This window comes from Vigna unguiculata, chromosome 4, assembly GCF_004118075.2.
Source record: "Vigna unguiculata cultivar IT97K-499-35 chromosome 4, ASM411807v1, whole genome shotgun sequence".
Lineage (NCBI taxonomy): Eukaryota > Viridiplantae > Streptophyta > Magnoliopsida > Fabales > Fabaceae > Vigna > Vigna unguiculata.
Genome location: NC_040282.1, coordinates 14,508,734 through 14,569,681, shown reverse-complemented (window position 1 = coordinate 14,569,681; position 60,948 = coordinate 14,508,734). Strand labels below are relative to the sequence as shown.

At 33.3% G+C, this 60,948-nt stretch overlaps 5 protein-coding genes across 5 annotated transcripts; 1 reads left to right on the top strand and 4 right to left on the bottom strand.

Moving 5' to 3' along the window:
- Positions 1-1,891: 1,891 nt before the first annotated feature.
- LOC114181932 (glyceraldehyde-3-phosphate dehydrogenase, cytosolic-like) lies at positions 1,892-5,242 on the bottom strand. The gene is made up of 11 exons (XM_028068611.1): positions 5,149-5,242; positions 4,837-4,937; positions 4,320-4,435; positions 4,113-4,212; positions 3,822-3,968; positions 3,666-3,726; positions 3,489-3,586; positions 2,975-3,117; positions 2,781-2,864; positions 2,548-2,637; positions 1,892-2,115 (listed from the first exon to the last, which is right to left on the bottom strand). Exons 1-11 carry the CDS (start codon positions 5,177-5,179, stop codon positions 2,073-2,075), a joined length of 1,014 nt encoding a protein of 337 aa, XP_027924412.1. The 5' UTR covers positions 5,180-5,242; the 3' UTR covers positions 1,892-2,072.
- A 2,212-nt stretch (positions 5,243-7,454) lies between these two features.
- Positions 7,455-7,838, top strand: LOC114180533 (probable H/ACA ribonucleoprotein complex subunit 1-like protein). The gene has a single exon (XM_028066845.1). It carries the CDS (start codon positions 7,455-7,457, stop codon positions 7,836-7,838), a length of 384 nt encoding a protein of 127 aa, XP_027922646.1.
- Positions 7,839-24,397: 16,559 nt separating this feature from the next.
- LOC114180531 lies at positions 24,398-25,056 on the bottom strand. Its single transcript, XM_028066844.1, has 2 exons — positions 24,816-25,056; positions 24,398-24,756 (listed from the first exon to the last, which is right to left on the bottom strand). The coding sequence occupies exons 1-2, from the start codon at positions 25,054-25,056 to the stop codon at positions 24,398-24,400; spliced, it is 600 nt and encodes a 199-aa protein (XP_027922645.1).
- A 1,160-nt stretch (positions 25,057-26,216) lies between these two features.
- Positions 26,217-28,582, bottom strand: LOC114180530. The gene is made up of 5 exons (XM_028066843.1): positions 28,162-28,582; positions 27,433-27,925; positions 26,854-27,318; positions 26,652-26,769; positions 26,217-26,486 (listed from the first exon to the last, which is right to left on the bottom strand). The coding sequence occupies exons 1-5, from the start codon at positions 28,580-28,582 to the stop codon at positions 26,217-26,219; spliced, it is 1,767 nt and encodes a 588-aa protein (XP_027922644.1).
- Positions 28,583-38,570: 9,988 nt separating this feature from the next.
- On the bottom strand, positions 38,571-43,914 carry LOC114181954 (probable carboxylesterase 11). Its single transcript, XM_028068648.1, is given in 3 exon segments — positions 38,571-39,610; positions 42,870-43,170; positions 43,173-43,914. Coding segments are annotated over 3 exon segments (1,299 nt in total). The 5' UTR covers positions 43,633-43,914; the 3' UTR covers positions 38,571-39,072.
- Between the last annotated feature and the right edge of the window lie 17,034 nt (positions 43,915-60,948).

The window sequence follows — 60,948 nt, the reverse complement described above, 5'->3', positions numbered from 1 at the left end:
GTGCTACACCATCGTGATGTGATGAATGCCAACAAGGTGGTTGCGCGATCTTGGTCAAAAAGAGACGCTAAACTCGTAGATGGTTGTGGTGATGAACGAACCTGAGTGGCTCATGATCTGTTATGAAGGGCAGGGAGGAACGAGATGTGGACGGTGCATCGTCGGCGTTGTTCTGGCTTTTGTAGTAAACGCAGGTGAGAAGTTTCATGGTGGCTGCCTAGGGTTTCTGTTTGTGTGGAAGAGGATAGGAGGCTGAAGATGATGAGGTGGCAGCATGTGATTGGTCTGATTTTATGAGTGGTATTAGGGGTGAAGATAGAAATATTAAGGGGTGTAGAATAGGGTTTTCAGTTGTTCATATGAGAAAGGTGGTGTATAATTAATATAAGAGGTGCAAAAGTGATTTTCCCGAAACTTGATGATTTTAGCTGAAGATATTTTGTAACTTCAATTAATTTATATTCACACTTTAAATAAGTTTAATCTTAACTTTAGTTGTATCAACAAACGTTAGAATATCCAAGCATAATTTATGCAACTAAAGAACTCTTTTTAAGTCATTTTTATGTCACAAATTCAATAAGTCTAACTATCACAAATCCTAATTAAGCCAATCTTTTAAGCACTAAAATTAATTAAAATTCCTATATTAAAGACCAAATGAGAGCATAAATATGCACTCATAAGTGAATCTAATAAATTTGATGGTTTGCATGTTGATGATTTATTTTATTTTGAGAATGGATTTGGGTTATTATGATGAATTTGTTTGGTGTATATGTTTGATTTAAGTTGAAAGATTGATTTCATGCTTGTGTGATTTTGTGTTGGTTTTTGTGATTGATCGAGAAGAATTTAGAATCTGAGCAATTTAGCAAATTAGCACAAGCTCAAATGTTTTAAAATTGTTTTAAACAAATGTACTACGGGAAGAATACTAATTTAACACTACTAGAAATTCTCACATTACATGGAATTTTTCTTGCAAATTTATTAAACAAAATTTGCAAGAAAAGGTTTTTTCTGCCATTTTTTCTAAGATTTTTAATTGGCAGGTAATTCCTTTGTGGGTAACTATTTCCTACAAAATTATAAAATTTGCAAGTATTTCCTAAAAAATTTGTTGCGAAAAGTATTTTATACGAAATATTTTACAAGAAAATTGGTAGCAATTAATTTCTTGCAATTTTTTTTTCATAACAAAATTTGTAAGTATTTCCTACAAAAAAAATTTCAAAACAAAATTGGTAGAAAATATGAGTTTTTTTAGTAGTGTAATCAATTGAATAGGTCTAAGTTCCATTAGAATCAGAAAGTACCTCTGTTGTAATCGGATACAACGTTAACCGATGGCAAACTAGCACTGAGCGCCAACTTTGTTGTACAAGTCTAAGAGCATTTTAGCTCCAAGCCATTGAGCACCAGTTTGTACTGTTGAGCGCCAGTTTGTACCGTTGAGTGCAAGTTTCTACCGATGAGCGCTAGTTTATTCCATTGAGCGCCATAGTTTGTGAATGGTTTGCCGTTGAGCATTGGCCAGGTGGTGTTGAGCGTTGGTGGCCACAGTAGGAATGGGAGCATTTTAGCTCCAAGGCATTGTGTGGTGCCATGCTTTGGAGAAGTTATAGGTTTAGAGGCACATCTGGAGGATGAGGATCCATCCATTACTTAGGTTAGTGGAAAGTCTCGTGGTGTTGTATAAAGGAGTTAGTCTTGGTTTAAGCCTTCTTGGTTTTAGTTGTTTTATATAAACGTTATAATTTTATAGGTCATCTTTTGTAGGACTATATTAATATATTTTATTCATTATTTGTTTTAAACATTAAAATGAAAAATTCTATTTTATTATATTTAACTTGCTAAAATTGGGATATTAGAAATTACAACTATTATTGGAAACAATATAGACAACAATCACTTGAACTTTTGTTACATTAATATTCCAAACACTACTACATATGATAGAAAAATCATTCGAATGATAAACCAAACTCCTCGTAGCTCGTTGATATCATCAAGCATTTTATTTAATGCTGCAAAAGGTTGAGGTTTGAACTAAGTTCCTTGTATCATTACACTGAGGCCATGTGTCGAATCAAGTCAACCACACGTGTGCTAAAAAAAATAAAAAAAAACAAAAAATTTAGATGGAAATTATGACATAATAAAAATATTATCCTTATGAATTGTATTAAATAATGCAGACTTGACTAGATCATTGCAAAGATATGATTATTGAAGCTACAATAGCAGGAAAAAAAAATGAACCAACTTTACAGTAGTTCTTATTTAAACAACAGTAAGATTGGTTAAGAAGTAGATTTCAAGACTAATATAACACCACAAAACAGGTTTGTAAGATGAGGTTTGTACCCAAATATATATTATAAATTCACCATATCTTTAGTAAATGTGAGACTTTCGGTAAGGTTATTCCATCAAAAGGCTAAATTGTTTTATATATTTTAGTGTGGTTTGAACCATGCAACCTATAAATTTTGAAAGAAAAAAAAATTAACAGTTTCAAGGCATAAAATTGTGTTTTACCTGTAGCCCCATTCATTATCATACCAAGAGACAAGTTTCACAAAGTTGTTGTTCAATGAAATTCCAGCCTTTGCATCAAAAATGCTTGACCTGCCACCATAAAGATCACAACATGGTAAGATTCATTACACAAAACCTTAAACATAAGTCACAAACAGTCAGTTGTCAATCCTTGATCCTCAATTCTTCTTACTAAGCTAAAACCCAACACTTGACCATGTTAGATGCATCACCTGCTATCACCAATGAAATCAGTAGACACAACATCATCCTCTGTGTAACCAAGGATTCCCTTCATACTTCCTTCAGATGCTTCCCTATGAAGAAAAATGCATACATGCGATGAGGACTTATTGAATGTGTTGCATTTGAAAATATAAACAAAAACACAATTCTTTCAAAGCTAGAAAATTTGGTTTATTCTCACTTCACAGCAGCTTTAATCTCATCATAACTAGCCCCTTTCTCAAGCCTAACAGTGAGGTCAACCACTGAAACATCTACAGTTGGAACTCTGAAAGCCATTCCTGTCAACTTGTTGTTAAGGGCTGGTAGCACCTTCGCAACAGCCTGAAAAATTCCAAAAGGGACATTGTTATTTCCAAGAATAATTGTTTCGAACACAAAAAGTAATATACATATATAGGTTAAGAAACTAAGAGGAATATATTTTATAGTAGAAATAATTCTTAGGAATTCAAGGTGAATTTGAAAGTTTTACATTGGATAAAAATGAGTAATATAAGCAATATATAAGTGGAAGGACTCATAAACCTATTCTCTAAAGATTTTAGTTCAAATGTAGTATCTCAATCTTTTGTATGAGTTCGTTCACGACTTATTAGTCTCAAATCTCCATGTGTCTTTCCTTGCAAGAGAAAACTAAGAATAGCATATAAAAATATAATAAGATAATATTTCTTGCATTGTATGTTAGATACCTTAGCAGCTCCAGTACTGCTAGGAATAATGTTGCAGGAAGCAGCTCTACCACCTCTCCAATCCTTCATTGATGGTCCATCAACAGTCTTTTGAGTTGCTATGTAATGCAGAAAGACAAGTTGGTTGAATAATGAATCATATGAAACCCAAAACAATGCAAAATAATATACACTTACCAGTAATGGAATGAACAGTGCTCATGAGACCCTCAACAATTCCAAATTTTTCATTAATAACCTGGATATATTTGGACATTGTCACTTAATTTGGATTTTGTTTGTGTGTATAATGAGAATCTTTGTTTGCATCTTCAAATGATTACAATGAGTTACCTTTGCAAGTGGAGCAAGACAGTTGGTGGTACAACTAGCATTAGAAACAACAGTAATATCAGACTTGTATTCTTTTTCATTGACTCCAACAACAAACATTGGAGCATCCTTGCTTGGTGCAGAAATAATAACCTTCTTTGCACCTCCCTAATATCAAAGCAAATGATCAAACAATTAGTCAAACAAGAATTAAAATGTAACTTAGTCTTATAAAATTAGCTTGTAATTATATACTATAAATATGTTTTATTTTTAAGATATTTATTTTTACTAGACAAAATGTTTGCTAACCTTCAAGTGGGCAGATGCCTTATCTTTATCAGTAAAAACTCCAGTGGATTCAACAACATAATCAGCTCCAGCCTGACCCCATGGAATTTCCTCTGGATTCCTAATTAATGAAATAAAAAAAAATCAAATTGGTTCATTGTGTAATATATTAGTGAAATTGAATCCACATTTTATCTAATATACTTAATTAAAAAAATTAACCTATACCTAAAACCATACACAGAAACCGCACTACTACCAAAGAGAAGAGTTTTATCATCCTTGCTCTTAACGTCACAGTTCTTGAATTGTCCATGAACAGTATCATATTTGAACATGTAAGTCTGCAAGAAAGAACTTCAAATTACTAATGGAGCCCATTAATGTTTTATCACTAGAAAAAAAAGGCCATTAGTACAAAAATCAAATTTGAAATAAGACAAACTTTCTTCATTAAAATTATCAAACCAAACAAATTAGTAATTATTAATTGAATGTGTTTTATGTTTTCTTTACATACATTGATTTAATGCATTTCTCGTGATTTTGTATTTTTATTTTGGATATTTTTATATATGATAATAGAAAATTGATAAATTCTAAAATGTTAGTCTAGCTAAGATGAGAAAAATCATAATAATATTTAAATATAATTTTTATTAAAAGAAATGTACAAATAATTAGAGTATGAAAAATTAAACATTAATAGACAAACAAATTTAGAAGTAATAAGAAGTCCATTCACCATATAATCAATTGAGATGAAAGGATCATTAACGGCAACAAGCTCAACATCGTCTCTTTGCATTGCCACCCTAGCAACCAAACGACCAATTCTTCCAAATCCTTCATCATCAAAGCCAAGTGAACAACATTAATTACATATAATTAACTATTACCAAGGTAAAAAAAAAAAATCAATAGAATTTTCTTTGCTTTTAATGTTGTCAAAAGATGAAGTGCACATCCTTTATTAATGATTAAAAAATTCCTATATTGAGATTTGACATAAAATTTCAAAAAAGTTGTAAAATGAAAAGTAGTGTTATTGGAGTACCATTGATGCCAATCTTGACCTTTTGAGCCATGATCTCTCTTCTAGTTTAGCTAACACAAAAAGTTGAAAAGAGTGTAATAGAACACAATGAATGTGTATTGAGAATAAACTGACAATGCAAAATCATGTTCATAGCTCTCTATATATACACATAATCTAATGGTCATTATTATGTGTAGCGAAATAGGTGTAAGTTGTGTGTGTGATGCACCACAAAAATCCGTTTCTTTCGAAAGAAAGTTTCAAGAACTTACATAGTTAATCATAAAATCCATAGGATAACAAAAACTTTCATTTGGAATCGGTAAAGGTTAACTTTTCTATAAAAATTAAAGACTAAAAATAAAAAAGGTTAAAAAGATAAATTTAACATTAAATTTATAGTGTATACTATTTTCAATTTAAATATACAATAATTCTTGAATAAAAGTATTAATTCAAGAAAAAACATAATGTATTTGAAACCATGTGATAAAAATATTTTATTTATTTTAATTTTGTTATCAAAATTTCTGATCTCTATGTAATTTATCACGTGTTTACTCTTTCACTCTCCCTTGTAGTGTATTAGAGAAAAATAATTTGTAAAATATTAAATAGTTAAAATTAATATTATTTATATAATTTTAATAAATGATAAAATAGTTAAAATTCATAATATATATATATATATATATATATATATATATCTAATATCTTAATTACAATTAGTTTTTATAAATTAACTAATAATTTTTATTTTACTTTGTAATTTTATTTTAAAAACGAAGACTTAAATTATAAATTAGAATACTTAAAATATAAATTAAATGTCTCTTTTTGACACATATACAATAATATTTGCTCGTTCTTATTTTTCTAACCTTGCCTATTTTCTCACTGATCCATTTGTTTCTTCAATATTATAAAATAGGATAGTGTTATTCACCTTTTTCCGTTCCTATAGGTTAATTTCTTTAGAAAATTTGAAAATATTTTCTATTTTGACTTTTAAAAAATTTTGTGCACTTAAGTTCCTTCTATTATTTGTTCAAATATTATATATATATATATATATATATATATAATTAAATGAAATTATTACAGGTAATAATATGTCACAACTATTTCAGATCTATTAGGTTATTTGACATCATCGTTGATTGTTGACCGTTGTAACCAGAAATTAGTTTCAGGCTTTGTTTATGTTAGAAACAAAGCAAGCTAACAGCATATAAATACTTGATTTAGTTTCATGTATTTTTTCAGATACACACATGAATATTCAATAAAAAAAGATTACCTTCTCTCTACAAATTCACATCTTTCCCGTGCTATTTTCTTTCTTCCTTCATTATTCCAGTTTGTATGAAAGTTGATGCGTGTCCTACAAATAAAAAAGAATTTAGTAAGTGAGTGAGAAATGGAGGAACGTGGCTATCAAAGGGAGACGAAGAGAAGCCAAGTCATTAGCTTTACGATGGTGGAGCAGAGAAGAAGCGGAGAAAGGAGAAAGAAGAAGAACGTTGAGTTAGGTGGAGTGGCGTGCACGTGTGTGGTCCAGAGTGAGGGAAAAAGCTTTTCCCAATAGTAGGCATTTAAGTCTAGGCTTTTTTTAAGGCCCAACAGACTAGTATCAAGAGCAAGGTTCAAGAAGTGGAATCTTGGAGTATTGTTGCGTGTTCTACTCATGGCTGGTGGAGGTTTGATACCGGAAGCTTACCCATATTTGATGGAAAGGGTTATGATGATTGGTGTGTGAAGATGGAGGCATTCTTGGCTTTCAAGAAATAGATGAGATCGTGAAGGTGGGTTTCAAAGAACTACCCAAGAATGCTGATGAAACGGCCAAGAAAACATACAAGGAGATGAAGAAGTTGGACTACAAGGCTCGTGTATTGCTGCATCAATGTGTTGCTGCCCTATCTTTCAGAAAATCTCAAAAGTTGTTACAGCAAAAGAGGTTTGGGAGATCTTCAAAATGGGTATGGAAATTCTGGGAAAACACAAGAAGGTGAAACTGCAATCTTTAAGGAGGCAGTATGAACTCCTCTCTATGACAAAAAAGGAGATAGTGGCAGAATATTTTGGCAGATTGCAAGTGATCACCAATGCCATGAGAGCGTGTGATGAGAACATAGAAGACAACAATTGTAGAGAAGGTTTTGAGGACTCTAACCCCACGGTTTGACCACATTGTGGTTGCCATAGAAGGAATCAAAGGATCTTGATGTTATGAAATAGCAAAACTCCCTTGAAGCACATGAACAAAGTGAATGAAAGGAAGAATGGTGAGAAGGTGACTGAACAGGCTCTTGCAAGCCAAGATGGGTGACAGAGGAAGAGGTCGAAGTGGCTGGAGAGGCAGAGGTAGAGGAAGGTTCAGAGGAAGATCTGGAAACAGAAATGGTGGCAGAAATAGTGAATCAGTGGCCCAAGAAAATTCTAGAAATAATGGGTCTGAAGGCAGAGGAGGAAATCAGAACAGAGGTAGAGGAAGAAGTGATAGGAGGCCATATGATAAAAGAAAATATAATGTTATAACTATAACAAATATGGGCATTATTCTTATGAAATGTTGGCATGAGGATACATCAAAGAATGGGCAGAAAGGAGAGGAAGCAAATCTAGTGCCAAAGGAAGAAGATGGGTCTGATTCAACCAAGTTTTGCTTATGGCAACAACAACCAGTAAAGAAGAGGAAAACATGACTTGGTACTTGGATACAGGGTGCTCTAATCACATGACTGGGAACAAAGATTGGCTGATTGATCTTAACCCGTGTGTGAAAAACAATGTGAAGTTTACAGATAACAACTTTATTGTGGCAGAAGGAATTGGGAAGGTGATGATTACACAAAAGGATGGCAAGGTGGCCTATATGAGTGATGTTTTGTACGTCCTAAGCATGAAAAATAATTTACTCAGCCTAGGACAACTACTGGAGAAAGGATTTACTATGAATATGCAGCAGAAAGTCATTGAGATATTTGACTCTCAACATAGACTTGTGATCAAGGCACCTTTGTCTAAAAATAGGACCTTTAAAGTGAACCTGGACACCATTAAAATTCAGTGCCTATCAGCTACTAGTGTGGAGGAAGAGAGTTGGCTATGGCACAATACATACGACCACTTGAATTTCAAGAGCTTGAATCAACTCAGCAGTAAGCATATGGTGAGTGGACTACCACAAATTCAACAACCAACCAAAATCTGTGAAGGTTGTGTGATTGGGAAACAACCTAGAAAGGTTTTTAAAACCTCTGCACCAAAACGAGTTAAGAAGGTATTGAAGGTTGTGCACTCATATGTGTGTGGTCCCCTGGACACACCATCACTTGGAGGAGATAGATATTTCCTCGCCTTTGTAGATGAGTTCTCAAGGAAGATATGGGTGTATTTGCTAAAAGAGAAAGGAGATGTATTTTCTGTGTTTGAAAAATTATGTGCACGAGTGGAGAGACAAGCTGAGAAGAGTTTAAAAATCCTTAGGATAGATGGTGGAGGAGAATACAAGTCCAAGGATTTTCGCAAGTTTTGTGAAGGGAAAGGGATAGTGCATGAGGTGACTGCACCTTACACACCACAACATAATGGGTTGGCCGAAAAGAGAAATAGGATGTTGGTGGACATGACAAGATGCATGCTGAAAGGGAAAAATTTTGCCACATAGTTATTGGGGAGAGGCAATAACCATTGTTGCCTATATCCTCAATAGGTGCCCTACAAAAGGTTGAAAACAATGACACCAGAGGAAGCTTGGTCGGGTGCCAAACCACACGTGCAACACTTGAAGATTTTTGGCTCAATATGTCACAAACATACTCCAAATGAAAGGAGGAAGAAGCCAGATGATAAAAGTGAGCCTTTGATTTTGATTGGATACCATCCAATAGTTGCATACAAGTTGTATGATCCAAAAAAGAATTTGGTGGTGATTAGCAGAGATGTGGTGGTAAATGAGGAAGCCAATTGGGATTGGAAGAATAAGGATGATGTGGTAACACATGTTCCATGTGTCTTGGAAGATAAAACTGAAATTACTTATGTTGTTCCAGACAATAGAAGAACCTAAAGAACAAGGTTCCCCTATACTAGACTTGCTGGCCATGAAGTTTATGGTGATGGTGTAATTATAGGTGGTGGTGATTTGGTTCATTAAGCATTAATGGCTGACACATAACCTATCACATGGAGAGAAGCTTTCAAAATAAGGGAATGGAAGAATGCTATGAAAGAAGAGCTAGAAGCAATTAAGAAGAACTGGACATGGGAGCTGGTTGATCTGCCACATGATAAAATGCCCATTGATGTGAAGTGGGTTTTCAAGCTGAAATTGAAGCTAGACGGGTCTGTGGCTAAACATAAGGCCAGGCTGGTTGCAAAAGGTTTTTTGCAGCAATAAGGAATTGATTATACATAGGTGTTTTCCCCTATAGTGAGGATGGAAACTATGAGGTTGGTCATAGCAGTTGCTAGTTCAAAAGGCTGGAAAATGAGTCAAATGGATGTGAAGTCAGCCTTTCTCAATGGCCCATTGGAAGAGGAGGTGTACATTATACAGCCACCCGGATTTGAGAAGGAGGGGAGAAAACACCTCGTATATAGACTGAGAAAGGCTTTGTATGGGCTTAAATGAGCTCCTAGAGCTTAGAACAAATTAATTGATGTAGTGTTGGCCAAGTTAGGATTTGTGAAATGCATAGTTGAGTTTGGAGTGTATGTGAAGAGGACAAGTCATTCAAACACACTCATTGTATGCTTGTATGTTGATGACCTGATCATTACAAGGAGTGTGGAAGAATAAATTGAAGAGTTTAAAGGGAGAATGGAGATAGAGTTTAAAATGAAAAACCTAGGAACACTAACCTACTTTCTCGGGCTAGAGTTTGTCCACACACATAAGGGAGTGTTCCTACATCAGAAGAAATATGCGCAAGAGATTTTAAAGATTTAAGATGGAAGGATGCAATGAGATTGCAGTTCCAATGCTGCCTGGACTAAAGCTAACAGAAGAAAAGGAAGCTGAAGTTGTGGATGGGACTTTGTACAAGTAGATTGTTGGCTCACTAAGATTTCTTTGTAATAGTAGGCCAAATGTAAGCTTTGGAGTGGGCTTGATAAGCAGGTTCATGCATTACCCAAGAACACCCCATATGGCTGCTACTAAGCATATATTGAGGTACTTAAAAGGTAATACAGATTGGGGAATGTTCTTCCTAAAGGCAGATGAGCAAAATGAAGTTGTGTTAGAAGCATTTTTTGACTCAGACTGGTGTGGAGACAAAGTGGAGAGAATGAGTACCTATGGGTACCTATTCAGATACTTAGATGCACCAATTTCTTGGTGCTCTAAGAAACAAAAGGCCGTGGCTCTATCATCGTGTGAAGCAGAATACGTAGTTGCTTCAAAAGCAGCTTGTCAGAGTTTGTGGCTCGAGGTAGTTTTGGAGGAGCTAAAATTGGACTACAGGACACCAGTTCAGCTCAACATTGATAACAATTCAGCAATCAACCTGTCAAAAAATCCTACTCTACATGAGAGAAGTAAACATATTGACATGAAGCTCCATTTCCTTCGTGATCAAGTGAGCAGCGGAAAGCTAACCCTACTTTACTGTCATACAGAAGAGCAAACAACTGATGTCTTCACCAAGCCACTGAAGCAAGCTACGTTCGACAAGCTCAGAAAACAAATTGGGATGTCAAGCCTAGAATTTTTGGATAGAAGGGGGGATGTTGACAGTTGTAACTAAAAATTAGTTTCAGGCTTTGTTTCTGTTAGAAACAAAGCAAGCTAACAGCATATAAATACTTGCTTCAGTTTCATGTATTTTTTCAGATACACGCATGCATATTCAATAAAAAAAGATTAACTTCTCTCTGCATGTTCACATCTTTCCCTTGATATTTTCTTTTTTCCTTCATTATTCCAGTTTGTATGAAAGCTAATGTGTGTCCTGCAAATAAAAAAAGAATTTAGTGAGTGAGTGAGAAACGGGGGAACGTGGCTATCAAAGGAAGACGAAGAGAAGCCAAGTCATTAGCTTGACGGTGGTGGAGTAGAAAAGAAGCGGAGAAAGGAGAAAGAAGAAGAACGTTGAGTTAGGTGGAGTGGCGTGCAAGTGTGTGGTACAGAGTGAGGGAAAAAGCTTTTCCCAATAGTGGGCATTTGAGTCTAGGTTTTTTTAAGGCCCAACACTGATAATCCGAAAAATCAAATATTTCTAGCTTTTTTAACATCTTGGCAATTTTAAATCTTTATTACTTTCTACGTAGAGAACATAATTCTTGTTCATCATATCTAAGATTGAGATGTTATTCTTGTTGAATTAAATAATAATAATAATAATTTAAATAATTTAAAAAAAGTAAAATAAATATTTAAATTATATTAATTTTTCATGTTTGAATCATTTTTTCACTGCTAAGAAATCGTATTTTTCAAAAAATATTAATGGTGACTCCTTTACGTTTAAATATTCTTTAAATATTCTTTGAGTAAGCTCTCCTTTTTTCCTCTTCATTAAACGCTTCTTTGTGTAAGTTAGACTCCATTCTTCTCTTCTTTTCCATTCCTGTTGTTCGGTTTTAGTTTTGGGCCATCTTATAGGCTCATTTTTACTCCTATGTTCGTGCTCTGTAGCTGAGTTCGTTCGTGGAGCTGAGGTGTCTCTACTATCGTGTCTAAAAACCCCCTCAAGTTTAGCTGGACAAAAAGGTAAGGGAAGCTAGGTTTTCTGTTTTTTTGAAGTATGTTGCTTGTTTTCACTTCTGTTTATGCATAAAATGATTGGAAAATGCTTGTGCTCATGTGAGACTAAACTATGATGTTTTATGGGACTGTTTCTGGCTTTGCATGCGTGGAATAGTAGCGAGAACTGATATCCCCATCCAAGCGAGCTCGTCTCGCCTAGGCGAGGCGAGGGTAGTAGAAGCTCACCCTGGTGTTCTACTTGAGCTCTCGATTTGAGCGATGAACCATCTCGTTCAGGTGAGAGGGTCTCGCCTAAGTGAGAAATCGTGGAAAAACATGTGTATTTCTGTTGGACCGTAGCTTAGGCGAGAATTCGCAGAGTGCTCATTTTGCCACTGTTGCAGGTCTTACTTAGGCGAGAACGCCTAGCTTAAGCGAGACAATCGTTATCGCTTGGGCGAAGGCTCCTAGTCTAAGAGAGAATGGAGCATGTTTGGTTTTTATTTCTTTGATTTGTCTATGATTGGTTGTATATCTTGAAAATGCATGAAGTATGAGGCTATGTCTGGCGTATGAGCTTGTGTGAACTGGAATTGATGAACTAGGTATGAATTAAATCATGAATCTTGAGTGATTGGTTGTATATTGGCATGAGATTGGTATACATAATAGTTCTATGATGGGTTGGTGAGACATGATTGTGGTATGGTTTAGGACGTAATTCCATGAATCTCTCGACGAGATCTCATGGTGGTGCGTCATGGTCAGGACGTAATTCCATGACCTTTTTTAGTGGGAGCTCATGGTGGTGCCTCATGGTTAGGACGTAATTCCACGAAGATTTCGTGGTGGTGCCTCATTATATAATTTAGTAAGGATTCAAGTAAGGATTGCATCCTAAAACTTTATAGAGTCAATGAGTCTCACGTAGAGCGTACTGACTCAAGTGGTGAGAGTAGCAGGAGGTCCTAGTCTTTGGCAGGATAATGGCCTTAGATGTTTGAAGGCTAACCTTGTGAGTGGTAGGGTGAAACTCATTGGCAATTGCTCTACAGAGCAGTAGAGGCCACCACAAGTGTAAGCATCCAATGAATCTGATTGATTATATGTATCCGGATAATCAAGTCTTAGAGTCTTAAATTGTCTGTTATCACATGTTTGGTTGATTTATGTATTTTTGACTTTTAAATTGTATGCAATTGTATGATAAAACCTTTTTCACTCTAACTTACCCTTTCTGTTTTGTTGTGTGTATTTTTTGTGGTTTTCTCATTTTGCGATGATCATCAATTTATTGATGTGAGCAAATGTGAGAACTCCTCGTGGTCATCAGGGTGATGGAAACTCCGTTGCATAACTTATCTTGGGTTGGATTCCCTTGCTCCAAGTTTTCTTTTAAGCCATTGTGGCCTATGTATTATCTTGCTCCTTGAGCATGTATTTTGGATACCGTTGAACTTTTATCTCGTTTTGTTAATGGCATCGTGGTGTGCCTTATTTTCTTTCCTAGTAACCTTTGGATAATTGTAAGGAGTGACACCTATACTCCATTGACTTGCTTTCTATATTATTCTTCATGATGTTTCTTTTAATTAAGTTTATTTATTAAATAGAACGTTACAAAAATCAGTTTTCATAATATTAAATAGAAATCAATATCACATTCATACTAATTCTATAAATTAGTATTTAAATGAGCACTACAATCATAATATTTACTCCATGTTGATCTTCTCTAGCTACAATAAAAAATTAAATTGTAGTATGTTTTAATAATGGTATTTTCAATAAAAAATTTCATCCTTTAGACATACACATAAGATCACCTAATTCAAAATTTAAGGGTTTTTGGTGTTGTTCTTTTGTTATTATTTGTTCAAAATATACTAATTTTGACGTATATATTAAAATATTTTAAAAGAATTTGAATATATCAAACGAATATATTTAAAAGAACATATCTATTACATCTATTACATATTAAGAAAAGAAGATACCACCAAAATTACTACATTATCCATCTTCTTTTATTGACACGTGTCATAAAAAATAGTTTTTTTTTGTCATTTTAAAACTCTGATACAAAAGGACCTGGGTTCAAATCCTACAAAAGTCGTTTTATTTTTACTTTTTCATTTATTTATGATTTTAACTATAATATTAATTCTAAGTAATATTATTATTTGTAATACTTTTATAAATATTAATATTAGAATTTTTATAAATCTTATTTATAGTGACAATAGTAAAATTATAACCACTATTATATATTATTAATATTAGTATTATTAATATTATTAGTAGTAAAGTTATTATTGTTATTACTAATATTAATATGTAATATATTAATTTTCTTATTATATATTATTGATATGAGAAAAAAGGTATTAGAAATATTATTATTATTATTATCATTATTATTATTATCATTAATAAGAATTATAATTATTATATTATTATTAAAATTACTATCATATCTAATTTAAAAAATTGACATTTCAAAAATATTATATTATTAACCCCATAATTATTATTATTAATATTATTTTTATTATCCATAATATTTATTATTATTATTATTATTATAAATATAATTATTTTTGTTATTATTATTATCATTATTATTATATATTATAACTATTTTATTTTAATATTATTATTATTATTATTAATTATCACTATTATTAATAATAATAGTTATTATTATTATCGTTAATAAGTATTATAACTAATAACTATAATTATTATATTATTATTATTATAATTATTATCATATTTCAAAAATATTATATTATTAATCACTATAACAATAATTATAATTATTATTATTATTATTAATATTACTTTTATAGTTTAAAAAAAATATAAAAGAAAACAAGTATTCAGATTAAAATATTTGTTAAATGTATTTTTACTTCAATTTTATTTTTTAAATTATAATGAATCTCTTTTTTATATACTAATAAAAGTTATAATAAAGTACTTGATCCAAATAATGTAAAGAAAAAATATTAACTAATAATAATAAAGTTTTAAAATTTATTTATATAATTATAGTGACAAAACCAAAGTATGATAATGAGTTAAAAAATAAAAGATAATTATATAAAATATATCAAAATAGTATTTTACATTACGAAAATAAAAATATTAAAAAATTATCAAATGTGTGTCTTAGAAACAATTTGAGAGACCGAAGGAAAACAACTATATAATCAAGGGTATGTTAAAATGAAAAATACTTTAGAGATCTAAGAATACTTTTTAAATATCACCATAACTAATGGTTTAGAAATAACGAAAATTATTTTAGCGAAACAAAATATTTCTTCAAATGAAATAATAATAGAGTAAAAATGATAATTTTTTTTATATTACGTAGTATTTTGACGGGTATGAGGACGAGGACGGGACAACTATATAATCAAGGGTATGTTAAAATGAAAAATATTTTAGAGATCTAAGAAAACTTTTTAAATATTAACATAACTAATGGTTTAGAAATAACGAAAATTATTTTAGGGAAACAAAATATTTCTTCAAATGAAATAGGTAAAAATGACATTTTTTTTATATTACGTAGTATTTTGAGGGTATGAGGACGGGGACGAGACAAATATGTACATCCCCATATCCGTACCATACCTAGTCAATGTCAGGATTCCCCGTCAAAACGGGTACGGGTTCAGGCAATATCCACGAGCGCGAGTTTATTTATCATCCCTACTTTGGTCACAAGCTATTATAATAATTATTTCGTAAAATCAATTAACTGCACTATATTTGATATCAATTTTATTTATTATACACCAATGTAGTAAAGGCTTTTTGCCCCAGTTATTTTCCTCAGGTCTGGAACCGAGGCATATTGGGATGAGGCCAAAAGGTACCCCTTTTGGCCTCGGTTGTTACTCGAAGCCATAGAGTCCCTTTTATGCCTCGGTTCTAAATGAACCGGAGCCATATGATTCCTTTTCTGCCTTGGGTCCACGAGAACCGAAGCCATATGGTAAAAATATTTTTTTTAATTAAATTTTTTGCGGTACAGCACATTCCTCTGTTCATCATCATAAATCGTTTTCTTGTTGTCCTCAGGATGATTACCATTGACAGAACCATTTAATTAACAAACAGAAATCAAACACACAAAACCATCACAACATCACTCCTACATTTCGAATCACCAACCACCTAAAACACATACTCAGTTCTATTCTGGCACGGTGTTTGATTAGGAACACACAACACATTTGTCCCTGTTGGGCAGCAAGAAGCATTCGTAACAGTGAAACCTGAAACAGTGCAAGGAGTGTTCATTTAGATTGTTTCAATATAAAGACGAAGCGTAAAGTTTAAGAAAATAGAAATGCACCACTAGCAATGACTCCAAGGTTTCTGGCTGTGTTGTTTACAAAGATGAATCTAGAACCATCATCACCAAAGGTCTTGTTGTTTAATTGGTCCACTAGAGATCTAAGCTTGGCATTGTATATCGATGCTGCAGCATTCATCTCTTCAACACAAGATCCATTTGTCCAATTATTCATAGCCAAGGGATACAGAGTGCAACCAATACGACCCACCTCGACATTCACGAATTTTCTTGCCCCAAGAGAACGCAGTTTCTGTCGCTGCCGTCATTTCCCAAGTTCCTCTCTCAGCCGCTTGTGCAGCCGTCGCAGCCCCCTCTCAGAACCCTTGGCTCCGAACCTAGGGGTTCCAAGTTAGCATCCGAAACGACGGTCTCTCCCACCTCCGTGATCGCATTCGAGCATCGAGCTTCGTAGAGCAACGTCGGGGAGCTTTCCGGCGAGTTGAGCAGCTCTGGCGCGTTTGAGTTCTCCACCGGGAATGACGGCTCTGGTGACTTGTCGGATTTGGGCGAAACTTCGAGAGTGCTAGAAGAAACTAGAAGCTCTAGTACCGCTGGCGCTGCGATCAACGAATCACTATCGCAGCGATGAATGCGAGACGCAGAGAGACTAGCGAGACGCAAAGAGAGATGAATAAGAGATGAAGAAGATGCAGCGGCGCGCGAGGAAGAAGTAGAAGGGTTCGCGTTTTTGTGCCCTAATTAAACTATATGGCCTCGGTTCAATTAATAACCGAGGCATATAGTCCTATTTGGCCCCGGTTCAGTGCCACTCGAGGCCAAAGACGTAATGGTTAGTGGCATTTTTGAAATTTCTAGCCACGTTTTTGGCTTCGGGTTTGTTCAACCGAAGCATTTAAGCACCTTTTGGCACCGGGTTTTTTTGAACCGAAGCCTATAACCCCTTTTGGCTTCGGGTTTTTCTTGAACCGGGGCATAAAAGTTGCTTGGAATTGCAAAAATGCCACCGCGCCGTTATATGCTTCAGTTCCTTGCCAACCGAGACCTATAAGGCGAGCTAAAAATGCAATTTTGCACTAGTGATACTTAAAACTGAAATTATTATTACATCATTTAGATTTAGTATTTACTACTTCGTTATTTTAATAACAACATTTACAAGAATATAACATAATTTTCATGATATTTCATTACATAATATTTTACTACTTAATGTACAAAATAAAAAAAAAATACAACTCGTGCGTACGCACGGGTCAGTCTCCTAGTTAGAGGAATATAAAAACAAACCCAACAGATAATAGAATAAATTTATTGAAAAAATTTAGGTATACTCTCAATGCTAGATGCCAAAGTAGTTTACACACATTCAAGAAAGTAACAATAGTGAAGATGTGAAATAGCTATAAGTTATTGTGATGCATTCAATTAATGCAAATCCTAAAGCTCAATAAATAACTAGTTATATTGCAATCCCATTGATAAAGATTAATTTACTCATTCAAAATCAACATCCTATTTTTTCTTGGTGCCTTCTTGGATAATACTTTGTATTGTGAAATTATTCTGAGGGGATATTTATTATTATTGAATCTAAATTAGTATTTAATTTGAAAACAAAGACAAATCTAGAATTAATAATAGTAAGTACTTAAAAACTTAATACGTAACATCCTGTTTTAATAGTTTTTATGCTATCAAACAAAACATTAAATTATGATAATTCAAAAACAGTTGATAGGAATAGGCCGGTATAAGGTATCAATACAGTCATCCTCAAAATAATTATACATGTACTGCCTATACATACGGCCTACACTTAGAAAAGGGTTACAAAACGCCCAAAACATCTAAGCAAAACTAAAGGTGAAAGCTACTGCTGAAAGCATCCAAACACCACTCAACTCCTGTCCAGGAGGGGTGTATCCTCACCTGCACTTTTAGCTGCTCACGCCAATCATTAAGGGCGATCATTGCAAAATAGAAAGACACAGAACATGTTGACAAAAAGAAGAAGATGAACATCTTCCTCCAATAAGGAGTTTTGATGATGATGATGACTTATGAAGAAGTATGGAAGACTTGATGATGATGCATGGAAAAATGTTGAAGACTTAAAAGAATGCTTCGATTCAAGAGATACATTGAAGACTTATGGGTTTAGTTATTTAGGTTTTGTAATATGTGTATGTTATTTGAAATAGTTAAATTAGTATGTCAAGAGTCAAAAGGAAAAACCCATGTAGTAGAGCACTAAGAGAATTTTATTTATTTGCAAAACTCACTAGAATAATCGATTATTCTTAGTGATAATCGATTATCTCAATTAAAACTGATTTTGAGAAAAGCCTTGGAATAATCGATTATACTGCTGATAATCGACTATCACCTGCTGATAATAGATTATCCTGACTGATAATAGATTATCACAGCAAGAAAAATATTTTCATAAAGTTTTGTGATAATCGATTATCACTTATGATAATCGATTATCTATGGCAGATGCGACTTAACTTTTCATATTCTTAACCTAATTTCTAAATAGGCTTCTATAAATAGAGTGGTAGGCTTTCATTATCAAAATACAGAAGTTAGAGAAGTCTGAGTACTTGAGAACTCTCTGTGGGAAGGCTTTGAAAAACCTAGTGTGGGTAGAGCGATAACTTTCATCAAGTGGGATCTTGAGTGATTGAGTGCTGCTGCTGTTGCTAGGAGAAGCCGTCATCCTTTGTGGGATTCAAAGGAGGTGTTCATTCCTTGTGTGATTCAAGGAAGGTGTTTTCATCCCTTGTGGATTTCAAGGGAGGTGTCTTCATCTCTTGTGTGATTCAAGAGAGGTGTTTTCTAAACCCTAATCTTTCTTATCATTGATTGTAAGTTTGGTTTATTTTAGTGATTTAGTTAATCTCGTTTTTGAAAGATTAACAACTGGACGTAGGGTCTTTTGATCTGAACCAGTATAAATACTTTGTGCAATTTTCTCTTCTCTACTCTCTTTATTTTATTGTGTTTATTAGAAAATAAAGGAAAGAATTTTAATTGATCTTTGATATTAAAAGGGAAAATATTAAAAGCACAATTTTTATTAAGAACCCAATTCACCCTCCTCTTGGTTTTTGTCCACGCTAAACATTCCGCTGCGCGATACCAACAATTGGTATCAGAGCTTGCTTTGATAGTTATTCAAATTTTTCGAAAATGGTTGGACAAAATCAAACTTTTGCTGAGGGTGCGTCTATTGACAGACCTCCACTTTTTACTGGTGAAAATTATCCTTTCTGGAAAGTCAGATGCAAATCTTTTTGGAGTCTATTGATAGAGGTATTTGGGATGCTATTTTAAATGGTCCTTTTGTTCCTACTATTACTGTTAATAATTTGCAGGAACCTAAGCCCTTTTCCCAATGGACTGCAGAAGAAAATAGAAGGGCTCAATATGATGTTAGGGCCAGAAATATAATATCATCTGCACTAACTCTTGATGATTTTATAGAATTTCAGTTTGTACAAGTGCCCAAGGAAATGTGGGAGATTTTACGAGTAACCCATGAAGGAACAGATGATGTTAAGCGTGCAAGGAAGAACTCATTAATCCAAGAATATGAGATGTTCGAATGCAACAAGGCGAAACCATTTACGATGTGCAGAAGAGATTCACCCACATCGTTAATCATCTCTCTGGGTTAGGTAAAAATTTTGATATTGATGAATTAAATATTAAAATTTTGAAATCTTTGAACAGGACATGGCAGCCAAAGGTTACGGCGATCACTGAATCTCAAAATCTTGCAACAATGTCCATGGCGGCTCTTTTTGGTAAATTGAGAGAGCATGAACTTGAACTTGGGCGTTTAAATGAAGAAGAGGACCAAGGAAGGAAAAGAAACATAGCTTTCAAATCTCAGATCATCAAAAGCAAAAGCCCCAAAGAAGATGATGACTCTGATGATAAGAATATGAGTCTAATGATAAAGAAGTTCACAAAGTTTATGAAGAGCAATGGCAAAGGTCATCACAAAAGGTATAAAAACGAAAACCAAAACTTTGTTTCAAATTTCAATTGCTATGGATGTGGTGAAACAGGTCACGTAAAAACGGATTGCTCAAATGCTAAAAAGGGTAAAGAGAAAACGGCAAAAAGGTTTTCAAGAAAAAGAAATGGAGGATAACGATTCAAGTTCTTCTTCAAGTTCTTCTTCAAGCTCATCCAGCTCTAGTGAATCTGATGAGGAAGCAAATCTATGTTTGATTGCTGACATGACTCTTCTGACAGTGAGGTAAGCTCTTGTAGTAATGACAATGATTATGATTCTTTGTATGATGCATTTCAACAACTACTTCATAAATCTAGTAAGTTAGATGCTGCTCACAAGAAATTAAAATATGATTTTAAGGAGTTACAAAGTAAGTTTGAAAAATCTCTTGAAGAAGAAGAAATTTTGAAAAATAAAATTTCAATTTTAGAAAATAAAAGACTGAAAAAGTTATATGTTTGATATTAACATTCTTGAAAAACAACTTGAAGATGCATTAGAAAATAAAAGTGTTAAAAAGCCTAATTTTAAGAAAAATGATTTAAGTAACAACAAGCAAGCTCCTAAGAATAAGAATAAAAGAACCATAGGGTATGGGTAGAAAAAGGTAAGCCTTATTCTAGGAATATAAATTGTGTAACATGTTTTTATTGTATGCAAAAGGGGCACACTTCAAATAAATGTAGAATCAAACATTTTGATGTCCTAATGGAAGATGTGCTTGGATTCCTATTATAAAGTAACATGTCTCTAACCTCAAAGGACCCAAATAAGTTTATTGGGGACCAAAATGTTATTGTTCTCTGTCTCACAGGTTATTTAAAATCAAGAAAGTCTCTTTGGATGTTTAAGAACTAGTATATTCATCAAACTTTTGGTATCCTGGTAAGTTCTATGATTTTTAAGGGGTTTGAGAATATTATATATGGTAAAAGTGATAAAAATCTTTAATTTCAGTGTTTTCCGAATAACTCCGCTGGGATAATCGATTATCTCAGGTGATAATCGATTATCAGCAAATCTGGAAATTCTTGTTCGTGGATATGAACCAATAATCGATTATCTTAAGCTGATAATCAATTATCTTGCATAGTAGGACGCATATTTTCAATTTTTTTACCGTTTGAATGAGCTTTTCAAAAATTTAGACCATGAGCAACAACTAGGTACTTCATAAATGCAAATTAAATGTTGGAGTTCATTTTGTTAATATAACATTTCCTTCTTTAAACCCATATTTTTTAATCTTTAGAGTCTCTCTTTCATTTAGGGGGAGTCTTTGATTAAGGGGGAGTATTTGTTCTTGAAATGTTTGTATCAAAAAGGAGAAATATTACATGTAGGAGGAGTTTTATATCTTAAACAATATTTTTAAGGGGAACTTAAGTTATCTGATTTAGGGGGAGTTGTCTAAAGAATTCATTTTTGATTATGATCAAAAAGGGGGAGATATATTTGTGTTATTATCTTGTGATAAGTTGTACCTATTTAAAGGGAAGATATGTGTTTATTGATATCTTGTAATACCTTATGTTTTAAAAAGGAGAGAAAAATTAATTATCTTTTATTTGGATTAACTACTCTTTTCTCTTAAGTTATTTATTAAGAACAGGACATATCACAAGTCTTCATCAATTTTTGATCATCATCAAAAAGGGGGAGATTGTTGACAAAAAGAAGAAGATGAACATCTTCTCCAATAAGGAGTTTTGATGATGATGATGACTTATGAAGAAGTATGGAAGACTTGATGATGATGCATGGAAAAATGTTGAAGACTTAAAAGAATGCTTCGATTCAAGAGATACATTGAAGACTTATGGGTTTAGTTATTTAGGTTTTGTAATATGTGTATGTTATTTGAAAATAGTTAAATTAGTATGTCAAGAGTCAAAAGGCAAAACCCATGTAGTAGAGCACTAAGAGAATTTTATTTATTTGCAAAACTCACTGGAATAATCGATTATTCTTAGTGATAATCGATTATCTCAATTAAAACTGATTTTTGAGAAAAGCCTCTAGAATAATCGATTATCACTGCTGATAATCGATTATCACCTGCTGATAATAGATTATCCTGACTGATAATAGATTATCACAGCAAGAAAAATATTTTCATAAACGTTTATGTGATAATCGATTATCACTTATGATAATCGATTACTATGGCAGATGCGACTTAACTTTTCATATTCTTAACCTAATTTCTAAATAGGCTTCTATAAATAGAGTGGTAGGCTTTCATTATCAAAATACAGAAGTTAGAGAAGTCTGAGTACTTGAGAACTCTCTGTGGGAAGGCTTTGAAAAACCTAGTGTGGGTAGAGCGATAACTTTCATCAAGTGGGATCTTGAGTGATTGAGTGCTGCTGCTTTGCTAGGAGAAGTCGATCATCCTTTGTGGATTCAAAGGAGGTGTTCATTCCTTATGTGATTCAAGAAGGTGTTTTCATCCCTTGTGGATTTCAAGGGAGGTGTCTTCATCTCTTGTGTGATTCAAGAGAGGTGTTTTCTAAACCCTAATCTTTCTTATCATTGATTGTAAGTTTGGTTTATTTTAGTGATTTAGTTAATCTCGTTTTTGAAAGATTAACAACTGGACGTAGGGTCTTTTGATCTGAACCAGTATAAATACTTTGTGCAATTTTCTCTTCTCTACTCTCTTTATTTTATTGTGTTTATTAGAAAATAAAGGAAAGAATTTTAATTGATCTTTGATATTAAAAGGGAAAATATTAAAAGCACAATTTTTATTAAGAACCCAATTCACCCTCCTCTTGGTTTTTGTCCAAATGCTTAAACATTTCGTTGCGCGATACCAACAGAACAGACATATGCAAGAAGGGTAAGCTAACTTAAATAAGAAGGAATCGTACAATTTAATAGTTAAGCATCAATCAAGGTCTATCACATAATTATCAGAATTGTTCAAATCACCACAATCATAACACACCATCACCATTCTAGACTCGATATCCGAATTTTGTAAGTGACATTGGAGCTCTTGGTGGCTTGCACCTTTGACGGTTCCCAAACTATGCAGAGTTGTAGGCACAAGGGGTATTCACCCAACCACTCCCAGGATAAGCCCCCTTCTCGTCTATGAGGGATTGGGTCCATAGACTAGGACCTCCTGCTACTCCTCCCGACATAATCCATTATACTCTATATGAGTCTTAAAGGTTATAGGAGCGTCAGGATACCACCAATTTGAGTCCTCATGTCCTTACATTCACTAAAACCATCATCTTTAGAATTTCCCTTGAAATCCTAATTCCACCACATTCTCATACAGACCAATTTCACACAATTCCATCACACTGACTATCATGCATAAAACTCACATACAAGATAGGCCATTATCACATCAATCCAATTAGCACAGCTTCATTTAATCAAAAACAGGAAGGAACTCAAATTCTGCAGGGAATCTCGCTAGGCTAGAGAATCTCGCCTAAGCTAGAGAGTTGTCTCGCTTAGGCGAGTCACTTTTTCCTGGGCGAGACTCCAAATAGAAGTAAAAATCTAGCGAATTCTCGCTCAGGCTAAGCTGGCTCGCCTAGACGAGATTGACTATCGCTCAGGCGACCAGCTCGCCTAGGCGAGATTTCGCGCAGACAGAGGTGAGTCTTCTGGTATTTTCGCTCAGGCGAGAGCTGCTCGCCTAGGCGAAACCATCAAAATCCTCTGTTTTCACATGCAAACCAAAGTTCATCCACACTCGAAATTCATCACACACAATTCAACATCAATTCAACACACAATCATGCAATTCTAACCCTAACAACAATTCCATGCGAAATTAGAGTGAGAGTTAGCTTCCCTTACCTTTTTGCCAAGAATTTACTTGTGGAGTCAAGAAATTGCAACAGAGAGAAATTTCAGTTTAACCTAGAGGAATCCATCACCAAGACATGGAGAATGAAGAATTACACAATCAGACCCAAATTCAGAGGTTAACTAGTGAATTCTAGTTGGAATTGAACCCAAATAAAGATGAAACCTACCTAGGAGAAGGAAGCGAGGGAGGAAGCTGCTGAGGGTCCTGTTGGTTGGTCTTCCAGAATCTGAGCATGAAACGGGTGGACAGTGAGATGGCAGAATTTACAGAAAAGAGATTGGGAGAGAATTGGGGAGCAGAGAAGATGAGAAAGATGAGGAATGGTGGTTTGTTTTTTGAGAGAGGGAAAAGTTAAAAGGGGTATCACATTCTCCCCAACAACAAAAATTTTCGACCCGAAAATTGAGACTTACCAGAGAACAAGTGTGGATATGACTTTCTCACGTCTTCTTCTAATTCCCAAGTGGAATCACCTGTCCTCTTGTCCCAAATGACCTGGACTAGTCTGATGGATTTCCCTCTGAGCTGCCTCATCTGAACATCTCCTAAACCAACGGGCTGAACCTCCACTGTAAGACCTCTAATCTGCAGATCTTCCATCTCAAGTACATGGGAAGGGTCAGGCATATACTTCTGAGCTTGAGACATGAAACACTGAGTGGAGGTTGGCCAAGGAGGAGGTAGGGCAATCTCATATGCCACTGGTCCAATCTTCTCAGAATCTGGTATGGACCAATGAACCTAGGAGACAACTTCTTCTGAGCGGATGCCCTTCCCACACCAGTAGTCGGGGTAATTCTCAAGAAAACATGGTCCCCTGGTTCAAACTCTAAAGGTCTTCTCCTCTGATCAGCATATGATTTCTGTCTGCTCTGAGATGCTTTCATTCTTTCTTGTATGAGCTTGACCTTCTCAGTAGTCTGCCTCAGAAGCTCTGGTCCCACCACCACTGATTCCCCATCCTGATACCAGCACAAAGGCGTCCTACATCTCCTGCCATAGAGGGCCTCATAAGGTGCCATGCCATACTGGTGTGAAAGCTGTTATTATATGTAAACTCCACCAAAGGCAGGACCTCATCCCACGCACCCAGATGGTCAGCACGCACGTCCGCAAGAGATCCTCAAGAGACTGGATGGTTCTCTCGGACTGCCCATAGTCTGAGGGTGATAAGCGGAGCTCATAGCCAACCTGCTACCCATAGCATCCTGCAAGCGTCTGCCAGAAGCGGGAGGTGAATCGTGGGTCTCTATCAGAGACTATACTCGATGGCACACCATGCAACCTCACGATCTCACTGATATACAACTGTGCTAGCTTCGCCATGGACATCCTCAAGTTTACTGCTAGGAAGTGGCACTCTTGGTGAGACGGTCTACTATCACCCATATAGCATCGTGGTTCCTCACGGTCCGAGGTAAATGGGTGACAAAGTCCATAGCAATGCTATCCCATTTCCACTCGGGTATCTCAAGCTGCTGAAGCATCCCCCCGGTCTCTGGTGCTCTCTTAGCCTTCTGACAGGTTAAACATGACGATACATATCGAGCGACATCTTGCTTCATGCCCGACCACCAGAACGATTCTTTCAGATCATGATACATTTTAGTCATGCCTGGGTGCATGCTAAAACGGCTCTTGTGCCCTTCCTCAAGAATCATACCTTTCACTCTAAATCTTCAGGTATGCAAACCCTGCCTCTGAATCTCAGTACCCCATCACCTCCCATCAGAAATCCTTGGCCTTCTCAGTGCCAAGTAACTCTACTGTCCTCTGTAGCTTGGGGTCCGATGTTGCTTCTCCTTTATCAGTAAGGAAATCATTAGACACGTGAGATGGTTACATCTAATGACTCCCTCATCCTAAAACCACCTGCAACTGCATATCTCTAAACTGTTCCACCAATCTAACTCCCTGACCATCATATGAGATGCGTGAACTTTTCTGCTTAAGGCGTCAGCCACCACATTCGCCTTCCCGGGTGGTACAACAACTCGAAATCAAAGTCTTTAGAACTCCATCCACCGTCTCTGCCTCATGTTTAACTCTTTCTGGTCAAACAGATACTTCAAACTCTTATGGTCACTGAAAACCTGAAATTGTGCACCATATAGATAGTGTCTCCAGATCTTTAGTGCAAACACCACTTGCTAACTCCAAGTCATGTGTGGGGTAGTTCTTCTCATGATTCTTCAACTGCCGTGAGGCGTATGCCACCACTCTCCGTTCTTGCATCAGAACACATCCCAATCCCTGATGAGGCATCACAGTAAACCTCAAAGGGTTTACCGGTATCAGGAATCACCAACACTGGAGCGCTAGTCAACTTTTGCTTTAGCTTTAGGAAGCTCTCTTCACACCGGTCGGTCCAAGCAAAAGGTTGATCCTTGCGGGTTACTGGGTCAAGGGTGCTGCTATCTGGAGAATCCTTCAATGAATCTCCTATAGTAACCTGCCAGCCCCACAAAGCTCCTTATCTCAGTCACTGACTTAGGGCGTTCCCATTTAGCACAGCTTCTACTTAGACGGATCCACTGATATGCCCTGAGCCGAGATCATGTGCCCCAAGAACTGAACTGAAGTCATCCAGAACTCACATTTTGACCGCTTTGCATACAACTGCTTCTCTCTCAGTATGCTCAGAACTATCTTCAGATGCTCCGCATGTTCTTCTGGAGTCCGGAGTAATCAAGATGTCATCTATGAAAACCACCACAAACTTGTCTAGGAATGGCCTGAAGATTCGGTTCATGTAGTCCATGAACAAGGGGGGCGTTAGTCACACCAAACGGCATCACACATACTCGTAGTGTCCGTACCTGGACCTGAAAGCGGTCTTCTGCACATCATCAGACTTGACTCGAATCTGATGGTATCCTGATCTCAGATCAATCTTGGAGAACACTGCAGCACCGTGCAACTGATCCATCAAGTCGTCAATTCTTGGCAGAGGGTACTTGTTCTTGATGGTTAACTTATTCAGTTGCCTGTAATCCACACAGAGTCTGGAACTACCATCCTTCTTTTTAACCAGTAACACCGGCGCTCCCCAAGGTGATACACTCGGCCTGATAAACTGTTTTTCTAGCAGCTCTTCAATCTGTTTCTTCAACTCCACTAGCTCAGCAGGAGCCATTCTGTAGGGTGCTATAGACACTGGTCCTGCTCCTGGCACCAGGTCAATGGAGAACTCTATCTCCCTAGTAGGGGGTAGGCCAGGCACATCCTCAGGAAACACATCTGAGAAATCCCCCACTACAGGCGTCTCCAAGGGTCCCCTCAGTCTCAATAGACAGTTGAGTCAGAATCAAGAAGCATTGAGATCCTTCCTTCATTGCCTTGTCCACCTGCTGTGAGGACACCAACAGGTCTTCATCTTCTAAGCTAGGAAACAACACTTTCCTTTCGTTGCAGTCAATGAGAATGTGATTGGCAGATAGCCAATCCATCCCAAGATGACATCTAGCCCCACCAAGGGTAAACAGATGAGGTTTACCCTGTACTTGCGCCCCTCAACCTCGATCTTGCACCTAGCACACACGGTCGAGGTTCTGACCAACCCAGAAGCAGGTGTGGACACCACCAGGTCATACTGGAGCTCCTTCACCGGAAGACCCAACTCCACCACTCTAGATTCCGACACAAAAGAATGTGTCGCCGAATCAAACAGAACATGCAAGCTCCTACCAGCTATCACACAAGACCCGATGATGAGGTTACCTGATCCAGCTGCCTCTGCACCCGTCACAGCATACACTCGACCAGCTGCCTGTGGTCTCGCACCTCCCCTCGTGATGTGGTGATGCTGTGATGAAGGCCTCGACACTGTGCTCCTATACTGGGCAATCCTTGATGAAGTGGCCCACCTGGCCGCATCTATGGCATGTCCTCCTGCCAGAAGCTGGGGGCAGGCATCCTCAGATGGGGCCCCCTAAGTGGAAGCACTGTGGCCTGAAGGCTGGACTGCTGGGGCTGATGTGAGAACCTCCTGGGCCCCTGAGGCTGAGGCCTAGAGTATGGCTTCCTCCTGTCGTCGTGTCTGCTCGTGGACCCAGATGGTCCTCCCACCTTCTGTTAGACCTCTGCTGAGCTTCAACTTCAGCCTTAAGCTTCTCCATCACTCTTGCCTTCTCTACCAAGGCAGGGAATTCCTTGATAGAGAGGGAGCCACCATGAGCTTGAGGTCACCCTCAACCCATTCTCAAACTTTCTACACTGCCAGTCTTCTGCCATCTTCAGGGTGTGAAATCTGCCCAAGTGTTTGAACTTTTCAGCGTACTCCGACACTGACATGTCTCCTTGCATCAGCTGCAAGAACTCAACCTCCTTCGCATACCTCACACTATCTGGGAAGAACTCAGCATAGAACTTCTTCTTAAACAGTTCCCAGTGATGGTCTCTGCTGTCTTCCAACATCATCTTCATGCTGGACCACCAATGCACGCCTCTCCAGCAAGAAGTACTCAGTGTATGCAAGCCTGTTCTCTGCAGGACATCTCTTAGCATCATAGATTCGTTCCATGTCCCGCATCCACTGATCAGCTCCATCCGGGCTAACTTGCCATCAAAGCGGGATGGATGGTGTTGTAGGAAATCCTCCAAACTCCACTCTTGCACTCGTGGTAGTGAAGCTTGGGAAGAACCAGCGGCTGAACGGTTTTCTCCTATCTGATGCAGGGCTTCCAAGTGCCTCTGCTGAGTCGCTCTGCTGCTAGTCTTGCAGACTCCATCTGTTGCAAGGCTAGATTTGCTGATTCACCATGTTAGCATTCTGCTGCTGCATGGCTGCTATCATCGCCTCAATTGCTCCCACCAAATGAGGATTATCTGGGTTTGGATAGGAGGAGGAGGAGGCTCTAAGGAACCATCAGATTAGTCAACAGGTACACAACCATGCCAAACACGTTACAAGGAACACACAACAGAAACTAAGCAAGCTCACACCTACAGATCCTAAAGGAATCACTGCTCTGATACCAAAAATGTAACATCCCGTTTTAATAGTTTTTAAACTATAAACAAAACATTAAATTAATAATTCAGAAGCAGATGATGAATAGGCCAGTATAATATCAATACAGTCATCCTCAAAATAACATACATACTGCTATACATATAGCCTACACTAGAAAAGGGTTACAAAACCCCAAAACATCTAAGCAAAACTAAAGGTGAAAGCTACTGCTGAAACGTCCAAACACCACTCAACTCCTGTCCAGGAGGGGTGTATCCTTCACCTGCATTTTTATCTGCTCACGCCATTCATAAGGACGATCATTGCAAAATAGAAGACACACAGAACACAACATAGCAAGAAGGGTAAGCTAACTTAAATAAGAAGAATCATACAATTTATAGTTAAGCAAACAAGATCTATCACATAATTATTAAATTCAAAATCACCACAATCATAACACACCACACCATTCTAGACTCGATATCCGGATTATGTAAGTGGCATTGGAGCTCTTGGTGACTTGCACTTGACGGTTCCTAAACTCTGCAGAGTTTTAGGCACAAGGGGTATTCACCCAACCACTCCAAGGTAAATCCCATCACCTCTATGACGGATCGGTCATAGACCAGGACCTCCTGCTACTCCTCCCGACGTAATCCATATGCTCTATTGAGTCTTAATGGTTACTAGGAGCGTCAGGATACCACCAATTGAGTCCTCATGCCCTTACATTCACTAAAACCATCATCCTTAGAATTTCCCTTGAAATCCTAATTCCACACATTCTCATACAGACCAATTTCACACAATTCCATCACACTGACTATCATGCATAAAATCACATACAAGATAGGCCATTATCACATCAATCCAATTAGCACAACTTCATTTAATCAAAAACAGGGAAGGAACTCAAATTCTGCAGGAATCTCGCTTAGGCTAGAGAATCTCGCCTAAGCTAGAGAGTTGTCTCGCTTAGGCAAGTCACTTCTCGCCTGGGCGAGACTCCAAACAGAGAGTAAAAAATCTGAGTGAATTCTCGCTCAGGCTAAGCTGCTCGCCTAGACGAGATTGACTCTCGCTCAGGCAAAACCAGCTCTTCTAGGCGAGACCTCGCGCAGCATCAGGGGTGAGTTTCTGGTATTTTCGCTCAGGTGAGAGTTGCTCGCCTAGGCGAAACCATCACCAAGACATGGAGAATGAAGAATTACACAATCAGACCCATAATTTAGAGGTTAACTAGTGAATTCTAGTTGGAATTGAACCCAAATAAAGATGAAACCTACCTAGGAGAAAGGAAGCCGAGGGAGGAAGCTGTTGAGGGTCCTATTGGGTTGGTCCTTCCAGAATTTGAACATGAAACGGACAGACAGTGAGATGGCAGAATTTGAGGAGAGATTGGGAGAAAATTGGGGAGCAGGAAAGATGAGAAAGATGAGGTATGGTGGTTTGTTTCTAACTGAGAGAGGGAAAAGTTAAAAGGAATATCACATAATAGCTAAAATTAGAGGTTGATGTAAACTTTAATTCATAAATTAATTATAATTTTTTATTTATAATAAAAATTATCCCAAAACACTACTAACTTTTTAATTTATAAAATTATCGTTTAACTTTGTCATTATAATGATTAATTGTTTTGATCTTTAAATTTGATTGCTATCTAATGATTTGTTTGTAGTGTACGTAAATATGTTTTTATAATAATTGCAAATAGTAAAAGTATAATTAAAAATATTTAATATAATTATTATTATAATGAAAACTAATAACTAAACATAAAATAAACAAAGTTTTTATAAAATATTTTAAAAAAATTGCAACACTAATAATATACTTTTTTTTATTACTTGTTATAATTATGCAATAAAAATATTTCATTGAAAGCGAAAAAGTTGGTTAACAAATCTTAGAATGAAAAATAAAAAACGATTGAAATCGTGTACCCCATAAAAATTGTAAAAAGAAATTCTCATTATACTAGAATAATATGTATTTAAAAAAATATTATTACTATACTTATTTTGATAAAAATATTATTAAGTCTATATTAAAATTATAAAAGAGCATATACATAAAATAGTTATATTTTATTAATTTTTAATATTTTATAATCTTTTGCTATATAAGTAAAGAAGATACTAAAAAGTTTATTTTATTATCTATTTTATTTCGTTGACTGATGTTCTAGAAATTAGTATTTTAATTATTTGATATTTCAATTTCTTTTTTATTTATATTTATTTTGTTGTCACATGTGAATGCAAATTATTTTACTTTTTATTCATTTATTTCTATTATATATTACAATATATAAGAACAAAAGATATTAAGAAATTTATTTCTTATTCATTTTATTTTGTTGACAAATATCTAAAAGTTAGTTTTTTAATTATTTCACATTTTTAATTTTTTTATTTATATTTATATTTATTTTATTTTCACACGTGTGTAGAAGTTATTTTATATTTTATCCATTTATTTATATTATAATATAAAGATATACTAGAAAATTTGCTTTACTACACATCGTATTTAGTTGATAAGTGTTTTAAAAATTAGTATCTTAATCGTTTTACATTTTTAATGTATTATTTATTTATATTGATTTTGATGTCACATATGCATGAAGTTATTTTACCTGTTTTATTTATTTGTTTTATTTATATTTATTTTGTTGTCACGTATTTATAAAATTTATTATACTCTTTTATCCATTTAATTTATTTTTAAACTAATTTGCCTATACTACTTTTTTATTCTTAATTTTATTCTTTTATAACTTCTAATTAATTGGTTATTTAATAAATTATTCAAGAATAGCTTAGATTTAAATTATAACTTTTCACTACTATTTTTTTCAACTTCAATTTTATCTTTTTATGATTTACACTACCATATAAAAAATTGTCTCTCTAAAAATTATTTTATTATTTTATCCAATAAATTTGTTTTTAATCTGATTTACGGTAAATATAGCAATATATCTCCACTCTAACTTTCAATATATAGTAAATTATGACTTTAGTTCTTAAATAGAATTATTATTTTCACAAATTTAAAATCTTTATATCAATTTCTAAAATGTCAATTTTGAAATTATTTTTTTAATCAATTTAATTCATGATATGTATTTCTAAAACTTCTATTATTATAATATAAGAAAAGAAGATATTAAGAAATGTATTTTAATACCCATTTTATTTTATTGTAAGGTGTTCTAAAATTTAATCTTTTAATTATTTGACATTTTTTATTTTTTTATTTGTATTTATTTTATTGTCACGTGTGTATTGAGGTTATTTTACTTTTTTATAATTTTATTTTATTTTTTTATTTATATTTATTTTATTGTCACATGTTCATAAGATTTATTTTATTTTATTATCTATTATAATATAAGAAAAGAAGATACTAAAAATTTATTTTATTACTTATTTTATTTTCTTAGCAAGTGTCCAAAAAATTACTCTTTTAGTCATTTGACATTTTTTATTTTTTTTTTATTTATATTTATTTTGTTGTCCATGTGCATGAAAGTTATTTTACTTTTTATCCATTTATTTCTATTAAAATATAAAAAAAAAATACTAGAAAATTTGCTTTATTGGCCGTTTTATTTTGTTGACAATATTTTTAAAAATTAGTTTCTTAGTCATTTGATCTTTTAATTTCTTTTTTATTTATATTTATTCTGTTGTCACACCTTACATGAAAGTTATCTTACTTTTCTTATTAATTTATTTTATCTTTTTAATTTTTTAATTTATGTTTATTTTGGTGTCACATGTGCATAGAATTAATTTTATTTTTAAAACTAATTTGCTTATAATATTATTTTTATTCTTAATTTTATTCTTGTATAACCTCTAATGAATTTGTCATTTGATAAATTATTAAAGAATAGCTTTTATTTAAATAAAATTCTTATACCATCTTTTTCATTTTTTTATTTTATCTTTTTATTATAATATAAGAAAAGAAAGATATTGAGAAATCTACTTTATTATTATTCTTTTGTTGTCAGGTGTCCTAAAACACTACTAGAAATTCTCATATTACATGAGATTTTTCTTTCAAATTTATTAAAAAAGTTTGCAAGAAAATAGTGCTTTTTGCTATTCTTTCTAAGAAACTTAATTGGTAGGTAATTCCTTGTAAATAATTATTTCCTACAAAATTATAAAATTCGTAAATATTTCCTACAAAATATTTTAAAAAAATTGGTAGTAATTTCTTGCAAATTTATTTTCATAACAAAATTTACAAGTATTTCCTACAAAATAAAATTGGCAGAAAATATTAAATTTTTTTAGCAGTAAAAGTTAGTCTTTTTATCATTGAAAATTTTTAATTTGTTTTTTATTTATATTTATTTTGTTGCCACATGTGGATAGAAATTATTTTACTTTTTTACCATTTATTTCTATTATAATATAAAAAAAAGATATTAGGAAATTTTCTTTATTATCATTTTTATTTCGTTGACAAGTGTTCTAAAAGTTTGTTTTTTAGTCATTTAATATTTTTAATTTCCTTTTTATTTATATTTATTTTGTTGTCACATGTGCATAGAAGTTATTTTATTTTTTTGTGAATTTATTTTATTTTTCAATTTTTTATTTATATTTATTATGCCGCTACATGTGCACAAGATTTATTATGTATTACAATATAAGAAAAGAAGCGACTAAGAATTTTTGTTTTATTATCCACTTTATTTTGTTGATGTAATAGTGAGTTACTTTAATTTCTTTTGTATTTATATTTATTTTACTGGCACAATTTACATGAAAGTTATTTTGCTTTTCTTATCATTTATTTTATTTTTTATTTTTTTTTATTTATGTTTATTTTGCTGCCACAAATAGGTGCATTAAATTTATTTTATTTTAAAACTAATTATCCTATACTATTTTTTTATTTTTTATTTTATCTTTTATAACTTCTAATTAATTGGTCTTATAATAAACTAGCGTATACACAGGCGTTGTGTGTATGTATTTTTTAAATATTCATGATTTTATATTAATATAATGTTTTTAAGTTAATATATAAAATAAAATTATATTTATTAGAAATAAAGTGAAATATATAAGAAAAGATGAGAGAATAATTGTTGATACAGATAGGCACTGTCGCGCCTTTGTGTACGCATTTTTTAAATATACGTGATATTATATTAGTAGGTGATGATAATGTAATTTTATGAAGTTAATATATAAAATAAAATTATATTTATTAAAAATAAAGTGAAATATATTATAAAAGATGAGAGAATAACCGTTGATAAATAGAGAAAAAGAGAATAGCATAGATATGTGATTTTATAAACATATTTGTAGAAGTAACGGTCAATTTTTAAAAATTTAATAAATAATTATATTTTAAAGGGTAAAATTTATATTTTAAAATGTAGACACAAAAGAGAGAAACTTCTTTATATATTGTTATAGATTATTAAAGAATAGCTTATATTCACATTATAAATTTTATATTATTTTTTTCATTTTTTCATTTTATGTTTTTATGATTTACACTGCTTTATAAAAATTGTCTCTCTAAAACAAGTCATTACATGCATTAATTAGAAAAGTTTAAAAATACGCATTAGGTGAGTCTATTCATACACTAATTAAATGAGTCTTGCAACACATTAGATGAATTTTTTCATACTTTGATTAAATGAGTCTAACAATATACATTAGAATAGTTTGTTTACAGACATATTATATGAATCTATTAATATACATGAGATATTCTATATGTAAGACCCCCTTTTTTATTTAAAAAGGCTTTGGGTCTAGCCTTAATAGAGGGCCCAAGGTCAACCCACTAGGGACCTCTAGAACCCCCATTTCCAGCCACTAACTCTCATTTTTGTCTCCTTTCCAAAAATAGTCCACCTCTTTTCTCCCTTGTCTGAAACAGAAGCTTTGCTAGGGTACAACAAGATCCTCCCTTGAGCTTACTGAATGTTATCCTCCGTGTAAGTAGAATTCTAAACTCATGCTCCCTTTCGTTTCTTTTCTTTTGGGGCTTGTTCTTGGGTTAGCATCTGTCAAGGTAAGGGAAGCTAAAACTCCTTCTTTTTCTTTGAAATGGATTTTACTTATTTTCGTTCTGGAATGTGCTGAGTATGTTTGATTGATGATTGCATTGAATGGGGATGAATTTCATGTTTGGGTATCTATGGGTTAGAGAATTTTAGGTAGTTTAGAATGCAATTGGAATAAGAGATATTGATTGTTGCATTTGTTCAGTTTGGTATCATCTATAAACCACTTTGAAATGAGTTTGAGAAGATAAAAGTGCAAGATACCAAATTGTGCAGTGGGACAAGTCAAAATCTCACAACCAAGAAGCATATGGTGTGGTGCTACTCATTTTCCTACACTGCACACTTTTCGTAAAATGAAGGTTCCTACTTTTTTACCGTTGGATCGAGCTGAAATTTTAACAGCTGATCCTAGACACATAGTTCTTGACTTTGACCGATTGGATCTTGAATCAGAGGTCTGTGGTGAGAGCAGTTTTTATCGCAAGGTCCCTGTAGTTTTAGTTGTTGACAACATTGACCTTTGTTGCTTTTTGGTGCATAACTTTCTCTATAGTTATTCAATTAAGTTGGTTCTTTTTTGCATTTGGTTCTTGATTCAATCATCTTTAATTTGAATGTAATTACAAATTTTTTAGAGCTTTATACAAGCTGCAGTTTTGTTTCTAAAATCACAAATTGTTTGCATAATGTGTTTAATTTGGATTGGATAAAAATTATAAGAATTAGTTATTTTCCAAGAGAGACATATGTTGTATGGTTTTTAATATGTGTTTTCAAATGCTTGTGTGAGAATATAGGATATTCCATGGGAAAATCCTATTTGATTTAATTAGTTGTGTGTTCATTGATGTAAGGAGTCAGTACTGAGGTTTATCCTGACACTCTAATGCTCATTCAAGACTCATGTAGAGTGGAATGAGTCATGTGGTGAGAGAGACAGGAGGTCCTTTCTTTAAGAACAACCCCAGGGTTCTTATGATGGTTAAAGGGACTAACCTTGTGTGGTAGGGTGAAACCCATTGAATGACTCTACAGGTAGTAGAGGCCACCACAAGGACAAAAATCACAAAGAATCATACATCAATGTCTAGATCCGGATAATTGAGTCTAGAGTGTCATTTTATGTGATGGGTTAGTTGATATTACTTAGCATTGTGTAATTGGTGCGTTGTTCTGCAATTATTTTCAGTGTTATATATATATATATATATATATATATATATATATATATATACACATACTTACATAGTGTTATGTTTCCTTGTGATGTTTTCCTTTTTGCAATGATCACCAAATATTTGGTGTGTTTAAACTAATCTGTTTCTAAATTTTGTTTATGGCATGTGTTTTGTGCCTTAGTTTTCCTGTTCAGTATATTTTGGATGACTGTAAAAGGTTAATTCTGATATGCTTCTGCCTTGACTCTATTTTATTATGATTATGTGACTTTTTATTTATTAGATTTATCTATTAAATGGGATGTCCCATTATGTGTTCTCTTAATACACATTAGACGATTATGTACGTACATATTAGATGAGTGTAATAATACACAGTGCATAAGCGTTTCTAATATTGATTAGACAAGTCTAGCATTAGATATTAGACAAATCTATTGATGCATTGATTATACAAATATAGCAATGCACATTAGACCTATATGTTCACACTGATTTATATTTATAACAAATATACTCTATGTATTTTTGCATAGTTTATCCTTTATATCTTTAGATAATTTACTCTATATTTTATTTTACATGTTAAATCCTTTGTATGTTTACAAAACTTACTATATATATATATATATATATATATATATATATATATATATATATATATATATATATTAAACTTATTTTTCACGTTGATTACATTAACAATTTAATTATAAATTTTTTCTTCAACCTCTAAATATCCTTTAATATAATATATATTTAAATATTTTTTAATATAATATATATTTATTAACATAAAAAACACATATAATCATATATTAACCTGTACGTAGGGACGGGTTTAAACTAGTTATCCATTACGTAACTAATAAAATTAATTATGTTTATAAAGATAAAACTAGTAAACGATAATGTACACAAAAGAAAGATCGCTTACAAAACACAATGTCAGAGTCCAAATATTTTTACATGATTATTTAACGAAGTTTTACTACTTTGCCACATTATCGTATTCCTTAATATAAAATAGTGATAAAGAATTTAAATATTTATAAACAAACATTATTCTTTTATTTCAGAATCTTAATTTACTAAATTTCATTAAGTATAGATAGCATTATAATAAATTAATATATTTGTCCTGTTTTTTCATGATTTACCATCTAGTGATAACCTCTTCTCCCAAATTAATGATATCGTAATTATTACTGACATGTAATTCATTATTCACAACATGATAATGAAATGTCATTTTTAAAGTAACACTATTACCATCAATTGTTTTCGAAAAAATCATATTAATGGATTTTTAAAGAAATTGAACCAAATTCAACGTGAAAAATAGTAAGTTATTGAAGTAAAAAATTATCATTACAGTAGTAAGATAAAAATATGTTAATAAACCTATCATGATAGGGGAACATTTTCCTACAAATGTTTAAGTTATTTTTTGGGCAACAAAATAACACAAACACATTCAACACACTATATTTTCACCTTACTCAAACCAGGTGTAAAATACATTATATGATACATAATGTACAACTGATTCTCCTCTATTTTTCATAACATTCCTTAAGTGTTGAAAGAAACACGAGACCCTTTCCCACATGGCCCCAACTTCCTGCACACTATAAATATTTTGGCTCACTCTTTTTTATTCTAGAATGGATATTCCCAAATATAGATTTAAATTTCAAAATAGTTATTCTGAAACAGAAAGGGGTGAGCAAAGATTTTTAAAGGGTACAGAAAGAAATACCCTTCCCGCAACCATAACTATGGTTGGTACAGTCATGGTTACAGAACAATCAACAGAGATGCCACCTAATCAAATAAGCCCAGAATATGACAGATTGTGAACCTGTCCAGACCCCACTGGATCAGAGTGGTGGCTCCCATGCCCTCAAAGTGCTTCCAATACTGAGACCTGCAAGCCAAACTGGTTTGTTTGGCTTGGGTATGAAGATGGTTTTAAGTTTTAACCATGATAAACAGCCTACACCATCTCTCTGCTTCATGAGAGGTTTAATACATAGATTCAACCTCCATATGATTTCCCTACCCCAGGAATTCAAGGGTAGGTGGGCAATTACCTCATGATTTGTGATAATAACCGAGTCAATCCAGTGAAGATCATAGCATATTTATAGCAACTGAACGTCTAAAAGTTAACAATCAACAAGAAGATAACGATGGAATAATTGTCCTCGATTGCTAACATTGTGCACAACAAAGTAAACTAAGCAAAATTGGCTCTAGCTTTTACCTAATATTATTAAAGAAACTCCATATCTTGATCCTAGAGACCATCACTAAAACGTATCTTAAGGGAAATTGTTTTTTTAATCTGCAATCTCAATGATATCGAAGAACAATAAGCTGGTATCTTGTACAAAATTAATTAACAATGAACTCCTACTTCAGGGCCGTATGGATAAAAGAATAGACTGGAGACTGCATGATTGGTGACCCTAATGCTAAAAGAATTGATAACTAAATTTTATATCGAGAAACAGTACATCATAATACACAAGGAAAAGTGGAACAGGGGGTTCCAAATGCAGTGTGAATGAGGTGAAAGGCTTTCTCTCACTAGTTCAACTAATCCGCTCTCAAACAACTCTCTTACAACAAGAACTGACAGGTGGAGGGAACACGGAACCGGTCAACAACGAGGACAGTAGGACCTTGTCAACCATCGAAACAAATCTTGTGATATAATCACACGCCCCTAGGCATGTACATACCGGTGGTAGCAGGACAGCGAACTAGAGATAATTTCAAAGATGAGGAAAAAATTTTCTCACTGACCATTCTCTTAATTTCTGGTATATCCTACTCAATATGAGAATTCGTGACCTCGAAGGGAAATATATTTCTTGACCCAGATGGCAATGTCCTCAGCACAAGCCTGGGCCTGAGGGCTTTTGATAAGGATGTCAAGTGTTGCAAATTCATGGACTGCATCTTTATACTCATAAACAGGTGCATCAACATTCACCTTCCTAAGCTCCTCTGAATACGCAATGGCACGGTCCCTCATCCAGTCGTGTTCTGCCACCACTGTCAATGTTGGAGGTCTCTGCTTTAAAGGAGGTCCCTGGCCTGGGACAAGGGGATTGGCAGCTGGATGGTCTAGGCTAAATTCCCCTTCTGGTAGAAATAGTTTCCATGCTAGCATACACATGGCCTTGTCATAAAAGTAAGAGTTTGCCAACTTTATTTCAGAATGAGTGGGCACACTTCCAATAAAAAATGGATACATAAGGACCTGTGCCACCACCTTGACAGGGTCCAGAAGTGAACCTGCTTCTACAGCTTTCCGAGCCACATGGTCTGCAATATTTGCACCACAACTCGCACCAAGAAGAACACATCTAATACCAAAGAAAGAAAAAAAGGTTAAGCAGTGAAAAAGTGGATCACATAACTCCCGAAAAACTAAAAATTGCGTAACAGACAACATAACAGCTTATCTACAAACCAAGTTGCCCTTCAACTTTCTTTCTCTTTTTCTTTTTTCGGTTTCAAACAAGACCAAATGAACAGGCATAGCATTCCAAAATATTTATGTCCATGTCCAAAGGAGGTAGATGAAATCTTTGCAAAATCAATGATGCAATAGTCAAGCAAAACAAAAGCAATCACATAGATGCCGAGTGCCTCGTAATATATGCTCTAAAAAGTAATTTACTATTTGAAAATTTACATTTTCAATAAAAATTTAAATATAGAATGTTAAAAATAGGAAATTAAATAGAATAAGATTGATTCCCAAACTAAGTTTCATGGTAAGTATTGAATTTGTTAAAGGGAGACACCAATAAATCTTAATGTAGGTTTGTAGAGATATACGCAGAAAAGATTCAACAAGATCAGAAATTCTCAGTCAAAACCAAGATAAACTGAATTCTAAAACAATGCACAAAATGGAACAAAGAATGACACGACGCCAAAATGGTCAGTAGAGACCCCTACAAATGAGGAAATAAACGTTCATGCGAACTGTGAAGCCATTACTATCATAGGCTTCATTATATAACCACATGTAGCAATATACTAGTAGTTGATTGTAAGTATTAGTACTACGTTCATATATTGGAATACACAAGCATCACGAAGGTTGAGATAAATTCTTGTACATTTCAAATATGTCTTTTAACACAAAATTATAAACTCCGAAATTCCAAAGGGATGGATGGGATGCCCTTTTATATGTACATATATATATATATGAAAAGAAACTATTTGATATGTGAAGACATAATTTAATGTATTTTTCTATTATTTCTATAAGATTAGATAATCTTATAGAAATAATAGAAATAAATGGAAAAAAATGTTTCATTTTCATTTAAAAAAAAACTTGTTTGGTGGAACTTGAAATTCGAATTAAGGCTCTTTTTAGTAAAGAAAAGGCATAACCTTTTTTTTTAGTTCAGGAACAAGAAGATTTCATTGGAAATATTCAGAGATTCTTAGGGAGTCTAAACAAAAAAAGTCTTAAAAAGAAAAAAAAAAATTGTTCAAATTTAATCTTTATCAAATTTGAATATCAAAATAGTAGATACAAATATAATTCAACAGGTTAGGTCCACTTACTTTTTTTTATTTTTCCATTATTAAATTTTACACTTTTTCTTTTTTATTACAAATAGAAAAATTTTCAAAATAACAAGAATCTTTTTATTCTTCCTTCAAATAGAAAGACTATTGCTTTTGAAAAAAAAGTGAAAAACCCCTCGGATTTGAACCGATGACTTACGCCTGTGTTACTCTACCACTAAGTTAAAAAGAATGAAATATATATATATATATATATATATATATATATATATATAACTGAAATCTGTTACTAGAAAAGAAATCATCAGACCGAGACCAAAGAAGGTCAAGTCCAGCAAGAAAAAGTTTCACATAAACTAGTGTTTCAGAACCTTAGGTCCACCGACCTTTTTTTCCTATCAAAACCCTCTAATTTCCCATCAGGATGGCCTGTGCTAACATCAAGTGACATCCACCAGAAGGATATTCTTCAGGACATCATCACTTTACCTCTTCTCTCTCTCTCTCTCTCTCAATGACATTTGTGTTTTTCAGCATATCTAGAATACTAGGTTATAAGAACTAGGTTAATTAGCTACAGAAACTATCTAAAAGTGAATGGATCCATGTAATCGAACAAAATGTCTTTAGATAAGATGCAAAATGAAGCTTATTACGCCTTCTGCAATCAGCTTCTCTAGAATGTTAAGTTCAAAGAACTAGGATAATTAGCTACAGACACAATCTAAGTGAATAAATTCATGCCATCAAATATTATGTCTTACATAGGATAAAAATGAAGCTCAGTGCTTCTATAGACACAAACCAATCCCAATCTGGAAAGTGAGATGGGCAAACATGCTATTCTACCAAGGAAAGAGTAGCAAAGAACTATACACAAGTAAAAAATTTCATTTGAATACAACCTAAAGAGTTAAATAAACAGGAAGGGAGAAAGAAAAGATATTGTGATGATTTTTGAAAACCATATATACTCGAACAACGTACCATAACCTCAAACCCCAAAAGATAAGGAATTTCATCACGTTAAACATAATGCTCTCTCAACACAAACCAATCCCAATTTGGAAAGTGAGATGGGCAAACATGCTATTCGACCAAGGAAAGAGTAGCAAAGAACCATACACAAGTAAAAAAATTCATTTGATTACAACCTAAAGAATTAAATAAACAGGAAGGAAGAAAGAAAAGATATTGTGATGATTTTTGAAAACCATATATACTCGAACAACGTACCATAACCTCAAACCCCAAAAGATAAGGAATTTCATCACGTTAAACATAATGCTCTCTCAAGTCTCTGCAACAACTGAGAATCCCAAGCCACATATATGCACAGATCTATATTTTGGCACATGAAGATGCATCAAAAATGTAATTTTGTTCAAGAAAATTCAAGAGTGCAACAGGTTAACCAGTAAAACAAGGCTGAATACATATCATTGTTTCAAGTCTGAAACTTCCCTAAATGGTCTAAATCAAACAAGTAAAACAAAGTGAAAGAATAACTCTAAAGACATCTTCCTAGAAAACACTAAGATTCTGTTTCGATAAACTTTTTCACAAACACTTACAACAACATAAAATAAAAAGAGAAAACAAATCAAACTTCTCCCATGTTAAAAATCAACTTATGCCCGCAAGTTTTGGAGAAATTAGATAAAATAGTTTCTAGGAGAAACTCAAATTATTTTATATTTTTTACTTTTGTCTTCTATAATTATTATGGAACAACAAGTCGGTCACGACTTCATTTGCGATAAACATCAGATTAACAAATCCAACCAAAACATGCCTCCAAACTGAAAACCCCAAAACTACTCAACCTGTCACCTCCTCCCTAACTCATAGATGCCTTGATTAGATTGATACACTGCTCTACACTCTCCAATCACTATCAACACTTCGAAAAAAACACCGCACCATTCATATCAATCACAACAAGAATCATCATATTCGTATCAGTATCACCCGCAATCAGAAACTATAAAATTTACGAACAGATCAATCTACAAAATTCATGTGGAAATAAATCAAACGAGGGGTGATAAGAAAAGAGTGAGTTTCAACCTTGATGGATTTCCATGAGCAGCCAACCAAGGCTCAACTATTGAGGCTCCAAAAGAATCAACAATATGCTTGTGATGACCCTCCAATTTCCTCCCTCCCAACGACTTACTACACTCCGCCAAATTCACCTGCTTCGCCAGCCAATGCAGCACCTTCAACCCGTCCTCAAACGCCGCCGGGAACCGATTCTCCGGCGCCAGCCGGTAGCCGACCGCCACTACCACCGCGTCGCAGAGCTTCGCGATCCTCCGGCAGAACATATCGTTCGCCACCGAATCATTGCTCCCGCTCACCCACCCCCGCCGTGGAACTGTAACACCACTGGTAACTTTTTCCAGCTACCGTCCGCCGTCGGCAAGTACCCCCGGTACTCTCCGGCGCTGCTCCGCCTCGCCTCCTCCCGCGGCGTAAACACTGAGCGCTCGTAGCTATTTCGCCGCACCGCGCGCGACGCTGTTTCAAGGTTCCCCGCGGATCCAGCAGGTTCGGATTTGTAGATAGTTTTGGATTTGGGTTCGGGAGCGAGTGCGGAATCGGGGAGGAAGATTCGGACGGAGAGGGAGGTCACGGGATCGATGTGGATATCTTTGGTGGCGACGCCGTCGGAGAAGGAGGGGTTGGCGGCGGCGACGGATTCCTCGGGTCGGGTCGTAACACCAAACTGGTTGGATTCTTCGGACGGGGCTTGGATCTGGTTCTGCAAACGGTTCTTTAGGAGAAACTTAAAGAAGACGCTGTAGAGTTTCACGGCCACGGTCGGCATCGCTGGTAGAATCAAAGACTCGGGGGTTTGCAGAAACCGGATAACCGTTAATTAGGATAATTTCATGGCTTAATTTGGATCGGATTAGGTTAATTAAGCTTGAAATCACATGAGATTAGGGGTTTTTCCGTTTTGTTTTGGGTTTGAAGGTTTGAATTGAATGGTTCTGATTTGAAGCTTGGGTTTGAATAATGGTGGCGAAGGTAAGAGAGAGGAAGAAGAGAAGAAAGATGAACACAGCACGCAAAGGCAGAGAGAAAAAGAAATGGGATTTGAATTGATTTTTCTTTTATTTTTTTTAAATAAAAAAGTGTTTGCCCTTTTGCATAAACAAGCTATTAATGTATGGGAAAAAAAATTCAAGAATTTATTCATTTTTAATATTTAAAATTTATAAAATTTTAACCTTTGCTGTGGTATTAAAAAAAACTATAGCTTTTATTAGATGTACAAGTTATATCGAATAAGTTTACATGAATAATTAATGAAAAGGTTAAAATTTATTACTACATCTAATTATATGAAGGTTTAATTGATCTAATTGAAGTGTGATTAATTTGGTGTGTGGTTATGTCATGTGGTTATGTTATATGTTAATATGTGATTTTTTATTTTTTTTTTGATTTTTTTTTATGTTAAATTTTTAATGTGACACGACGTGATAGTAAGAGTGTTATTGTCAAATATTAAATGTTATTATTTTGATTTTAATTTTATTTTTAAATAAATCCTTTTTATTTAATTTAATGTTTTTTATTTAATTTTGTTGTAATTTTTTTAATAATTAAAATATTTTTAATCTATTTTTTATATAATTAAAATTAATTAAGTATAAATATTTCACGAAGAGACGAGCAATTGAAATTAAAAAAAGAATATTTTACTTTTAGTATATTTACACTTCCTCAAAACAAGTTACACTTGCTTTTCTACTATTAATTTTAATATAATAGTATATTTAAGTTAGAAATTAAACAAACATAATTAATATATTAATATTTAGGCTATATAATAGCTGTATTTTACTTGGATGGGTCGTGATATCACTTCTATGTTGTTTATCTTACTATGGAAATAATATAAGTAACAACTATAACCTAAACTAGTTAATCAATCAAAATCATTATTATGGTGCATTTGAGTGATCTTGACAATCAAATTTAATAGATATTGCATTTCTCTTTCTTTCAGAAATGGCATTTTATGATATCATATTTAATTAATCAACTAAAAGAACCATAAATATAACATTATTAGAAGGAATAAACATTTTCTTTTAATTAATTTAAAATTTATCAATATATTATTTCTTAACAGTAATTTGAATCTTCGAATTTTCAACTAAATATAAGTATTATTTGAAAGAAGAAATTTAATATATATATATATATATATATATATATATATATATATATATATTTATACATTGATACTATTTTTTATATAAAAATGATTATATCGAGAAACTTTTCAAAATTCAATGACAACATGTATCTTTATGGTAAAATGGTATAAAATATTAAAGGAAAATATTTTGGAGTAATAGTGGACATAAAAAAATATAAAAGTAAAATAAAGATGGAACATCGGTAACTTTGTAACAAAAAATATTTTCATAAACAATAATATTGATATAATTTAATTCAAATGTGAATATTTATATTCAAAATTCTAATAATTTCTAAACATATCTCTAGTTACTATAAAATATATCAAAATGTAATGATTTCTTAAATTAATATATGTTAATATTGCTGAAATTTAATTTAAAAGGTACTTTAGAAGTGATATGGTAGTTTAAAAATAGTGTAACTCAATTATTTTAAGGTTTAATCATATATTTAATCTTCATTTTCGTAGCAAAATCTCAATTTGGTCCCTCTATTTTTTTCATCTCAATTTGGTCCCTGTTTTGGGATATTTGATCTCAATTTAGTCTTTTCTGTTAGTGGTACAGTAACAACGTTAAATGGGATGTCACGTGTCAGTTCCTGGATTTTTTGACTTTTTTTTAATTTCTTTTTATTTTTTTGAATTTTTTTTAAACAAATAAAATAATTGTCACGTGTCAAGTTGTCGTCGTGCCACGTTACAAGCTGTCGTCGTGCCATGTGAATAGGGATGTCAACGGGGCGAGTAGGGTACGAGTAGTAGCTCCCCCGTACCCTACTCACTTTATAAATATTTACCCCGTACTCGTACCCATATCCGTCGGGTATCCGTTATGTGGGTACCCGTCTATTTTTTTTATATCCGCAGATATCCACGGGTATCCGCGGGTATTTACAAAATTATTTAAAAATTAAATATTTAATCATAAATTCAAATAAAATAAAATACATCACTGTCATAAATTTTAAATTAATTTCAAACAAACTCTAGTCCATACAAGTCCAAATAATTATAAAAATAAATATAAAATGACGTTCAACACAATAAAAATTCTTTAATTAGTGTTTTGATCAACAAGCCCACTTTCTCCTATTGATTCATGAAAAATAATCAAATAATAAACCTCAACTGTCACGTGCCAAGTATTCTTATTTTGATTTCATCATTTGACCACAAGCATACCATAAACGTCACGTCTATATAGGTTTTGATGTATATACCCAATTTTAAAGAAGTGAAAAAGAAGAATGTCAAGGGATGTACTTGGAAGAAGACAACGTATCAATACTTAAAGTTGGAAGAATGAAGATAGAAGACAAGATGTGCAGCTTAGAAAAAATTAGGACAAAATATTTTTTATTAATATATATATATATATATATATATATATAAGGGTATTGTTGTGAATTAAAGTTTAGCGGCTACGGGTATCCACGGATACAGATACTATGATATCCGTACCCGCCCCATTAACATGCAGGTATCAAAAATACACGTACCCACGGATAGCAGGTATCCCTTTTTAGTATCCGTTTCCTTCTTATTGCGGGTTTTATCCGTGAATACCCACGGGTACGGATATTTTTGACATCCCTACATGTGACAGTGACTGAGTGATGTGACAATGATAATGCCATGTGTCAATATTATGTCAGGTGTCATTCTCTCATTCTCAATTTCGATCCTGTATTCTAATTTTTGTCTCAATTTAGTCCCTATTTTTGTAAAAATAGTGCAATTTTGTCGCTCTCCTAAATTAAAAAAAAATTTATATAAATGTTATACAAATATTTTTATTAAATTTGATATTTTTATTCAAATTGATATTTTTATTATATATTTTTAACATAACTAAGTTTATTTAAATTTATGTTTCACATTCAACTTTCTTAAAATTGTTTTCAAATTTTAAATTTATGTTTTTTATTGTTACATGAACTAGTTAAAATTATTTTTAAAATTTTTATAATTGTTATTTTTACACAAATTCAAACATTTGTGTACAAATTATTGAACTTTACACATTTTAAAAATATACAACTATTTGAAATATAAATTCAAATAAAAACACAATATTAAAGTACGATGTAATAAAATATCAATATAATTTATGATTTTTTTTCTATTAACAACTTTAAAACAATTTAAATAAAGTTCAATGTAAAATATTAATTAAATAAACTTATTTTTGTTAAAAGTATTTAGTTGAAATATCAATTTTGATAGAAATATTTGTGTACATTTATATAGAAATTAAATTTGATTTTAATTTGGAGAGGGACAAAATTTCTCAATTTTTACAAAAATTGAGACTAAATTGAGACAAAAATTAGAATAAAGGGACCAAATTGAGAAAATGGAAATGACACCTGACATACAAGTGACATGTGCCATTCTCACTGCCACATCACTTTGTCACTACCATATGGCATGACGACAGCTTGACACTTGACGACAGCTTGACACGTGACAAAAAATAAATAAAAAATAAAAAAATGCAAAAAAAATTCAAAAAAAAAATTCAAAAAATCCCGAAACTGACACGTGGCACCCCCTTTAACGGTGTTATTGTACCATTAACGGAAGGGACCAAATTGAGATGAAAAAAAATAGAGGGACCAAATTGAGATTTTGCTACGAAAATGGGGATCAAAGGCATGATTAAACCTTATTTAATATTAAAATGTGCTGGTATAAATAGAATTTTTTACAAAAGAGTTTCATTATTTTAAAACACATTATATCTCTGGAAACTACTTTTTTAGAGTTCTCTAACTTCTCTCCTTTGTCTGTCTAGTTGTCTAAATGAAGAACTGAGACCATAAGATTGATCCTCTCGGTGAACTCTTCAAATTGGATTGATCAATTTCTTCATACACGTAAATTAGTTTTCATACTCTTTTTGGTTTAATTTTGTTTTTCGTTGCATGTGAGCTCTTATCCGCTTGCATGCATCATTTTAATCATCAGTGTGAGACTTTGCTTATCAGTGATCATAACGGTATGTCTTGATTGTGTTCTTGTGATGTTTTTATGTGTAGATAGAGCATCCTGTGGAGTTAAAGACGTTTGACGTTTATAGAGTTGTTTAAGCATGATAACAAGTAAGAGAAGCTAATTGCACTTTTTAAAGTTATATACATGTTTGAATTTCTCATTACATTGTTGTACTGTGATTTGCTGACATGATTGAGTTGAGTGATGAATTTTACATGTTGAATTGGGGGTTAAATCCTCAAATTTACATGATTTGGGTTGTATGATGAAATTCTAAAATATTGTATGATTATACTGAGAAATTGCAGTTGTATATGAGTTGTGGTATGGTATGAGATATATGAAATTATGGTATCTGGTTGAATTCTGTTTGTTTTGTCTAGAATTATTGATGTTTGGTATTGAAATTAAGATCAATTTATAAGGATGTTTGTGATAAATTGAAGTTTGATTTATGCTTGGCATTTGTAAAGATTATTGGGGTGACTTGATTGGCTAGAGAATGCATAATTATGCAGAAATCAGATTCTACAGAATTATATAGACTCGTTGGGCGAGCATTACTCGCTGTGTAACATTCAAAAAAAATTATAATAAAATTCAATGCAATAATTCTATTAACAATGTATTATATTATAAATATTTTTAAATTATTATTATTAGAAATTATAATGTATCTAATAATTGTGAACATATAACTCTTATAAATATATAGGAAACCAAAACTAATTAACTAATAACAATATAATAATACTACAAAATTATATATAGGCTTAACAATATATACATATACGTGTACATAACAAAATATATAAAAGTATATATAAAAGTATACGAGGAAAACACTTAAATTGATTGGACTAATATTCAAAAGCAAATGGATAAACATAAAATTATGTAATAAATATATAGCAACGTCATAAAAACTATCATTATATAAAAAATAGGAAATGAAAAGATAATGTATCATTTAATGATATTCTATCCTTTCACTATAAAAAGAAAAATCTATGTGTGGCGAATTTTTTTTTTATTGTTATCCTATAATATACATATAAAATTTAAAGGCAAAATTATACATAAAGTATATATATATATATATATATATATATATATATATATATATATATATATATATATATATATATATATATATATATATATATATATATATATATATATATATATATATATATATATATATATATATATATATATATATATATATATATATATATATATATATATATATATATATATATATATATATATATATATATATATATTTATATTTACATTTCTATATGCATCTTATATTTACACCGTTTAGTACATATTATATTTCTTATACTACAAGGGGAAAAAGTATTATTTATTTATAGTTTTTCCCTCATATACTGGCTTTCAAATAAGAGGAGGGAAAAGGTTATGGATCGGGTTCACTTGGACTGTTGGGGGTAAATAAAAGGTAACTCCAATTGTTTACTGCGTTGGTTTGCCATGCATTTCCCGGAAAAACAACCACAATGTCGGCAAAGAAGGGATCAGGCATGTTGGGAGCAGCCATCTATGATAAGGTTATAATAGTTTGTTTTTCACACATAATCATCAAATAGGGAAGTGAGACAAATATCACATGAAAAAAATACAACATATCATAATAAAATAATAATGAAATGAAAATTCTATCAATTCCATAAAACTGGATTTTTATTATACTTTTATAAAGATATTGATTAATTTTGTAGTGACTAATCAGGATAAATGAGCTCATGGCCAACAAGGTAACTCAAGAAGATCTCATCTTGAGTAATACTAACTCGTTTAAATCTCCAAGGTCATACCTCCAACTACAATAATCAAAATTTTATTTCAATATTAAACCATTTAATTATATAATTAAATAAACATGATCAATGCATAATAAAAATATATATTTATAAATAAATAAAAAGGACCAGTACGTAACTGGAGATAAATATAAATAAGTAAATGAGAGTAAATATAAATAGGATCAGTGCTCAACTAGAGATGAATATAAATAAATAAATAGGAATGGGAACTAAATATAAATTAGAATGAGGTTAGGGACACCTCACTTAAGGTAAATATAGAGATAAAAATAATTATGAACAGATAAAAAATAATTAAAGTAAAAAGATAAAATTATAGATGTCTCCTTCCCTTACCTTAATTATTGTGGAAAATATACCAAGGTTGTACTGAAGCTTTGATGATATAATTTTTTTTCTCTGTCGCACTTCCACCACCTATTCTCGAATAACCTTGATTCACCTCACCAACACTCTCTGTTTCCTTTATCACGTTTCACCACTTTCACACTTTCACCCATTTACCTCTCACCCGTATTTATATGTCTTAATGTAATGATTACATATAGTTTAGTTTTAACTAGATTTGTAAATACTATTCCCTTTTGATTGGCTTTGAACGCTTGGTTGCTGATTTTTTTTTCTACATTAAATGCTACATCAGAACAGATAAGGGTTGTTGGGCAACCTTATCACTCATTATTTATTATTTTTTTTAATAACGGTACAAACTAATAATTATGCTAAAATTATATATATATATATATAGTATTAGTTAATTAATCTCTATAATTATAATTGCCTTATTTATATACTTACTAATTATTATAATTATAGATATATTGTTATTCATAATATATATATATATATATATATATATATAATTTTTCTTTACTGTGAATGCGACATAACTAAATATTCTTTACTTGTGCTGAAGGGATTTCAAAATCTACATAGCAATTTAGCTCCCATAGAATTTTGCAAATTTAACAACCTTACTGTCAGCTTTCTCTTTTTTTTTTTAAATAAATAGGTTTAAAAAGTAGAAATATATATATAATTTTACTTTATTTTTGGATGTTACAATTCTCCTTCACTTACAAAAATTTCGTCCTCGAAATTTGTTTTTTGTTGACTAAAATAAATGAGGATAAATTCCTCTTATTTTTCTTCTAATTCCCACGTAATATCTCCATTAGTTTCATTCCACATGACCTTCACTAAAGGGATCTGTCTGCCTCTTAATTCCTTGACCTTTTTGTCCATAATTTGTACAAGCATTGCGTCAAATGTAAGGTTATTCTTTAATTGTACTGTATCAGGTCTTATCACATGAGTTGGATCAGAAATATATTTTCTTAATTGAGACACATAAAAGACATTATGAAGGTTGGAAAGGAACGGAGGTAAGCAAATTTGATAAGCAACATGACCTATTTTTCTAAGAATTTGGTAAGGACCAATAAACCGGGGAGTGAGTTTCTTTGATTTCATCACTCTACCAATTCCAGTGGTTGGTGTTACTTTCAAGAATACATGATCACCTTCTTGAAATTCAAGAGGTCGTCTTTTCTTGTCAGCATAACTTTTCTGTCTACTTTGAGTTGCTCTCAATTTGTCCCTGATCATTATGATTTTCTTTGTTGTCTGTTGAATCATGTCAGGACCTAATACTAAATTCTCACCGATCTCAAACCAACACAAAGGTGTTCTACATTTCCTTCCATATAATGCCTCATAGGGTGCCTACCTATGCTAGAATGGAAACTATTGTTATAGGTGAACTCAATCAAAGGCAGGTATCGATCCCAACTATCAGAATTTTCTAACACATAAGCTCTCAGCAAATCTTCCAAAGATTGAATGGTTCTTTCAGATTGTCCATCAGTTTGGGGATGATAAGCTGAGCTAAGGTGAAGCTTGGTACCTAAGGCTTGATGTAAACTTCCCCAAAATTTTGAAGTAAATCTAGGGTCCCTATCAGATATAATACTTATTGGAACTCCATGTAACCTGACAATTTCTTTTATGTACAATTCAGTCAATTTTTCCAATGAATACCTAATGTTAATGGGTAAGAAATGAGCAGACTTTGTTAACCTATCCACGATAACCCATATGGAATCAAATTTTCGAATGGTTCGTGGGAGGCCAACTACAAAATCCATTGCTATACTATCCCATTTCCATTCAGGTATATCTAAGGATTGTAGCATTCCTGCTGGCTTTTGGTGTTCTATTTTAGCTTTTTGACAAACTAGACATTTTGCTACATATTATGCCACTTCCTTTTTCATTTTGGGCCACCAAAACATTTTCTTGAGATCTTGATACATTTTTGTTGTGCCCGGATGTATGCTTAATTTGCTTTTATGTGCTTCTCTAGAATCATTTCCTTAATTTCCTCATTATTGGGTACACACATCCTGTCCTTAAATCTCAAAGTTCCGGTTTTATCTATGCCAAAATTCTCCCCACCTCTTTGACCTATCAATTTCTTTTTCTTATTAATGAACTCATCACTTTCTTGTGCCTCATGGATTTGCTTTTGTAAATTGTTAGTGATCTGAATGGAGTTTAATTGCATTTTATCATGGCTTAGGGTGACGACAAATTCATGTCTCTAAATTTTTCTAACAAATTCATTTCATGAATCATTAGTGAAGAGACATGTAAAGATTTTCTGCTTAAAGCATCTGCCACTACATTTGCCTTACCTGGATGGTACTGTAATTCAAAATCATAATCTTTCAGAAATTCCATCCATCTTCTTTGTCTCATATTTAATTCCTTTTGATCAAACAAGTATTTGAGACTCTTATGATCACTAAAAACTTCAAACTTTCCACCATAAACATAATGTCTCCATATCTTAAGTGCAAAAACAATGGCAGCTAGTTCTAGATCATGGGTTGGGTAATTTTTCTCATGTGTTCTTAATTGTCTAGAAGCATATGCCACTACCCTTCTATCTTGCATAAGAACACAACCTAATCCCATTTTGGAAGCATCACAAAATATAACAAAGTGTCCAGTAGGATCGGGTAATGCTAAAACAGGAGAAGTGGTTAATCTTTTCTTGAGTTCTTGAAAACTATCCTCACATTTTTCTGTCCACACAAAAGGTTGTCCCTTTTTGGTGAGTTGGGTTAAAGGCAAAGCTATTTTAGAAAATCCCTCAATGAATCTTCTATAATATCCTGCCAAATCGAGAAAACTGTGAATCTCAGTCACTGTTTTTGGTGGTTCCCATTGTAAAACTGCTTCTACTTTGGTTGGATCCACTAACACTCCCTTATTGGAAATCACATGTCCTAAGAATTTTACTTCCTCTAACCAGAATTCACACTTAGACAATTTAGCATACAATTTCTTTTCTTTCAAGATTTGCAAGACAATCCGAAGGTGTTCCTCAAGAGTCTTAGAGTAAATAAGAATGTCATCTATAAAAACAACTACAAATTGATCTAAAAAGGGATGGAAGATCCTATTCATATAATCCATAAATATTGCAGGAGCATTGGTCACACCAAAAGGCATCACTTGATATTCATAATGATACCTAGTTCTGAAAGCAGTTTTTTGTATGTCTTCTGCTTTTACTTTAATTTGATGATATCCTACCTTAAATCTATCTTAGAAAATACAGAGGCTCCTCTCAATTGGTCCATCAAGTCATCTATTCTAGGAAGAGGTATTTATTCTTTATGGTGAATTTATTTAATTGACGGTAATCTACGCACAACCTAAAACTTCCATCTTTCTTTTTAACTAACAAAATCGGAGCTCCCCAAGGTGACACACTAGGACGAATGAACTGTTTTTCAAGTAACTCTTCTAATTGTTTCTTCAATTCTGCTAATTCAGAGGGTGACATCCTATATGGTGCAATAGAGATTGGTCCAACTCCAAGCATCAGATCTATGGAAAATTCGATTTCTCTGTTGGTGGTAACCAGGAATATCATTGGGAAAGACTTCAGGAAAATTTTGAACAACTGCTATATTTTTCAACTCAACTTCCTCTTTTATTTCCATAGAAGATAATAACAAGTACCCTTGAATTTCATTCTTTAAAGGCTCACTTTTTGAATTGGTAGGTGATTTTAAAAGATTCTCAGAGTTTGGAAATATCATGATTTCTTAGCACAATTCAAAAGGACTTGATTGGAAGATAACCAGTCCATACCTAAGATTACATCTAATTGAGATAAAGGTAGACATATTAAATTTACAAGGAATTTTCTGTTCTCAATGAACAGTGGACAATCTAAACAAACTCTATTGGTAATTACCGAGTCATTTGTGGGAGTTGAAACGACCAAACTAGTTTTTAGAAAAGAGGTCGACATATTAAGATGTTGAACACAATAATTGGAAATGAATGAGTGAGTTGCACCTGAGTCATACAGTACATTTAAAGTTTTTCCTTTAATAAAACACATACCTTGAATTAGATCATGGTTTTCAGCAGCTTCAGCTCCAGTCATGGTGTACACTCTTCCTGTTGTGGTAGGTCTTGTCTTGGTTGCAGGCTGGATTGAAATGTGGCTTCTATTGTCCACACTCAGAGAATATATGACCAGGTTTCCCACACTTGAAACAGACTGGTCCTTTAAGGTGACAATCTTTAGCATGATGACCTTGTCCGCATTTAAAGCATCTGATATGATCATATACAGGTCTACTAGAATTTCCTGATGAAGATTGGTTGGATTGGGTCCTCCATTGTGGGCGATTGTAAGGTTTTCCCTCATTGCGTTTATTTTTATTTGTTTGGGGTCCAAAATACTTTGGTTTGATATTTTGGTTGTTCTCAAAATCTTCCAAAAATCTACACTTGTGAATAAGCGTAGGAAAATCAACAATTTCTAGTATTCCTAAGTCCATTTTCAAATTTTATACATTTCATCCTTTCCTCTGGGTGATAAAAGAAAGTAGAGTATTTTCCTAATTCTTCAAACTTGGAAGCATATTCCCCTACTGTCATACTTCCTTGCTTCAACTGCATGAACTCTATTTCTTTTGCTCTCCTCACATCATTAGGAAATATTTTTCTAAAAACCTTGTTCTAAATACATCCCAGGTAATAATTATTCTTCCTCCTTCAAGTAATCTCCTGGTACCATCCCACCAATATTCGACTTCTCCTATTAACATAAATACAACATAATTCACCTTTTGGTTGTCAGCACAGTTCATAACTCGAAATATTTTCTCCATTTCTTTAATCCATAATTCAGCTTTTTCTGGATCATATCCTCCAGAGAATTGTGGGGGTTTGTTTCTCCTAAATTCAGCTAATCCTTGTGATTCAGGGTTTCCTTCAGGTCTTTGATTCCTCATTAGAGCAGCAGCCATGTCTCGGATAGCTTGCATTGCTTCAGTTAATTCATTGTTCTTCTAATGTTTGCCATCTGGAATTGTATGAGTTAGTAAAATATATATATATATGTATATATATATATATATATATATATATATATTTATAATGAGCACATTTCACAGATCTCGCATGAAACGTCGCTCTAATACCATCTAATGTGGCGACAATTGTTTTTTTTTATTGTTATCCTATAATATACAAATAAAATTTAAAGGCAAAATTATACATAAAGTATTCACACACACACACACACACACACACACACACACACACACACATATATATATATATATATATATATATATATATATTTACATTACTATATGCATCTTATATTTACACCGTTTAGTACATATTATATTTCCTATACTACAAGGGAAAAAAGTATTATTTATTTACAGTTTTTCCCTCATATACTGGCTTTAAAATAGGAGGAGGGAAAAGGTTATGGATAGGGTTCACTTGGACTGTTGAGGGTAAATAAAAGGTAACTCCAATTTGTCCTTCGATGACAATCGGCACATTCAGAGCAGAGAGAAAAGTAATGGTAGAGTTTCCTGTTCCCTGAAATGTTACGAAATTGTTTACTGCATTGGTTTGCCATGCATTTCCCGGAAAAACAGCCACAATGTCGGTAAAGAAGGGATCAAACATGTTGGGAGCAGCCATCTATGATAAGGTTATAAAGTTTTGTTTTTCAAACATAATCATCAAATAGGGAAGTGAGACAAATATCACATGAAAAAAATACAACATATCATAATAAAATAATAATGAAATGAAAATTCTATCAATTCCATAAAACTGGATTTTTATTATACTTTTATAAAGATATTGATTAATTTTGTAGTGACTAATCAGGATAAATGAGCTCATGGCCAACAAGGTAACTCAAGAACATCTCATCTTGAGTAATACTAACTCGTTTAAATCCCCAAGGTCATACCTACAACTGCAATAATCAAAATTTTATTTCAATATTAAACCATTTAATTATATAATTAAATAAACATGATCCATGCATAATAAAATATATATATTTATAAATAAATAAAAAGGACCAGTACGTAACTGGAGATAAATATAAATAAGTAAATGAGAGTAAATATAAATAGGATCAGTGCTCAACTAGAGATGAATATAAATAAATAAATAGGAATGGGAACTAAATATAAATTGGAATGAGGTTAGGGACACCTCACTTAAGGTAAATATAGAGATAAAAATAATTATGAACAGATAAAAAAATAATTAAAGTAAAAAGATAAAATTATAGATGTCTCCTTCCCTTACCTTAATTATTGTGGAAAATATACCAAGGTTGTATTGAAGCTTGTATGATATAATTTTTTTTTCTCTGTCGCACTTCCACCACCTATTCTCGAATAACCTTGATTCACCTCACCAACACTCTTTGTTTCCTTTATCACGTTTCACCACTTGCACACTTTCACCCATTTACCTCTCACCCCTATTTATATGTCTTAATGTAATGATTACATATAGCTTAGTTTTAACTAGATTTGTAAATATTATTCCCTTTTGATTGGCTTTGAATGCTTGGTTGCTGATTTTTTTTTTCTACATTAAATGCTATATCAGAACAGATAAGGGTTGCTGGGCAACCTTATCACTCATTATTTATTATTTATTTTCTTTTTAATAACGGTACAAACTAATAATTATGCTAAAATTTAATATATATATATATATATATATATATATATATATATATATATATTGTTCCTGCAGAGAACAAATAAGATGAGTTAGGCACAAGTGTCACCTTACCACGTAGTCCGCTATCTCTTTAGTTGGTCTCTCCCCGGTTGATACATGTTAGCTTGAATCCAGGAGGGGTTACCTGCAGAAGAGTCTTCGAAGCTCAAGTAAGTCAAAGCTCTCAGAAAGTCAAATCAGTGATTAATGAATGCGTACCTTTAATTTGTGGGGTCCATGCGTATTTATAGAGCATTAATGATGTTCGTTTATCCAATGGGCCGGGCCTTGGCTTGGGCCCTACACTGGGTTATGAGTGGGCCTGGGCCCTAACCCAGGCCCCCAAGGTCCATCGAACACGGAGACCTCCATTTTACTAAGTCTTCGAGGGCGATCTGATCCGTTTACTTCTTGGCTTGTCAGATGTCGTCCTTGGCCGCGTACTATCCGTGTTGGCCATTTTGTTGTTACTTTAGCCTTTGTTTAGTTAAATTCGAGACCATGGCGGCCCAGGTCGTGTACTTGGGTTGTCTCTGGCATGTTCGTGAGGTTTATCATTTATATGGTTAAATTGACCAGGTCCGGTATAAGTTAGACTTACTCGGCCTAGGCTGAATACTTGGCTGCCTTGATGTATTTTTTGCTTATTTGATTGAGTTCGGTTAGGTGTGGTACATACACACACACACACACACACATATATATATATATATATATATATATATATTATTAGTTAATTAATCTTGTCAACACCCAATTTTGTCCGGGTTATAATGTATTTTACCTTTTTTCTCATAATCTTATTTTACTTTTATTTTGTTTTTTTCTTTTCATCTTATTTTACTTTTATTTTTTATTTTTATTTTTTTTATTATTATTCTATTATTATTTTATTTTATTTTATATTTTTATTTTGTTTTATTTTTATTTTATTTATTTTTTTCGTTTTAATCCTATTTTATTTATTTTTATTTTATTTACAATTTTCTTTATTTTCCTTTTTTACTTTTTATTATTTAAGAAAAAAAAATGAAATGAAAAAGAAAGAGAAGACTAAAAGGTTAATGTAAGGTTTCTGATAGGTATGGGTGGGAGCTAGTTGGTCATGGTTTAGGGTCATGATGGCTGAAGAAGGAAGGAGCAGGAAGCAACATCTGCTTTCAGCCTTATCCCACGTCTCGAGGTGGGAAAGGAACAGAGGAGAGGCACAACAAATATCATCAGAGATCCCTTCATTCAACACCTTCACCTTCTTCACTAAAAGGGGGCTTTATCTTATTCTGATCTCTGCAAGATGAAAAACAACACCTTCACTCATTCTGTTCATGACTTCCCAATCAGTTTCCATCATCGCCAACCATCAGTTTCAGCTGCATTTTCCTTTTTTTCTCATCCACTTTCATCTTAATCATTCACCTGTACAAAAATACGAAACAAAGACCTAAGAAAGACCCACGGGAAAATCCCCTCCATTCACATCCTCACTTTCACCTTAGACTCATTCTCCATTCCAATCCCGCAGCATCCTAGTCCAATCCCGCAACATTCCCATTCGTAGAACACCACCTCAACATCACAACACCACCCCATCCTGCAAACAAAACATAAAGCAAAAAACCAGAATCACAACCCCACCCATGCAATCCAATACTGCACCAGATCAGAACCCCCATTCCAGTCTCATTTTCTCCAATTAATCACATCCGATCAAACCCAAACGTAAAAACAGAGAAGAGAGGCCGCCGGCGGGTTGGAGCTTTGAGCAGAGAAACGTGTTCACGCCGATAGTGCTCTCTACAAGCGGTAACGGCGCCGTGGCGGCAGTCCCGCTTGCGGTGGTCTAAGCTGGCAAACGCGAGGCCGAAGCGGCGTGGCGTGCGACGGCGGAGCTCCAGGATCTGGCGTATCTCGCGCGCAGGAGAAGAAACGAGAAGAGAGACGATTCGCGGAGTTGGGTTCTCGTTGGCGATCCTTTCGGTGGTGACTGGCGTCGACGGCGGCGTGTCTCGTCGGCTGTGGGACTTGCGACAGCGGCACCAGCTGCTGGAATATTGATGGCTCGAGGCAGCGGAGAAGGGGGACTCACGCGTTGGAGAAGAAAAAAAGGAAGTGTGTCGCCGGTGAGTGGTGGTCGGCGTCGTCGCCGGCGTCCCTGGCCCGCCGGAATGGGTGCGACGTTGATGATGGTCATTGCCGGGGTTGGTTTCGTGCGGGAGAGAGAAATAAGAAACCCTCGTGGTTTCTCTTTGAGAAGAAAGGGGTTAGGGTTGTCACACCCTTTTCATGTTATTGGATCTGCCCCCTTTGTTCTCCCTTTGCACCTCCCACCTTAGTATTTGCACCCCTTTTGTGTGGTTTGAATTTGTGTTTGCTCAGCACACTCCTCTTATTACTGCACGCACCCCACATCATTTTATGTCTCATTTCACGCACAACGTCAGTTTACTTTGTGCACTTCCATAATTGCTAATTTCGCACCCCATGTTTTGTTGGTCTTGTTTTAGGTCTGATTATGTTTACTTCATGCACCTCACACATTACTCATGCACCCTATTATTATTATTATTATTATTATTTTCTTTCACTTTTGTCCTTTTTGTTATTAAATTTTCTTTTATCCTTTTTTTTATTTATCTATTATTTTTTTTCTTCTAAAAAAAAAGAGAAAACAAAATATTTTAAACTATAAAAATTACAAAAAAAATAGAAAAAAATTTAAAAAATGAAAATATTCTCTTTTGCTTTATTGTGTCTGTCCGGTCGCCCGCGCCGTGTGACACTCATTTCCAAAAAAACCAAAAATAATTTTCTTTTCCTTTTAGTGTCTGTCCGACCGCTCGCGTTGTGTGACACATATTTTCAAGTAATTCAAAAAATACCAAAAAATACAAAATTTTTAAAGTACAAAAATATCAACATTTTCAAGCAAAAAGTCTTTTTTAAGAACTACGTGATCCTTGATTCTCCCATGTGAGATACGTAGGAGCAAGCCAGTCCTTGTCAGGTTTACCTCAAAAAAATTAAATCATTTTCCAATTAGTTTTTTTTTTAAATATCTTTTAAAGAACTGCGTAACCCTAATTTTTCATCTTTAATGAGAATACGTATGACCAAGGTCAATCCTTGTCGGGCCCAAAAATCAAAAAAATATTTTTGTTTCTTTTAGTATTATTTGTCTCATTATTTTTGGGGAAAATTAATATTTCGAAAACCACATCAACTTTGCACTTTTAATTAAAGGTACCGCCTTCGGGTGGGCGCTGTAGGGTGCTAACACATTCCCTACGCGTAACCGACTCTCGGATCCAAAAATCTGATTTTTCGCAGACTTGCTTTATTTTTATGGTTTTCCATAGTTTTCCAAAAATAACTGTGGAGGCGACTCCAATCTCTTTTTAAACCCGTTTTTTTTTTTCGGTTCGCCGTCTCGTCACGATTCTGGTTGCGACAAATCTCTATAATTATAATTGCCTTATTTATATACTTACTAATTATTATAATTATAGATATATTGTTATTCATAATATATATATATATATATATATATATATAATTTTTCTTTACTGTGAATGCGACATAACTAAATATTCTTTACTTGTGCTGAAGGGATTTCAAAATCTACATAGCAATGTAGCTCCCATAGAATTTTGCAAATTTAGCAACCTTCCTGTCAACTTTCTCTTTTTTTTTTTAAATAAATAGGTTTAAAAAGTAGAAATATATATATATATATATATATATATATATATAATTTTACTTTATTTTTGGATGTTACACTATGAACGACGAATTCTTATCAAACTGAAACAACAAAACTAAAGGAAATTGAATTCAATTTAAACTAATGTAATGATTACAAACGACAATATAAATAGGATGACGTAAATGAAATGGGAAGGAGAAGAGACACACTGAGAACAAACAAAAAGAAACAAAAGCAGAGTAGTGCGAGTGTGAGAAGTAAGAAAGACTAAGAAAAATTACATATTAT

Bases quoted from the DNA above. Each gene is read 5' to 3' on its own strand.
- LOC114181932 (XM_028068611.1), bottom strand. From the start codon at position 5,179: ATGGCTCAAAAGGTCAAGATTGGCATCAATG. The intron at 4,436-4,836 runs GTGAATGGACTT...TCTTTCTTGCAG, and splicing joins TCATCTCAATTGATTATATG to ACTTACATGTTCAAATATGA. The intron at 4,213-4,319 runs GTATAGGTTAAT...TTCATTAATTAG, and splicing joins GTTTCTGTGTATGGTTTTAG to GAATCCAGAGGAAATTCCAT.
- LOC114180533 (XM_028066845.1), top strand. From the start codon at position 7,455: ATGGGTGACAGAGGAAGAGGTCGAAGTGGCTGGAGAGGCAGAGGTAGA.
- LOC114180531 (XM_028066844.1), bottom strand. From the start codon at position 25,056: ATGGCACCTTATGAGGCCCTCTATGGCAGGAGATGTAGGACGCCTTTG. The intron at 24,757-24,815 runs GTGTGGGAAGGG...GGTCCATACCAG, and splicing joins GAGAATTACCCCGACTACTG to ATTCTGAGAAGATTGGACCA.
- LOC114180530 (XM_028066843.1), bottom strand. From the start codon at position 28,582: ATGGAGCTGATCAGTGGATGCGGGACATGGAACGAATCTATGATGCTA. The intron at 27,926-28,161 runs GCAAGAGTGATG...AGCTTCTGGCAG, and splicing joins TCCCTGCCTTGGTAGAGAAG to GAGGACATGCCATAGATGCG. The intron at 26,487-26,651 runs GTATGCAAAGCG...TGGGGCTGGCAG, and splicing joins ATACTGAGAGAGAAGCAGTT to GTTACTATAGGAGATTCATT.